The following is a 60,948-nucleotide window of genomic DNA, read 5'->3' on the forward strand; positions in this document are numbered from 1 at the left end:
TGTCAATAATCAACTTAAGTGGCAACAACTCGGGAAAGATGTTCAACCCTCCCTAGCTCTCGACGGATCGAACTATCCACACTGGGCGGCGTCGGTCAAGGACTTGGTGGACACGGTCACCAAGAGACTCAATTACTTCAAGATGGACCGATACTAACAAAACCCGGACGTTTCTTGTGGAGTCCTTGCGGTCATCAAGGCCTTGATCAATCCGGCGCTGCGCTCATCGCTCAACGGGATGAATGCGCACGGGGCTTGGATTTCTCTGGAGAAGAGATTTGCAAACCCCTCTTGGTCGCTTCTCATCAGTCGATGGTCTGACATCGCGCTAGCCCCGGATGCCTCAGATTCACCTGCTGCCAGCTATGAGTCTTTAAAGAGGAGCTGGCTTGACTTGGAGAAGCAACTGGGAGGGTTGACAACAGATAAGTTGTTGTCCCTTTCTTTCCACGCCAGCCTCAAACGATACAGTCAAGCGCTAACCGACGCAATTGACTCTTGATTGGCGATTATGCCCAACCTTGTCATCAAATCGACCAAGATTCTCAACATGGTGTCAAGGCTTCATCAGGCGGGATCGTCGTTGTCGTTGATGGGAATGGCGTCTCAGAGAGGGACTGGGTCCTCGAGAGGAGGAAGAGGCCGTGGCAGTTTTGCTTCAAGAGGCTCAAGAGGTCGTGGCGGCGGTCAATCTTTGTCGGCTCAGAAGGAACACAAACCTGACTATTGGGGAAAGACGTATCTGACGGCCGAGTTTCCCTGTAATGTTTGTTGGGATTGGGGCCATTGGGCGCAGGACTGCCCCAGGGTCAAGAAGGGGCTACCACCACTCGAAGATCCCCAGAGGCAAAACCCAGGATGGCAACCGAAGAAGTCCTCAGTATTATCGAATCGATTAGTAGTCTCTGATGGAACCCTGGTGTCCGTCTCGGCCAATCCGGAAAACGCAGGAGATGTACTCTGCGATACGGGAGTGACTAATCATGTAACGTCGCAGTCCAAGTTCTTCATTTTGCAGCAACCGGCTAATATTCAACTCCGTGTTGCATCTGAAGAATGCATTCCCGTAGACGGAATTGGAGATGCCAGGATTCCAACTGCTCACGGTACTCTACTCCTCAGCAATGTTCTCCTATGCAAGCATGTTCGCGGCACGGTATTATTGGTTGGTTTCTTCAACAAGTGGGACAGCTCGGTTGGTTTCTCAAGCGGATCTTTCACTTACTCAAAGCGGTTGGCGATTCCCGTTGTATCTGGATAACTATTGGTGGTATATTTCAACCACTGCCCCAAATTCCTCTGTTTCTTGCTCCGATACTCGCCACTCCAGTCCAATTTTGTCTTCTCTGTCCTCTCATACCTGGCATGCCCGCCTGGGTCATTTAGCAATGCGAACATTGAATAAGTCCATCACTTATAATGCAGTTCTGGGGTTGCCTGATAAACCCATAAGTCAGCCCTCGGGAAAATGCAATTCATGTTCCCTTGCAAAGAGTACCCATACGCCGGTAAAGTCACCTCCCAGACAGATAGCGGACAAGCCTGGAGCAATAGTTTCTGTGGATTTGGTTGGACCATTCCTGGCGGCTTTGGATGGCAGTACTTATGGTCTGGTTGTGCATGATATTTTCTCTCAAATGACGTCGGTTTTTGGTTTGAAATCTAAGGACCTAGCTGCAAAGGAGGTGATTTCCTGGATTGAAAAGTTCAAACTACATTGCTCTCACGACGTTCTTTGCATCAGATCGGATTGCGGTGGGGAGTTCATCTTCAACAAATTCAATGATTACCTCAAGATGCACAACATCAGGCACGAGTTATTGGTACCGTACGAGCACCACCAGAATGGAGGCGTAGAAAGGACAAACAGGACGCTGCTGGACATGGCCAGGACTTTCTTAATCCATGCAAAACTGCCGAATTCTCTGTGGTTTCTTGCTTTCAAGCAGGCAGCGTTCATTTTCAACCAAATTGTACACGACGATGCCACCAAGACTCCTTACGAACTTTGCCTGGGCAAGACGCCTTCGTTAGACATGGTCAAAGTTTTCGGCTGCCGGGCATATCTCCACAACATCAAATATCCGAAGCAGTTTGTTCCACGATCGTCGCCGTTCATTCATGTTGGGATTTCGGACACCTCGCATGGATGGATCCTTTGGAACCCAGTATCCAAGAAACTGGAAGTTGGGGCCTCGGTCATTTTCCATGAAGATGAGCTTCCCTCACAGATGACAAACTCAGGCACACTGAATGCGGTCCTAAACTCCATACAGGCTTTGCATTTAGGCGATTTTAAGCAGATCAAAGAGTTCGAAATTCAGGACGCATTGCTGGCTTCTGTTCTGTCAACATCTCCTTTCATGTCCAACGCTCCAAAAACTTATCAGCAGGCGCTCAACTCCGATCTCAGTGTCGAGTGGATGAAGGCATGCGACACCAAAATCTTCATGATGCTGTCATTGAACGTCTGGGAGGAGGTTCCCAGTTCTGACGACTATGAAGTACTCAACTGTCGTTGGGTCTTTGCCCTCAAGCATGATCAAGAAGGAGAGATAACCAAGTTCAAAGCAAGGATTGTTGCACAAGGTTTTTGTCAGGTCCACGGGGTCAACGTGGGGGAGACATTTGCTCCTACGCCAACTTTTCCTTTGCTCAGACTCCTACTGGCAATGGCTGGTGGCGTCTTTTGACGTGAAATCTGCTTTCCTTCACAGTGACATCGACTACAACGTGTATATCAAACCTCCTCCCGGCGTCAAGGTCTCTCCCGGCTGTGTTCTAAAGTTGAAAAAGGCCCTTTATGGCACAAAGCAGGCTAGTCAATGTTGGTGGCTCCACCTGAAGACCAAGTTGGCGGCAATTGGCTTTCGACCTAACCTGGGAGATCAGTCAACTTACATATACAAGGGAAAGGATGGCATGGCGTTTTTGTGGGTTCACGTGGATGACGGTTTATTTACGGCAAGCTCACAGGCCTTGATGTATCTTCTGAAAAAGGCCCTCGACTCAGCCCTTGACCTGAAATGGGATGAGAAGCTGTCCAGCATAGTCGGCATAAGGGTGAAAGAAGTTGATGGAGGATTCACTCTTGATCAACCGATGCTGGTGGAGAAAATTATGAGCTACAGTCCCTCAAGTATCAAGACGCGCTCGCCACTTCCTTTGTCTGACTTGGTTTCCAACCCCGCAACAGAGATGGATCGGGATTATCTTTCGCGCATAGGGTGCATTCTCTACTTGGCTGCGGGATCAAGGCCGGATCTTTCTTTCGCGGTGAATTATTTGGCCAGATTCTCGATGGCACCAGACCGATCTCACTGGGAGGCTCTTGAACATTTGATAGCATACATTCGATTCACAGCACACCTCACTCTCCCGATTAAGTTGACGGGCAACAAACTGGACTGCATCAAGACGTTCGTGGACGCCAACTGGGGTGGGGAAGGATGGAGATCAGTCCATGGTTTCATTTCAACGGTCTGGGGTTCACCCATATCATGGGCTTCCAAAAGACAGACTTGTGTGGCTAGGTTGACATGCCAGGCGGAATACATGGCCTTGTCTTTTGCCTCCAAGGACGCTTGTTTCCTACGGTCCCTGCTTTCTGGTCTCTTCCTGGTCCTTCCTCCCAAGATCTGTTCGGACAATAAGGCGGCTGTCTACATCGCAAAGGACTGCGGCACCCAAAAAGAACATCGGCACATCAATTGCAAATTCCACATCATAAATGAACTCCTTTACACCAACAAGGTTCGGCTGGAATGGATCTCAACCAACAACCAGTTAGCCAACATTCTCACAAAGGCTCTTGGGTGGCGTAAAGTATCGGAATTTCTATCTCAGACAGGTCTAAGGCCACCGTCTCACATCTTGGCAAGTATTGGGGGGAAAGTATGCGCTGGCTGCGAGGATCATACGCCCCCCGCGATTGTTTGTCTCCCTCCGGATCATGTTGATCCTGAAATTGAACCAGGAGGATGATTGGTTCGACAGAAGTTAACCTCCTTGTTTTTATATTTTATGTGTCAGCTCCAGGACCCACCCGCGGTGAATTCTCTATTGTCAATTGGCCGTCCTGGATCAAATCCCTTCTTATCCGCCTCTCCTTACACACCAGAATTTCAACCCTTGGCATTGTATTTCAAAATCTTTTCCAATTGTGTCTCAATTTCTGTTTCTGTTTTTTTGTTTATTTTGTTTCACTGTTTCAATTTATTCTCATATTGTCTTTTCACCCATTTATTTGTTTTCACAGTTTCTTTTTATTTGGGGTTGTTGAGGGGGGGAGTGTTGTGGCGGGGCTATGGCTTTATGGTTTATTGCATATTTCTCATCACTTTACTCCATATACACATACTATTTACTTACATATATATACATAGTTCTAGTATATTCTTTTACATACTTTCTCACCAACCCAATTACATACTTGTATATATTATAAATACCGTACTCTCATGGCAATGTTATTTTCCCCTTGGGGGAGTTTTTCCTATTTCTATCACATCTATCAACTCTGCGCTCTACAGAGGTTAGCTTCTGGTTGGCGAGGTAACCTCGGCAACCAAGAGGTTGCCTTCTGGTCGGCAAGGTAACCTCGGCGACCAAGAGGTTGCCTTCTGGTCGGCGAGGTAACCTCTGCGACCAGGAGGTTACCTGCTGGTTGCGCGCTGAGGTTATTTAACCTCTGCGACCAGGACCATTTCCTCTTGGTCGCCGAGTTTTTAAAAACTTCGTGAGCAAGATAGTATCCTCCTGGTCGTCGAGGTTTTGTAACCTCTGCGACCGGCAGGATTTTCTCCTTCTGGTCGCCAAGATACAGCCCCGGTGACCGGAAGGAATCCCTCCTGGTCAATGAGGTTGTGTGTCCTCGGCAACCAGGTGGGTTTTTCTGGCTGCCAAGGCTGTTAAACCTTGGCAACTGGAATGGATCAGGCCTTCCGGTTAAAGCGGTGGGCGGTGCGGCGGGTGTGGGTTGAATTATCCGGGTACCCACCCACTTTTTCCCGGAATCTCATACATCCGCACCCGCACCCGCACCTGCTGGCGGGTACCCGCCAGCGGATAGCAGGTACCCGCAACGGGTTCGCCGGGGCCATCTCTAAAAATTATCTAGATTCTAGGGTTTAGGTGGGCTGTAGGTAGAATCTAGATTCTTGTGGACTGCCACACGTGCTGCAGGAAATTATGGGAGGGGGGGGGGGGGGGGACCTGAGCCCTGCAAGAGTCTTCAAACAATTGTCTGTTTATTTGTTTTACTACATAAAAATTGATGCCAAGAAATAAAATCAGGGCTATCACTATCAGTGACCTTGGAAAAATGGGAAAACTTGCCCAGTGCAAGAAGCTGAAATTCTGCTTTGGTGTAGAGGCACTCCTTTTTGATTCAATCCTGCAGGGAATTTATTTATGGGACACATAGGGATTTGGTATCTGGGAATTTCACTTAAAGTGGGTGTACCCTAGGATAGGATCAGATGTGATCCTAATAGGTATTTCTAGAACAAAGATCGTTATCCCAGAAAAGACATTATCAACCAACACGTGAGTTTCTGCACCTTCTTTTCCTCTGGTATTTATTTCAGCAATGTTCCAACACTATTAAAAAAAACTGGAGAAAGTGCTGTCAGTTGACATGCCAGAAGGTTGATTACAAATGTCAACCAGGGATTACTCCTGGTTGGCAAGGGCACACTGGCTTGTCAACCAGGCTGGAGGGGATGGTCTGTCCAGCAGCTTGGCAAACCCTGAAGTGTTGCAGCTGAGCATCTGCCTCAGAGCTCAGTCTTGTGCACATCATAATAAGTCTTGTTTATCTCAGTCTAGTTCAGTTTCCACTGTAATGAAGTTGAAAAACTTCCAAATATTCCAGGGTGTACCACCCTGATATTCTTTTGTATGAGCCTTGTTTTAATTGAGAGCTGAATTGAGTATGCTGCATGTCAACTGGCAGTGTTTTTTTTGAGATTTTTCATAGTGAACGCTGTCCCCCTTTTTTCAATATTTTTTCAAATCCACAACCAATAAGAATTGTAAGTTCATTCTGTACAGTGCAAGATGTGTAATTCAAAATGAAGCAGGGCGCATGCCAGTCACAAAAAGTGACTTCAAGGGACACTCAAGGCAACAGTGGTCTGCTACGCTAAACTACAGTAAAACACCCTCTTGCACTAGCGTAGCAACCCTTAGTGCAGTCTCAGGGTGTAAACAGGTTGAGTTAGGGTTGAAAAACAGCTCCCAAACCCTAACCCAATGTTTAGCGTGGGTCAGGTTAGGTCGGGGCAGATTTTAAAATATGCTGCCCAAACCCAACCCAATGTCATACTTTTTTGGGTCAGGTTGGTTCAGGTCTTGGGTTGACCCAACCAAGGGTGAAACAATCCAATCCAATCCAATACCAGCCCTTTTATTGGGATCGTATCGCATGTCTTGATACCCTGGATAAGAAAATCATGGATTGTACCAGTCAACCAATACAATCTGGCTGTATTGTATTGGCTGGCCCGATCCCCCAGGCTCTCATTATGTGTATTGTAACGCAATCCCAAAGCAATACCAATACAGTATTGCTGGTATTGGGCAGTGGAAGTCACAATTGATTGCCACTGTGATAGAAAATGAAAACAATAACTACTTTTGATAACATGTGAGACTGAGTGGGGGCTGGGAGTAAGCAGAAGAGGTTTTTATTGGAGATCAGTCTTTTTTTGGGTTTTATGTTTATTGTACGTAGATAGCAGACTGAGTGGGGCCTTTGATTAAATGAAACAATAAAAAGAAAATATTATATCATTGAGTCTCTTTGACTCTGGCTTGTTTCTCTTGTTCGTAACTGGAGATGATTTCTTGCGCGGCCAGGAATGGGCCATCAGGCTGAAATCCTTGTTGGATCCACTGGTGTGAACTTACACATCTTTCGATTGTTCAAGCAGCTAAGCCACCCCGGTCCGGACCACAAACATCTGTGGCCGCTGAAAAGCACCTCTCAATACTTGCCAATGTGGCACACGTGGCAAGATAGTCTCTAGCTAGTAATGATAAGACCGGGAATTCATGGCCGTGGTCCTGTAAGAATTTTCTGTCAGTATCTAGCTGCATTCAACATGAGCTTGCCGAGTATCTAGATTGATACTGACCTTCCACCACTTTAAACAGTTTGCTGCTTGCGAGACGCCAAACTTATGCTTACCCGTGAGGTAAGTTGTTAATTCATCGGAGGTAGGATCAACGGCCTCAGGGAAGAAGTCAATGTCCTCGGAATTGTCTTTCTGTGTTTCTCTTGATTTATTGATTGGTGATTGTTCTGTTGCTGTCCGGGCTTCGGGTTCTATTTTCTTCTCGTTGTATTTGCCTTGAAGAAGTATTTGAGTATAGTCAAAGTGGGCAGGATACCACTGTTGGATTAGCAGGGGTTGAGGACAGTTGCAAGCAGGATGGCATCACATTTCAATGCCTCGCCAACATACCCCTTTGTCTTGTCAAGCATCACTTTTATCATTTGTTGGATTTTGGGTTTGGTAGTCAGTGTTGCTTTTTTCTGTAAGTGGTCCTTGATATATTTGTATTGATCTAGAAGCATTGATCCCAATGGTAGATCGCCCTCCATCTTCTTAGTGAGGAAGTAAAATTCCTGTATAAAAACCAATACAAGAGCGTTCAGATGTTGATGCAATGGGAATGGCTTACCCCAAGTATGTCATTGACTTTCTTGATAATATCCCAGTCGCCTCGAAGGATTTCCTGCTCGTTGAAGTGATTTTTACCTCCCTCGCGCTCATGTCGGTCTCGCTCATTCTCAATGAGTTTATTTATCACATTTCGAGCATGACAGCCTTGTTCCCTACTCTTGAACTTGATGTTCCAGCGTATCCCGTATCCTGCAATGAGACCAGGGCCAGAGTACTCGAGTCTTTTGGCCCACGTATTGAATTCGGAACGCTTAGCAGCAGAGGACGTAATTTTTTGAATGATAAAGTTGAACTTGAGCAAATAAAAAGTTAGTCAGTTTATCTACACAATGACGGGAGGACCAAGGGCAAAGAAAATACCTTTTTCATGGTGGCGGCAATTAAATTTAATTTATCTTTGTTTTTTTTTTGGAGTCTCATTATCACTATCTTCTGAATCAGAATCCTCTTGTTCGAGCTCAAGCACAAAGTTTTGGTCTAACTGAAATGGATCAGTTGGCAAAGCGTGATCTTCTGATTCATCCGCAATGTCCAATAAGCCGGGTACGAATCCAAGAGTTGATTTATTTGACTGAACCCGGTTGTTCTTTGCAACATCAATTGCTTTGAGCCCAGCGTTGAGGATCACTATGAAAAAAAAAACTCAAGAAACCGCTGGCAGTTGACATGCGGCATACTTGAGTCAATACTCAATTAGAACCAGGTTCATACAAATGAATCCCAGGCTGGAACAGCCTGGAATATTTGGAATTTGCACAACATCATTCTAGTGCACAGTGCACTAGACAAGACTGAGCTCTGAGCTGCAATTGCTCAGCTGGGATCCATGGTCTCTGAGGCAAATGCTCAGGAGATCCATGGTTTGCCAACCTGGGCTTGTCAGCCAGCATCAGCCCCTCCTGCCTCTTGTTGACCGGGTGGAATGCCTCCGCCTCAAGAAGCTCCTTCAACAATGGGAAACCATGTCGACCAGGAGCAGACAACAGCATACAACAGGTGGCCGGGGGCAGTACCTCCCGGCCAACCACATCCACCTGTCGACCAGGAGGAATCCCTCCCGGTTGACATCACCATCCAGCCATCGAGTGGTGATGTACACAACCCACTCAATGACCGGCACAGTCCGGTCATCAAGAGGGTACACAACCCTTGCAATGCCGGCACACACCGGCCATCAAGAGGGTACACAACCCCTTGATGACCGGCACACACCGGTCATCGAGTGGACCAAGACCCACTCGATGACCGGCACAAGCCAGTCATCAAGAGGTACACAACCCACTCGATGACTGGCACAACAGTCATTGAGAGGGTTATGTACCCACTCGATAACCGGCGTGTGCCGGTCATCGAGTGGATTGAGACCCACTCGATGACTGGCGTGCGCCGGTCATCGAGAGAGTACACAACCCCTCGATGACTGGCACAAACCAGTCATCAAGAGGTACACAACCCACTCGATGACTGGCACAACAGTCATCAAGAGGTACACAACCCACTCAATAACCGGCTTGTGCCGGTCATCGAGTGGATTGAGACCCCCCGATGACTGGTGTGCGCCGGTCGTCGAGAGGTTGTGTACCCTCTCAATGGCGGGTGTGTGCCGACATTGCAAGGGTTGTGTACCCTCTGAATGACCGGACTGTGCCAGTCATCAAGTGGGTACACAACCCACTCTATGACCGGTGTGTGCCGGTCATCGAGTGGGTTGTGTACCCACTCGATGACTGGCGTGTGCCGGTCATCGAGGGGTTGTGTACTCTCTCGATTACCGGCGCACGCCAGTCATCGAGTGGGTTGTGTACCTCTTGATGACTGGCTTGTGCTGGTCATCGAGTGGGTCTCGGTCCACTCGATGACCGGTGTGTGCTGTAAAGACTGTAAAATGAAGATGTGTCTGGTGAGAGTCGAACTCACGACCTCAGCTAAGCTGAGACACATACTAGAGTGCTGCCTTTACCAACTAGGCTACAGACGCTTGTGGCTGCCAGCTGGGTGGTTGGTTGGTAGTGCTCATGGGTCAATCCGACAGCCCTCCATACTGTGGTGATACATCATGGTAGCAGACTAACAGACAACTTAAAATGTGCCGGTCATCGAGGGGTTGTGTACCCTCTCGATGGCCGGTGTGTGCCGGCATCGCAAGGGTTGTGTACCCTCTCGATGGCCGGTGTGTGCCGGCATCGCAAGGGTTGTGTACCCTCTTGATGACCGGACTGTGCCGGTCATCGAGTGGGTCTTGGTCCACTCAATGACCTGTGTGTGCCAGTCATCAAGGGGTTGTGTACCCTTTTGATGGCCGGTGTGTGCCGGCATCGCAAGGGTTGTGTACCCTCTCGATGACTGGACTGTGCTGGTCATCGAGGGGTTGTGTACCATCTTGATGACTGGCATGTGCCGGTCATTGAGGGGTTCGAGTCAGGTCATTGAGTTGGGAGGGGTTGCTCCCGGTCGATGCACTTGTATGTACCCAAGTGGCTAGTATTCAGGTATGGCTCGCTGGTTCACTCTATATTCCTCGTAGTTTTGTGTCCTCAAGCTGGGATTGTCCCGGGATGAGGAGTACTGGTCGTGCTGCGGCGAGTCCGGGAGATGCATGTGACATCTATGTCACAACAGCTAGGAGGCATCCATGAGGTTGCACCATGGACTTGTGCAGTCCATTGTCAAGGCTGAGTGTCTGAGGACACCTGGAGGCACAGTGCTCAAAATTGAGCACTGAGCAGCTGTGCCTTGTGGCTTGGCACCTGGCCAAGCTGAGCTACCCTGGAAGCAAGCTGGAAGTGCCCTGGAAGAACCCAGACACTGATCAAAGTACTAGCATGGTAACTGCATGTCAACTGACATCAGTTTCTTGAGTTTTTTTTGTAGTGGATAAGAGCTAGTTTGTGACAGAAACATTGAATGTGATTATCGGCAAGACCGGCATTAATTTTAGTTTTATCCTCTATCAAGCGGTTGACTTCAACCGCCATGGTGATGTTATTTGAACCCGAATCAGTAGTTTGAGCTATGATGTATTTAATTCAAATGAAAACTGATTAGAAAGCGACAAAAGAGTTTAGCATGAATAAAGTATGCAAACTACTTATCTTTTGGTGCAAATGTGACTTGATTAGTATATTGGCCATTGGGATTGCTAAATATTTACCCTTATGCGTCCAAGCAATGTATTTGAAGGCCAAATGTCTGATCTTGAAATCCCAATGATCGTTGATGTAAGCCACCAATATTCCTAAGAAGGCGCACCGATTCCCCTTAGTAGTCCAGACGTCATGTATGAGCGATAACTTTGAGCTGTTTGACTGCAAATCAGAGCAAGGGATTGAGTATGAAGGTATCATAATTTGTCTCAACAACAGATAAGAACTGACCTGCAGTTCGGATAAGAGTTTCTCCTGCAGGTGAAAGTACAATCAATGGGCCTCAGTTGCGGCCCAGACCCAAGTGTATGTCTTGGATGCTTGGCGAAGGTAGTTGAAAGCCACTCCGAGGATAAAGTCTTTGATTTGATTCCAGGGCAAAGAATGTTGCACCAACCAGAGGACAAGGATTTGGTTGAACGTCTGATTATCGAATTTGCTGCTATGAACCCACTTTTGCAGGAGATTTTTCTTGGGTTCCTTCTCTTTGGCTTGTATCTCCTTTGCGGTCAAAGGGAGCTTGACCCCAGAAGCAATCGCCTTGGCTTGTTCCAAACAAGGGGCTCGATGAATATTGCCATCACAATGCTTGACGAGGTTTGCGCGTGTACCAGCTCCTTTTCAATAAATATTGTGACACCATCCGCATTTGTAGAGCATGGGCTCAGTCTAGTGCAATATTTAAGAATTTTTTTATCAATAATTGATTCTGAGTGAGACAATGAACCCCAGAGAAGGACTACTTACCTTGCCTTTTGCACACACAGGTGGATGAAAGTAATCATTGATGTCCTGGAATTCAGATTCCTTTGCTGGTTTTTTCTTCTTTTGAAGGATGAACCTCCAGTTTTCTTCATCGGAATTCTGGTTCAAGTCAATTACCTCTAAAGTTTTGGGATCAGTGATTCCAGGCTGGGAGGTTGAGTCGGAGTTAGAATCAGCTTTGGATTCGGATTCGGACGCAAGGCCATTGGTTGATTCAGCGATGTTTTTCTTTTTCTTTTTGTTTGTTTTCTTCTTTCTCTTGGGTTGTGCGGAAGTACTAGTCGAAGCTGATGAGGATGGTCGAGATCGCTTTTGTTTAGCTGTGCGCTCTTGAGAGCCCAACAACTTTTGAGAGTCGCTGTGTGGTATAAAGTAGTTGGGATCAGTCGGGACGGGTGTGGTTATTCTGGTTGACTGGCAAGATGTTGGTCAAGACTGAGAGGGAGTGACTTGGCCAGGTGGTGGCTGAGAGGGTGGTGGAGAAGCCAATTGCCGTCTAGAAGAACGACCCCAACTCCGACTCAAAGCCATGTTGGTATTGGCAGAGGTTGGATGTTCCTATTCTAGGTCCGACCGGACCTAGGAACCCGGGAGCTGAATGTCCCTCACCTGAATCTGGTGAGGCTGCGCCGCATGCACCCACACCCATTGCTCAAATGTAAAACGTGCCAATACCGGCAATACTGTATTTGGTATTTGTTGGTATTGTCCACAAATCCCAATACACAAAACCCAGATCCAGTGTATCATATTGGCCACTCTGATACCTAAAATAACAAGAGCAAGTATTGGATTGGTTTTCAGATCCGATCCCAATACACAGTATCGGACCAAAAAACAATCCGATATTGATAAATACCAATACATGTATTGGATCGGTTTCACCCTTGACCCAACCTATTAGGCGCCAAAAACCCCCAACTTGACCGTTGGAGGCGTCATATTTGGGTTACAGACTGACCCAATTAGGAAATAGGCTGCCCAAACCCCACCCAACAATTTTACAAGTTGGGTTGGGTCGGGTTTGGGTCATGCCATTTTCTTTACAAACGTGCCCAAACCCGACCCAAAACCTGACGGGTCTTGGGTTGTTTTTGGGTCGGCCCGACCCATTTACACCCTGAGTGCAGTCCGCTGCGGCCATAGAGTTAGTGTTCTTTAAGTGGTATTACACTAACACCAAGCTACAATATGCCACTTTGAGAGGAAACCCCCTCCTAAAAACAGCAAATTAACATAGTGTAGTGGGCGCAGTTTTTGGTTGCTGCAGGTTAGTGCTAGCAAAATACCGCTAACAGCTATTCTAACAAGAAATCCTCTTAGTTCCAGTCGAATTAAGCTGCGCTATTGCTAATGATAGCATAGCTGACCCAGTGTTTCTCAAGGCCCAAAAGTATTGAAATACAGATGCATAGATAAAGAGTCTTGAAAAAAAAACTCCCAAACATTGGGAAAACAACTCCCATCTCTGGATTTAAATTAGAGATGTCACTGGGTACCCGGCACCCGTGGGCGGGTACCCGCCTTCAGTGACGGGTGCCAGGTGCGGGTGCGGGTATCCTGAATCCTGGGTTTTTAAGGCGGGTACCCGGGTACCCACACAGGTACCCGCCCCAAATTCGCCCTCGATGACCGGACAGAGGGGACTGCAGCCCAATCACCGGTCTGGCGGTCGAGAGGGCTGTCCAGTCCTCGAGGGGACTGCAGCCCTCTCGATGACCGGTCTGTCCGGTCATCAAGGGGACTGCAGCCCTCTCGGTGACCGGTATGTCCGGTCATCAAGGGGACTGCAGCCCTCTCGGTGACCGGTCTGTCCGGTCACCGAGGGGACAGAGCCCTCTCGATGACCGGTCTGTCCGGTCATTGAGGGGACAGAGCCCTCCAAGCTTAACTAACCCTCTCCAAGGAGGCGCGAAGCGTCTCCGAAGCGCCTCCGAAGGAGGGGACTTGTGTTAAGCTAGAGAGCCCTCTCGATGACCGGTCTGTCCGGTCATCGAGAGGGATGGCTGCAGGTACCTGCCTTTCGCACCCGGGTACCCGTCAACGGGTGCCCGGTGCGGGTGCGGGTGTCCAGAATCCTGGAAATTTGAGGCAGGTACCCGGGTACCCAGCGGGTACCCGGGTGCGAAGTGACATCTCTAATTTAAATTGCCAAGACCAGTTTTGGGAGTTGTTTTCCCTTTTTTTTTTGGGGGGGGGAGTTGTCTTTACAATTTCTTCAATTTTTTTTGACAACAGAAAAGGGATTTGTTGGCCTAATCAGCCCTCTGCAGAACACCTCTTTGGGAGTTGTCTGCGGGAACTGGTAGTTACCCCTGTATAACATTGTTACGCAGCATGTAACCCCCGTACAACATATTTCTGCAACAGATAAACACCATGTAGATATTTCAGCAACAAGTAACCTCATTTAAAATTTACATCAAGTAACCCATGTATCAAGATTTTGCAACATATAAAATGTTCCTGCATCACACAATTCCCATGTAACATGTTTCTGCAACATGCAACCCCCATGTAAGATGTTCCTGCAACATGTAACCCCCAAGTACCCTGCATGAATGACCCGCACCATGTAACCCCCGTGCAAGAATTTCACAAACAGTGTAACATGTGTATAGCATGTAATATATGTGAGATTTCTCACTTAGGCAAACGGTGCAGCGCTCATAAATTGAGAAAGCGGCCGCAAGCTCACTCAGCTGCGGAATCTGGTAAGCAAAGCGAACCACTTCCGCAGTCCAAAACAGCCATGTGGCATCGTAAAACTGACACATCAACTTTTGATGTATGCAGGTCCAATACCAGCAAGCAGCAAAGTTAGGCTTGTGGATAATCCCAAACCTCAGCCACTACAAGAGAGAATATCAGAAAATACCAAATGTGAGGCGCTGCTTATTCAAACTCTAAATGGTCAAGATGAAAAGCTAATGCATCATCCAACACAGTCCTAGACAAAGTTGCAGAGGATCAGACCACTCAAACCAAACCCTCTCAAAGAGAAGTGGACAGAGACGGTGAGAGTTAGTGTTCCCCATTGGCAACAGAAACTATTGGCTTATGTGAAATGCAACATTGCTTTAGACAATGTTGCATCACTCCTCCGCCGTTTTGCCAGGAATAAAACCACTGGATCCTAAGGATCAGGAGCGCATTGACAACTGACGCAGGTCAATTGACAAGATCATTGTTTTGCTCTATTGTTTATTTCTATTTTCATCATCATCAGAGAGCGGCCAATCTCCTGCTCTTAGGTAACTTACCCAAGCTCTCAAATGTTTTGTCTCTTTCTTAAAGCTGTTAGTAGCAACACCGCAACCGCTGCGCTTCGCTGATAAAAGCGCCAAAATAGCAAAGCGCAGCGGCCATCCGCTTTTCCTGGCGCCAAAAAGCAAAAGCGTCAGCGGCTAGACGCTGTTTTCAGCGTCAGCGAAGCGAAAATCCCACAGATTTTCATTTTTAAATAGCGCAGCGTTTTTTTTTCCGCTTTTGCTGCAAAATAGCGCAGCAAAAGCGGCACAGCAGCTGGGAGCGCTTTTCTTCTCTTCTAGCAGCTTTTTGCTGCAGAAAGCAGCTCTAGCACAGAGCGCTGCAGCGCTTTTGCCCGCTGAGCCACTTTTTGCTGCAAATAGCGGTGAGAGCGGAGAAAAAAGATACACAAAAACAAACCTCAACTGGTTTGTGAGCAGGATTATCAGAATTTCAGGTAAATTCACCGCTTTTCAGCGCTCAGCGCGCTTTTCGGCGAGTTTGCCGCTTTTCAGCGCATAGCGCAGCAATTTTGCGCTTTTTCAACGGTTAGCGCAGCGGAAGACCCGCTGTGCGCCACTGAAAAAGCGCGCTGAAATATGTTTTTTTTCCTCCCGTATCAATTAGCAAAAAGCGCAGCGGTTCACCCGCTGCCAAAAGCTTTAGCAAAGCGGGTCCAAAACCGCTTCGCTTTTGCTACGCTTCCCGCTGTGGCAGCGCAGCTTTTGCGGTGTTGCCCCCATCATGCACTTTCTAATAAATCCCCTCTGTAGCACCTTTTAACATCACACTTAGATAAACTTTCATCACTCTATAAATATATTCCCCTGCATATATTTCTTTACCTTTTACCTCAGTGCCTTGACCCATCTCCCAGTGTCTCAAGAGTTTCTGCTTTTTCCCCTCATCTCACTTCTCCTCTCTCACTCAGTAGGATTGATACACCTCAAACCCATTAGAGCATCAGCATTGGTGGCTAAGTTAGTATGGACTAACTGGCTTAGATCATCCTTGGAATAAGCTAATCCAATCGGCCGACCGCATGGGTGGGGATTAGCGGGTCCAAGGCTGTTGGAGGTTATGTGTTTAGGTGCCTGTATGTTATGTGTTTGGCACCTAAACACATAGAGTTCATGCTTTCAAGCATGATGCATATGCATGTTGTTTTTAGTCCGAGGATTAGTGGGGTCTACATCTAGACCCCACTAGCTCCAAATGGAGCTCCGGTTCAAGTTGATCCCGAGTTGATCCAAGCCAATGCGGATGCGGGGGTGGACTAAGTGCCCTAATCCGGGCTAACTTAGTGCCAAATGCGGATGCTCTTAGTGTTAAAGCCATCTAAGTCAAAGATATCATAAGCCACACCTTTTTCTTTTTCTTAGTGTAACCCTCTCTCCATCAGCATTATTCAAGAGGGCAGCCTCACCAGCACCTGCACCTCTTCTACATTGTTAGTAGTGTAGTTGACTATTTACCCTCACAGCTCTTTCCTGATCTTTTAGGAGTTCCACACCGCATAACCCTGCTCCCAGCCGGCGTTGCCTGCATCCATCTTTTCCCGCACTCGCCAAAATTCTGAATGCATTGCTTCCCAGCCTAGCACCTCTCCAACACCTGTTCTCCGGCTGTGGTGGACAAACTGGTACACGCGTGGGGATCAAGATTTTATTGCGCGTGGCGCGCGCCAGAGGAAGTCCAGACTCAAGACATCAAGATTGAAGCTCTCAAACTTCAAGGCTTCCTCAAGATTCAATGGCGCGGCGTGGCGCGCATCCTCAAGGCCTTTCAGGCTTCTCTTCCCTTCTTTGCTTTTGTTTCTGTTTTCCTGGTTCTGTTTCTCTTGCATCAAGTTGTTGTTTTCTTTTCTTATATGCGCGTCTTGGTTAGGGTTTGGATGAGAAGGGTTGGTTTGTTTTGTTTCTGTTTTGTTTTGTTTTTGTCTCTTGTCTTGTGTTGTTGTAGCGCGCGCGTGCGCGCTAGGTTGTGATGAGATCTCTGCTACATGTCACTAACTCCAAGGTTTGAGTTCAGTTTGAACTCAGGCTTTGGAGCGGCATGGACCCACTCTGAACCATAATTTTTTCAGTTTCTCCATCAAATTCAAAGTTATTAGTCTTGGCATTTGTCTGCCCAAAGTCTCAGCTCTTTAAGTTTATTATCCCCGCAACGTCGATCTCCTCCAACTTCTGGTTTAGATCACAACCTGTCCGGCAGTATCCCCGGCCCCTTCTTCAAACAAAAACCGCCGACGCGCAACTCCAGCCGTCGTAAAATCAAAACCCCCTCAAAGCTACATGAATCTCACAGCGCTCACTCACGGCCAATCACCCCGGAGGGCATACACAGCCTATTCTCAATTTTCTCATTCCCCTCCCCCAACTGCTGCCGGCCTAGCACCGGCCAGAGTTCCTCACCGCACCCTCTGGCTAGCCTCCAACCCCAGTCTCTACCTGGCGCATCCGCCATGGCATCATCCACTTCTGCTGCCCCAGTTCACCTGGTGCCAGTCTGCACTATTCAGTCCGTCCAAAAGTCCCGCCAAAGTCCTACTCTGGCCATTCCGCTAAGTCCACGCGTCCAAAGCATGGCTTGAAACCTGGTTCCCTTGCACCTGTGCCGAGTCCCCGGTCCCGCAGCTTGCCCTGTTTGCCGACTTTCCACATGCTTTTGTAAGCAATTCATTCAATGTTCCCTCAGCCTACATATGAGATGCATAGGCATGCCTGTTTATTGTCTATTTGGTTATGTGGACTGAGAATTTTCTCAGCCGCCCCACTGCATTTACGCTTGTGCTGCGGTGAGCAGACATCCTACACCGCTTGCCTATATAAATCACCACACCGTATATATTGAAAAAATTAAAGAGACTAAGAGTTGTATTTCTTGATGTTAGACTGCAGTTTGTTAGTAAGCAGGCCGCGAACGGCAGGATATCAAGGATTGGCCAAGAGCGGCTAAACAAAGGAGGTATGAATATAGTAGATACCAAGAGCGGTCACGGAGGTAAGAGGCCGGGAGCGGCGTACAAAGAGAAGGAGAGGGTAGGAGTCATTACCTTTAGGGGAAGATAGAAGCGGAGGGTGCACACCGTGCCAGCTTAGATTGCAAGAAGCTGTCCGGTGACCATTTGGAAAAGGAGATTAGAAAAAAGGCAAGACCAAGAAATTGAAAAGTCCTGATGTCTGATACCGCCTATAGGATTCAGTAGGAACAGATCAAAAGCACCCAGTGCATGTGGAAAGCTAAACCCGTCCAATGAAAATGATGTAGCTGAGGACAGCTAGCAGGTTTGCATTCAACAAGAATTGCCGGAAGGGTATAAGAAGGAGAATGTTTGGAGTGTGAATGTCACCCCCATTGCAGATCCAGTGGGGGCCAAAGGCTGTCCACGCAGTGTTCTTGCGTTCAATTTTCTTTTTTGCGGGAGTTTGACTTTAAGGTTTAAAGAGGAATGCAACGGGATCAATATGATATGAAAAAAAATCACTAAGTACCGCCGGTACACCCGCAGCACCTGCCAGCAGGTGCCGGGTACGGGTACGGGTGCCTATTTTTTTTTGAAAAAAAGCAGTGTGGTACCTGGGTACTGCTGGCACCCGGTGTGGTGAGATCAATCAACCATCAACAGCGCCAATTTAGTATAGTTTTATATAATAAAGTACATTATAAATTACATATTAAATATCTTTAGTACAAATCCTTTACATTAAATCTTTTCTCTCAGATTTCCCTTATTTTTTATCACCCAGAAAACCTGTGATAGTCCACTCAGCAGGAATCAATCACGCCACAAATTAGCATAGTTAATCATCATTTTCACATGTAGATTCATGCTCAAGCCAGGCGCACAGCCACTTCAGGCTGTTTTGTTTTCACAACATATTTCCCCTCAAAGATTTGCATTCACATGTTGGTAAATATCATCTTAGACGTGATCATCTTTCCCAAAGTAGTCATTTTATTTCACACTACATTATTTCCTTTTCACACTATATTAATTTCTTTTTCACACACTGAATTCTTATTTCACATTACATACTTTATTGTAAATCACCAAAACCACTCTCAGACAAGTTTTCATCTATAAAAGGAGGCCTTCCTTGCCCCTTCCTGTTTCCTTTTTCCCCATGCTTGCACTAAATAGTAATATCAAGAGATTACTTCCGCATTCATCACACCACTATAGTATAGTAATGCCTGCATAAATAGTAATATTAAGAAATTACTTCAGCATCCATTACATCATTATAGTATTATAATATTAGATCTTAAATTTAGAACTTGATAATTATAAACATAACTTACTTTTGATAACAAACTTGATCACATCAAATTTATAACACCTCTCATCCCAAGCACAAGATTCCTGGTTCTTAGGGTCAGAAGCAGTCTAAATTAAGAATAATTCATCTGATTTAGCCACACTATAAAATTCTAGTGTACTTTCTTCCAGAGTTTATTTTAGGAAGGCAGCCCTTCAAGCACCTGTAGCCTAAACTTATCTAGTTTTTGCTATTTCCCTTCCAAGCTCAGATCACGCATTGCGCAGAAGTTCCACACCGGGTCCAACAGCAGATTCTCTATTAGTAGGACACCAGCCAAAATGGGTGCACAGTAGCACACCCCATTCCTGAGGTGTGCTAATTCCATGCAGCTCATCATATTTTTTTCAGAGCTTAATCTGGGCACTGTAGCATTTTGGGACACTTTGGTGCACTGTGGCTATGGTTTTGGTGGTGTTCCTTAGTAGGGCACCAGCCAAAATGCGCGCACAGTAGCACACCCTATTCCTGAGGTGTCCTAATGCCGTGCAGCTCACCATATGCTCTTGAGAGGGTTTTCTTCCCTCTGCAAAATTTTGGCTGGGATTGGGCCCGCCGTGAGGATTTATGTTGTTTTTTTTGCCATTTTTGCAAAAATTCTAAATCCAACTACCATTTTGTAGAGAATGTCAAACAGGTACCTGTCTAATTTTAATGCAACTGCTTCTGAGTGCTTTTGATCAAATAAAATTAATATGTGACACTTTCAACTCATGAAGAACCACTTGGCCTTGAGTATGACACTCAGCTAACTTTCTGGTAAGGCACACATACAAGGTAAGATGGCAAATAGCGCACAGGTACCTGTTGGCAGGTACCTGTCCACTATTTGCCATCTGTACTTGTATTTGTGCCTTACCAGACAGTTAGCTAAGTGTCTTACTCAAGTCCAAGTGGTACTTCATCTCATGAAACTGTTACATCTTGATGTTATTTGAGCACAAGCACTCAGAAGCAGTTTCATTAAAATCAGACAGGTACCTGTTTGACATTCTCTACCATTTTGTATTTCCATTTTTGACTTCTGACTACCAAATTGTGCCCGGGTTGATTTTTGGTCCGCGGAACCCAGGCGCAACATTGGGTAGCGGTCCTCCCAACGTAAACCACGTTTGGTAGTTGGAAGTCAAAAAAATGGTAGTCAATTAACCAAGCCCCTATAAATAATATAGTTGCAACGACTCCAAAAAAAATGTTATAGGAAAATAGCTCCCAAAAAAGGGGCTAGGTTGACGTCCGTACTTGGTTGAAATTTGGCCTTGGCAACGTAAATCCACAAATTATGGGAGCCGTTTTCCCAATCTTTGGGAGTTGTTTTTCCAAGACTCTAAAATTATAAGCCCTTGGGGGAGACTCCGCGTCTCCGCGCGAGGGGGGCTATTTGTGTCAGACCAGACGCACTCCAAAGTATAATATGAACCTGACGAGGACACATCACGGGTCAGCACAGCCAACGGCGGTATTGATTCCTAAATGGTGAGGAGAGAAGAGGAGCTCCGGTGAACAACACGTAGACAAAGGACAAGCGCCTCGCCGCAGCAGCTACATAGTTGAAGCAGAAAGCTATACTGTAGATAGTTGAGTTAAATCAGCTTTAACTCCGCGTGGTGTGCAGAATGCACACAATTCATCTTCAAATTCAAACAATTTCCGTCCACACATGACTCATCTTCAAATCTCGCGGTTTTCTATTCGTCCGTCAAGCAAGTTTTCCAACAGCTTTGCCGGAACAGGAAGCCCGGCTGCGATTGGACTGTTGCTGGTCAGCAGGGTGACTGTTTGTTGCAACCTTGGCTTCTGTGTTTGTACGTATTTATATGTAGAATGTTTTCAAGACCCCTGGCTCCTCACCTTTGCGGCTTGCACCAAAACCGCCTGTTTATGACATTGGGCGCTACAGCAGTCCACAGGGGACACCCAGCCTGGCCTTTTGTTTTTTGTCTGTTGTTTGACAGTTGAGAATCACTCCTCACACTCTCTCGGGCCGATACAATAGATTGGTCCGAGAGGCGAGAGACGGCCGGGAACCATTCCTCTTTTATATCACCTATTATATCACCTTAGAAAAGCAAGAATGAAGTCATTGCACGTGCGTAAGCATGTATGTATCTCAGGTAAGAGCATCTCCAACGGAGCCGCTGTCGCACGACCTGAGTCCAACTTTGGCGGGCCAGAAGGCATTTTTGTCCTCCAGCGGACCCGCCAAAAGGGCTGCCAAAGTTTGCGGGGGTGGATGAAACCCGCTCAAGGCTGCCTCTTTTGGCAGCTCAGGGCAAGCCGCCATCAACACCACTTCCCCAACATATCCACCGCAAGATCCTATCCACCAATTCACCACAGACGGCCTTGACACATCACACCATGGACAACACCGCCGGTGCCACCAATGAATCACCTCCTCCAACTCCTCAACTTTCAGCTGCTGTTGAAGACCAAACAGCCAAGGGTACCAAAACCTAAAATCCTTGCTGGACCATTGAAGAAGATAAACTTCTCTGCACACCATGGCTCAACGTCACCCTGGATGCTATAATCAGAACGGGGCAAAAATGAAAGAGTAAACAATATTTTTTTTGTCAATCAAGAAACGAGTAAAAAAACAACCTTTGGAGACAGTTTTTAACTAGCTGAGAGAGAAATAAAAGTAAAAAGAAATGACAAGAAATTTATGTCAAGCCTCCGCAAGCCCTTTTTCTTTCGGAGATGCTCGATCAAATCGTTCTTGAGACTATCAATGTCTTGGATGGCTTGATATCGCAGCGAAGGAACTGATGAAATTGTCTTCGGAGGCCTTGCTAGTAGCTACTTCCTCCTTGGTCTGAGCATCTCAACCGGATCCATTTTGATGGAGGATTGAATTTTTTGGGCCGGTGGATGAGCGCTTGTCGCCGGGTTCACTGCCTGGCACCAACCCACCCCGGCTCGGTTTGGACAGTCCATAATTTGGACTGTTGTGAAATGTTTGTGACAATCCAGGACATCTGGTTACGGGCTGCTAAAGGCGACCCAATCCACCCCCAGACCGTTGGAGATGCTCTAAGGGCACACCAGCTACATAAAAATGACCAAAGAACAAAACAACAAGGCAGTGGGCTTTAGGGCATCTCCTTCTGCTTGTTTATACAAACAGCAGCAAGCTTCTGTTGCCGCGGAAACAAGGCTTCCCTTGGACCAGGCTTGCCCGATTTTTATTGACTTCCTATCGGGTCCACTGCTTTGTTTGTGCTTTGCCTACACCTAGGACTCTGGTCATCAAAGTCGCAGAGGTCTAATGTTGCTTGAGTATCATCGTTTGTATATCAAACACAGAAACAAAATGATAATCAGGCACAAATCGCGGTTGGTCGGGGCTTGAGCGCACACCTTTCACCCACACAGGGCATTTCTATCCACACTATTAGTCCGCAGTTTTTGAGGCTTGCAGCAATATTGTATTGTCTTTTCCGTAAAGCTTGGACAATTTCTCAAAATTTCTTGTTTTGTTGACCGAGGGAAATGCCATATTTTTCATATCCCTCCGCATGCGGCATCTTGACAGATGTCAGATAAGGCCCAAGGCCAAATCCACCCCCGGAGCCAACATCCTCCAGTAGGTGGTCTACGCGTTGGGTTAGAGAAAAACCGAGTTCATATTCTGAACTGGAATGCCTTTCTTACCCCATGAGCCAGTGCTCATGACCATTGGCCGCTGCCCTCTGCCAGTATGGGGGCCAGGGAGGAGGGCTGGGTTGTCATCCCAGGCAAAAGTAAATATCAAAGTTTCATTTAAAGTTGGGTGATGATTTTTTTGTGCATGTGCTTAAATAACCTTGAATGCAAGGTTTGCCCTAAGTTTGGTGCAAACTGTGATTTTAGGTTAAGTGCATAACAAAACCAGAATTTGTGGAAAAAATCCAAGCATTCTAGAAAAGACAATATGTACCACTCAACTAGGTAGGTCTTGTGAGGGCCTGAGGCTGAAAACACCTTTTCTTTACACACATGTAACCAGCCACAGGCGTCTAGGCAGCATGTACAGCTCAAGCATACAGGGTGTTGAGTCACATCCAGGCGAGTGGTACACAGCGGGGCAGATCAAATAAAAGTTCACCGTCCAGACGGCGCCCCCGCAGTAAAGGCGCCAAGGAGTGCGCCACGATGACCCCCAGTCACGCTGGCGCCCTTCCTGTTGTACACTGGGACGCCACCGTTTATGGACGTCCCCTCATGTACACCATGGGGGCACCACCAGGCTAGGCGCCATAGGGCCGTCCCGGTGGGGTGTCACTGCGACAGCCCGGGCGGGCTGACGGCTAATCCAGTGCGTCAGCTTTCCGGCTGTCAGCCTCCTGCTAGCTTAGACAGCGCAGAGGACGACAAACCGCGCCCTAGCACAGCCTTGCTAGCGGGTCGCGGGCCTCTTACGGGCTCTTCACCCCGCCTCTCCGAGTGAAGCATCCAAGGAAAAGCCTTGGCTCACAAGCAGGGCCGACGCCGGCGCGAGAGTGAGTACATTCCCGTCTACCCTGAGGAATCATCTACAATGATTCCCAGGATGTGAGATTCCCTGAACCGTCAGGATGTCGATTATCTTCGGGCCAACCACAAGTTTGCCACGCAAAACATGAGTATAAGTACAAGGAGCTCGTCCCCAAGGAAGAGCTCCCCAGATCAGTTACCACACCCCACTTTATTGTTGTATTCAACCACGAACGCTGAACACAACGATTGGGGTTTTTCCTTGATCCATCTCTTTTATTATCCTCATCCCTTCCGCACTCGACCCGACTCCCTGTTTCACTAGGTAAGTCGGGCATTTTTCCTTTCCTCTCTTCCCTGTCCTAGACAGGACCAGTTCTTCGATTCCTTCGGATTCCGGTTGTATTCGCTCAACCAGCCCCTCCAGACGGAGGCGCGGCTTTTCTCCTTGTGCTGCGGCCAAGTCGAGCACCGACAGACAGTCGAGACAGCTGAGATCAGCCGTCAAACCTTGATTATATCACAGGTTTCATTCAGCGTGTTGCCACTATAGAGGCACGCCCTGACACCGGCGTTCTGGGGTTGCAGCCGGCCCCATGGCGCCAACAAGTGGGCGTACTTGCGGGCGTAGCGGCGGCGAGGCCATCGGGCTCCGTCAAGATGGCAGCCCTGAGGCCTCCGCGATGTGTCTTGGGGTTGCCAAGCAAGCCCAAGGGTTGCACCTCACCCAGATGCCTCAGGGGCTGTATATACAGCGCATAGGTTCCACCCCATCCACCTCATGAGTGGTGAGGTGAAACCATCTCCTTCAACACCCACCCGATTCCATAGTCTGATACAACCCTGCTATACATGTTTGGCAGGGGCAATTTTTGCTATAAGATCAACCATCCTTGAGCTGATTGGATGATAGATTGTTACGGTGGACTCTGGAGCCAGTGCATTATGTATACAACTCTTTTTCATTGCAGAAAAGAAGAGGAATGGGAGCCGGCAGCTGAAATATGAACCGAGTCTTCATGCAGGGTAACCCAGGACTTGGGTAAAAGTGAAGACATTGCCCCGAGTCAGTCCGCCGTCTTGCGGCACTGCAGCTGCTGGTGGAAGTGATATCACCCCTGACCTAACCCTAGTAGGTCTACTTGCCGTTACGGCTGGGTCTGGCTGGGTATAACCCACACCCGCCTGCACCCCACTTCCCTTCAGGTTGCCCCTCCTAGCCTAACACAATCCCCTTGTTCCAGGGGCCGGGGGACCGGCGCGCCGGGGGCGCCTCGCAAAGCAAGAACACAATCCCCTTGTTCCAGGGGCCGGGGGACCGGCGCGCCGGGGGCGCCTCGCGAAGCGAGCCTCTGGAAGAGGGGCTTGCAACTTAAGTGCCCGTCCTGGGGTGAGAGATTTCCCATTTTTGCTGTATTTTGGGTAATATTCACTTCAACCGTGGATGGCGTCTTCATCTGAGCTCCCCCTCGGATGAGATGTACATTTCCCAGCAGGCGGGCATCTTGCCTTCCTGCCGGTATATTTTTTATTAAACATTCTTTAGAAAAATATCACTTTCCTGAGACTTGAAAGCTGGAGCTCAGCTCGGAGCAGGAAGGAATGGGAATCCACATGGAGCTGTACTCTAGAAGATACAGCCCATCAGTTTTTTTTTCAGATCATTGACGGCCGCAATTCATTCCATAATATTTTGCTGTTATGTATAATTATCATCATGTTATATTGGATTGAGTACTTACTTGAGATTGCAGGACACGAGTCCAGTGAGCTGCTCCCATTTCCTCAACTAACAAGATTGATTGATGGCTACAATAATTCCACCGTCAGCAGTCCCAACCCCACGAAGGATCCTGTCACAAACAGGTGTCAACATCTACAAGAAGCTATTAAGGGTGTTCAAAGTTGAAATCATAAAATTTTCAATGCATAAAATCATAAAATTATAAAACTTTCAAGTGATGATTTCATATGTACCATCCTAGAAATGTTGCTCTGATTTGAGTGCTTGGGTGCAACATATTTTTTTCAGCTTAGAATTTTATGATTTTATGGTGTTATGATTTTATGCAAGTCAACTTTGAACACCCTAATTCAACAAGAGAAGTGAAAAACTCCGTGAACATGTTTCCAAAACTTTGATCGACTTTTACGGCCAGTTTGCAAAGCAGTTGCAAGTGGAAGCCGTGCTAAACTTGATAGAAGGCCGCAATACCTTTCTCCTGGCTGGAACCGGCTTTGGGAAGTCTCGAATCCCTGAACTTTACTACAAGATGATACCCAGTACAACAAAAGTGGTTTTCCAAAAGGTTCCGAAGGCCTTGAGACAGTGATTAAGCTGCTATCTAGTTCAAAGAGGACCCGATGACCTCCGGTGAATGTGATTCGGTTTGATAGGGCTATCTGGTATCCAGTTCCCAGAGGTCCCGATGCCTTTATGACTGTGATGAGGCCCAGCAAGGCCATGATATGGAAATAGGAGCCGTACAGGTAGTGTACAGCTATTTATGCAAGGATGGAATGCATCCGACTGGCGGGCTTCATACAGTGCAAGCCCTGAACAATCTGCCGGTCACTCGTCTCAAAAATGTAAAACTTCAAAGGGCCATGGCCACCGGATGGTTTGCTGAGTTTTATCCATGCTTGGGCATGGGAAGGGCCGGATGTAGGCCTTTCAATTGGTGTAACAGGCCTCGGGAAATTCCCTCTGCAAGATAGGGAACAAGCGGAGGCAAATTCCTCCCACCTAAATTTGAAAACCGCTCACGCCAAAAGTCAGGGATACCCCACAAGCCCCTCTTTCAGAGGCTCGCTCCGCGAGAGGCGCCCGGCGGTGTTTCACCCGCCTCCCTCTGAAACGAGGGGCTTGTGTTAAGCTAGGCTGTAGGGCGACCTTCAAGAAGCAGTGCGAGGGCGTCCCCGCCATGCGGGGCCGCGGGGACGCCCTGAAGGATGCCAATATGACGTCGACTTTGACCCGCTGTGTAGGGTGCCGAGGTGCCTGGGCGATGCTGAGGGCACGGTGCAATGCGAGCTCGCTGAGCAGGCGTCTGGGACACAACCGCATAAAGTGGACGGCAGGGAAAATCATTGTGGCGTCAAGCTGTTTACGGGTTTTCGCTGGTGGATTTCTCTTTGCAGAAGAAAGCACACATACATCCATCTGTAAGAAGCCACGCTTGACCCAGCGCCTTTTCGCATATTCTTGACACCGCCGTGCCGACCTTCATACCTAAACAATGGCTCCACCACGCAGTTTTTCATTTCTTTCAGTTATACTTTTCTCTCTGCAGCTATTCCTCCTTTTGCAAAGTTCTTATTCCCGGGCGACTTCCCAACTCAGCTCTGGCCCTCGTCCCAGCTTTGGTCCGCATGAATTTTCTAGAAAAGTTGTACTTGAAGTTACAGAGAAAGTTATAGCAGCCGATTGCACCAAGAGGCCCTCGGTAGTTGTCAACGGCACTTTTCCAGGGCCAGAACTACGTTTCAAGGCGGGCGACAAGATTAAAGTTACGGTCATCAACCTCTTGAAGGAAGACAATATTACAATTCACTTCCACGGGCTCTCTACAGTTGGAGCGCCCTTTTCAGATGGAACTGAAAAAATAGCCCAAGTTGAGTGCCAGTTCATGGTCGGGCTCAGTGATAATAATGCGCGTAGATCCGACCGGTGCAACAGCTGAAAAATACATACGAAACTTTTGTTTAGTACGCCATTCCTCCAGCTGGAGGAAAATTTGACTACATCTTCTTGCTAGACTCGCCCGGTACATAGTGAGTTTCTTCTTCTTTATTACTCACACTCAAGAATGAATGTGCGGACCGGGTTGGAACAATTTTCGCTAATTTGTGCCCGTATGTCACACTTACAGTATTTATCATGCTCATGTTGGCTTTAAGTTGATGACTTGCCATGGTGCTTTCATCGTCGAGGACGCCCACAAGCCGCCTTTCAAATACGACGAAGAGCGCGTATTGCTATTTGCCGATTATTACCATAACCTCGAGAAACAAATAGAGCTTGGCGTAACTTCAGTGCCGTTTCAGTGGCTCGGCGAACCCCAAAGCATGGTGGTCAACGGCAATGCTTTGGGAAAGTGTAATGCAACTAGCCCCTTTGGCTGCACCACCGACTGCCGCCATCATCGCCTTGTTGTCAAGCCGGGTATGACATACAGAGTCAGGTGCGTATAATTTTATCAACGACAAAGACATCAGCCAAGGTATTGAGGAGCTGCTAAAAGAGTTTTCTGATTTGATTTTTTAGAGTGATTGGTATCACAGTCCTTACATACTTGTACATTGGTATTGAGGATCATGAAGACCTCTCAGTCATAGAAGTAGATAGTGGCTACGTTCGTCCCGCGCCAACTAAACACATTCAACTCCATTCCGGCCAACGGTATTCATTTTTGATAAAGACCAAAAGCCGTGAAGAGCTGAAAAAGCTTGGATCTAAAAGAGATTTCTGGGGGCGGATCGAAACCAGATGGCGGCCGATTCGTGATCAAGGCGCTTTTGTACTCCACTACGAGGATGAGGCCTCAACCTCGATTGGCCCTTCGGTTACCAACAAGCCCCTCGACCTTTCCCTATCACCGTTACCTGAACCTAAAGAATTCAAAAAAATAGTTGATTTGCCTAACGAGGGGAATACTTGGTTGGCTGACACATTTGAGCCACTAGACCCAAAGGAAGTCGCACCTACGGCCGCGGAAGTAACCCGTAGGATTTTGATACAGGGGCAGCAGCTCAAGATGCCTGATGGGCACATCTATTGGTTTGTCAATGGGGAGAGAGTGAGTGTAATTTTGGGCGTTTCTGGTCTTGCTAAACCTAAACACTGAAGCCGCATATGTCCCCTCCCCCTCCCTTTACTTTGAAAAATCAGTACGTCGAGACTCAGCCGAAAGTGCCGTTCTTGGTTAGAGCCTATACTTCGAAGTTAAAACCGGACTACAAAGCCGCCGAACAAAACAACGGTTTCGATAAAAAACTGGGAGCTTATCCAATCAAATTCAATGACGTGGTGGAAATTGTGATAGTCAATCAAGCGTCGTCGGCGGGGACGAGCGAGATTCACCCGTGGCAGTAAGTGGTGTCGAATCCGCCGGCTGTGATCAATCAGTTGACATATTCTATTCGCGCGTTCTAGTCTCCATGGTCAAGAGTTCTATGTAGTGGCACACGGGACTGGAGAATTCACCAAAGCCAAGCTAGCCGAAGCAGAAGCGCACCCAAAGAGGCATATTCGCCGAGATACTGAGATTATCTTCGCATCACAGCAAGGTGCCTCTTATACTGGTACTACTGTCACGCCAGGCATGGTGACGGGATGGATGGTACTAAGAATGAGAGCCCGAACTCCGGGTGCCTTCCTCATGCATTGTCACACTCAGGTGAGAATGAGATTGATTTCACTCAATTCTAAATGCAACTCATCGGAACTGACAAGCCTTAATCAGCCACATGTTACTATGGGCATGGGTGTAGTCATAGTTGTAGGGATTGAAGACCTGCCGCCATTACCACCTGGAGTTCTCAAGGACTATGTGTAAGTGCCCAAAAAATCCCAAGCCTTGCTTCATGAAAGCTTGCTCTAACTCCTTGTCTTCACACAGAAAACCAACTGAACCATGAACTTTCAGAAGCTCTCAACTCAAGACAAGAAGTGGGGGATATTTTGCTTTTCTAGAATCTCAGTCAACTTCCTTTAGTTTTTCCTCCACACAAACATTGTGTTCCTTTCACAGCTCATTGTAACTTGGAACTCATTTATAAACATGGACACTTGGATTACAAGTTATTAATCTTTATCTTAATACCCTGGACAGATTTTCACATGTATCCTTATGCTAGAGGCTAGTAGTATCTGCCCTGGTGTGTAAATTCATGGACTCCCTTCTCTTTTAATAATCACCAACTGCTTCTGAGCTTTGCTAGCACGCTCTTGTGCCTTGGGTCCAGGGACTAAAATCATGCGGGAAATGTTTTGCTCTGATTCCACTCTTGCACTGCAAGTGGCACAATAAAGTATAGGGCTCCAAAAACTTGCTTGAGTTTTTTGGTATCCGGCCAATTAAAAATTGAGAGGCCTTATAGATTTGTGAAAATCGAATTCTCAACTGTTCAAAGAGCTTATCTCCTCTGTGCAGCTATGTTTTGCCGTTTTTTTTTAAATGTCACATCCTTGGTGTTTCAAGGAGAGATAGGAGAGAAACACTGAGGGAGCTCCAATGGATGACAAATTCTATGTAGGTCAGTTGGTAAAGATGATGAAACATTGGGTAGCATACATGGGTATTCCAAACTGATGAGGGCAATGTACATGTCCATCCAGTTGCAAAAGTGATTCTGGCCAATTTATATACACACAACCGCTAGGCATCCTTATGTCTTACAAGCCTATGCAGACATACAAGAATCCTTATTGTTTCCACACAAGGCATCCAACAAAAACAAGAATACGGAAGTGCCAAATTAAGGGGCCAATTATAAACAGTTATCAAAGTTTTATTGTAATATATTCCAAACTTGATTCAAATCAAAATCTCTTAACTTTTTGTGGCAAATACAGGCCCAAATATGTTTCAAAAAAGCCTCAATAATTATGTACAATTATAAACCTGCGGGCCACACAACAGGAATTCCAAATTCCTGGCCAACACCACCCTACACCACCTGTTCCGCCCGCCCCACCCAGCCTGTACGATAACCACGACCGCACGGCCTCACCCAACCACACACATGCCGCCAGCTACAACTCTAGATAGCCCAGTGAGTGTGTCCAAAGCCGATACCCCCACTTCTGATATATCCCCAAGCCAGTCTGCCTCGCAAGGTGGGGTTGAGGCACCTAGAAGCCTAAGCCTAGTAGCGCACCAGATCATGGCTACCACAGACTCTGTTGGGCCTAAGATCGAGGTCAGGAACACTCTGTTCACAGGGGCGGAGAGCGCTAGGCCTCATCCCTTGGCTGTAAGTGTCATAGAAAAAGGGACCGGGGGGAGCCGCGAGGTATTATCCGCAAGCCAGCTAGGGTTGTTCCGGGGGGTGGGCCGTTTGAAGCGTTCATCGCCGTTGAGTTATTTTTGGGAGAGCTGAGATTGGATCGGGTTGGTTGGAAACGCTTCCGGCGGCTGGGCTGTTGCCAAATCTCAACTGCCTGCGGCTGTGTATTGCTGACCAACAGTACAACTAAGTTCTACCGTTGGATTAGTGCGGTACAGTCTTGCATACATATACTGTATGCCTGTAATTTGTTTCAATAACAAAGTTTTGAAAATTTTTGATCCCAAATGACCTCCTCGAGGTCATTTGGGCTATTTTTGAATGGGTCAGCCTAAATGCACTCCATAAATTTACTTCATGCACTCCAAAAGTGAGTTCATGGAGCATGCACTTCAAGAAAGTTGGAGTGTGGGCCCCAGCAAGCCAAAGAAATTGGAGTAAGCCACCATGCACTCCATTTGCCACCAAATTTAATGAGTGTCCCAATAGTTCACTCCATACAATTGGAGTGCATGGACCCAGCACTCCCTTTCTGATGTTTTACTCCCTGAAAAAGGAGTGCCCCCTACACACTCCAGCATCCAGTGGAGTACACTAGATGCCAGCCATCAAGTGTGTAGGTACACACCCCAATCAATGACCAACCATCTATTGGAGCACACCCCTCCGCTTGACCAGTCATCTCATCATGTGAGGTACACACCCCACTCTATGGTTAGTCGTGGAGTGGGATATGCACTCCTAGAGTGAGCATACTGCTCAATGGCTGGCCATCGACAGACACATTCCACTCGATGGCCGGTCATCGGGCAGAGCACACGCTTGATGACCAGTCATTGAGTGGGATGTGTACCCCAATGACCGGTCATCAAGCGGAGTACACACCTTGTTTGCTGACCGGCCATTGAGTGTGATGTTCACACTCGATGGCCGGTCATCGAGCAAGATGTGTATTCCGCCCAATCGCCGGTCATTGAGCCGAGAACACACCTCACTCTCACCTAACCTCACTTGATGATCGCCAATCAAGTGCACATCACACTTGCCGGTCAACCAGCGGGGTGTGCTCCGCTCGATGACCGGTCAACCAGCGGGATGTGTACCCCACTTGATGGCCGGTCATTGAGCGGAGCACACACCCCGCTGGTTGACCGGTCATCGACTGGGATGGTTTGACCGGTCATTGAGTGGGATGTGCACTCAATGGCCAGCCATCGAGAGGAGTACACGCCTCGCTCAATGACCGGCCATTGAGTGGGGTACACATCCTGCTGGTTGACCGGTCATCGGATTCGAGTGGGATGTGCACTTGATGGCCGGTCATCAAGCGAGGCGTGCACTCCGCTCGATGGCCGGTCATCGAGTGGGTTAAACATCCCGCTGGTTGACCGTTCATCGAGTGGGGTGTGCACTCGATGGCCAGTCATCAAGCGAGGCGTGCACTCCGCTCGATGGCCGGTCATCGAGTGGGTTAAACATCCCGCTGGTTGACCGTTCATCGAGTGGGATGTGCACTCGATGGCCGGTCATCAAGCGAGGCGTGCACTCCGCTCGATGGCCGGTCATCGAGTGCACATCCCACTCGATGAACGGTCAACCAGCGGGATGTTTAACCCACTCGATGACCGGCCATCGAGCGGAGCACACACCCCACTGGTTGACCGGTCATCAAGTGGGATGTGCACTTGATGGCCGGTCATCGAGGGATGTGTACCCCACCCGATGACCGGTCAACCAGCAGGATGTGTCCTCCGCTTGCTGACCTTTCATCTTGATGACTGGTCATCAAGTGGGGTCTGTACTCCTCTTGATGGCCGGTCTGGGGCCGGGTGGGCACTCCACAAAAGAGTGGAATGGAGTGTACTCCAATGCACTCCAGTTGAAATTGTGCCGACTGGAGTGCATAGCCAAAACCTTTCGCTCAAAAAGTGAGTGCTTGGGTGTATACTCCATTTTTTTTGGAGTGTATCTAGCTGCACTCCCTTATTTTGGTAAGTTTTGGCTTACCCTGGCCTGTACTCCAACATAAATGGAGTGCCCATATGGAGACTCCATGAATTTGGAGTGCAAAATCACAGCACTCCAATATTTTTGGAGTACCCATTTCCCAAAGCCAAAAATGTGGAGTGCATGAAGTAAATTTTTGGAGTGCATTTAGGCTGACCCTTTTTGAATCTGTACATAGAAAAAATCCAGACAAAAAAAGTTTTGAATGAATTTGGATTTTTTTTGAATAAAATTCCAATAACTGTTTATAATTGGACCCTAAGTCCCATAGTGAGGTGTGGATCCAGGGCCCGCGATCAGTCTTTGTTCTTCTCCTCTTCCTGAAATAGGACTTGCTGAAGTGTCATCAATGTCTAACAACGGTTCTTGTTCTGTATTGCGGACTGGTTCCTTCTTGACAACCTCAATCAACCAAGTAGTTGAATATCCAACCAAAGAAACCTTTGTTTCAAATACTTGATTAGATCATCATTGTTTACAGCCCATTTTCTGAACTTTCTTTGGCTTTATTGGAATTCTGATGGAGAAAAGAGAAATGGTCAAATTACTCACAAGGATGAGATAGTACCAAATCAAGTTATTTTCAATCAACGAGCGATTAGGAGATTTCGCAGCGGCCAAAGAGATCGAAAACAGCTTCCCTACTAAGAAGGGGGATATGGCCCTTGCGAATGAGGAGACTGACTAGAAAAACGAACCGCCTGTTCAGCTTTTTACTCAATCCGTCTCGTTTGTATATACTCAAAAAGGAGAAAGATAATAGAAAGGAAATACTGAACTTGGCCGAGTCCATTGATAGAGCCCAGAGAAGCGGGATTCGGTGCGGAATCATTGATCAAAAGGGTCATGCAGACTATCAAACCGAAGAAAAAACAGAATCAATTGCCTCGCCACTTAAGACGGCAGCAAAGCAGAACTACCACACCTATAGTCATATTGCCGATGCTCTTGATGGAAATGATAACAATCATTCCGATGATCGATGCGGTAGTGGCGGTGGATTTGTTGGGGTATAAGAGGGAAATGACTCGAACCATCGGCAAACCACAAAATGCAATGGGGGAAGATAGTCTGGAGATGCGATGCAAACGAACTACTCCCAAACGCCGGTGCAAGATGGGGAATAATACGCTCTGGACAACAAGGGCAACTACTCCGTTCGAACTGAGTGTCATTCCTGGGATGGGAGTAAGTTTGGAAGGTCCACCTCAGGATGACTTTGAGATCACAGTCTATGATGTCCCTAGTCAATTCAGTCAAGTCGAGACAACGAGCTCACCAATCTGATCTAGAGTTAATCCGAGCCCACCGTCTTCCACGCCTGCATGGAACAGATTGAAAGAGAGAAATCTAAGTTTCAGTCGTACTCTTTCCATGAATTGGTCATCTTGAATGCTAGTTAGGGGAGCTGCAGGAAGACGACCTACGGGTGTATGAGAATAATGGGACGATCGCCATCCAAGCTGAGTTCTCAAGGGCCATGAAACCGAAACTGATCAACAGAGTCACTAAGTAGCTCGTCAATAGATCTTTCAAACTTTGGGCTCCTTCTGCCGGATTGGGTCTTTCCTGGGTTTCCAGACTATCATCCCGAGAAAGTTCAGCAGATCGTTTCTGCGCCTTTATCAGCTTGCTTGGTAAAGTCTAAGGGGCAATCAACTTAATTTCCATTAACGCCGAGTGCTTGAAAAGTTGTCACGATGAAGGAAAAACAAGCTGTAATTGAGGAGGCTGACGAGACAGACCTCTTCTAAATAAAGTGTGCCCAGGACGACAGCCAAGAGGTTGAAGAGTCCAGCCAAGAGACAAGGAACGAAGTAAGGATACGTCGAGAAGAAGGGGTACTTGGCGAAGATTGAGTTCGGATACTGCCTGGCGGGCTCGGCTGTGTATCCACCGATTGCAGGACCTATCATGAGGCCAAAGGCCCAGCACAATGGGAGAAGCGGGAAAGCTCTAAAAAAAGAAGGCTCAAACAGGTGCACTCTCTGGATTTCAAGCAGTTTTAGGCTGGAACAGATACCCACCGAGCTTTGTTACTCTCATCCGTGATCTCAGCCATCGAGCTCTTTTTTTTGTCAACGCAAAGACATTATAAGCCGCCTCGCGATATATGGACGAAGAGATCTCTAAGTACCTTGACTACGGCAATATTCCCTATGGCCAACAAGCAGTAAGCAGCGGAACGGAATCAAGCAAGCCGGAAAGATGCGAATAGAGGAAATATCGGTTTTCAGACTCACCATTCATAGCGCCAGCAAAAGATCTGGCGATCACCAAACCGACGAATGTTCTTTGTAAGCCAAATGCGATAATCCCGATGGATAGACCCGTCAAGCCGGTCAAGAGCACCGGTTTCCGGCCGATCCGGTCCGACAATCGTCCCCAGAATAGCACTATCGTTGGGGTGACATCCGTGAGTTAAACATATCCCTTTGTTCGAGTCAATGAGAAACCCAAGCGGGTGGGACGTGCGAGGTGTGACTAACCGGTTGAGAATTGAGAAAGCGCAAAGAGACCTATGTACATAACACAAGTCAGCTCCAAAACCAAAATATTGGGCCCTATAATGGATTGCGCCTACTTTCTATTACTCCGGCATACGTTCCAACTTGCGTCCTAGGCACAATATTCAAATCCTCTATCATTTTGCTTTTTTTTTCGATAAGTTTTGTAAAATAAGGGAGCAGTCATCAGCTGTGTGCGCTTGTGCCCAAGCACCCGAACATGATTATTTTTCTATGTTTCTTTTGATGTAGGACGGATAGAAAATAGTGTCTTTTTGGGGTTGCCTCGTACTTGATGAATGGAAAGATCACGGTGAAGGAAATCGGCTCTGCAAGGGTAAAAGGTACGTATTCAGGATCAATTCGAAGGGTTTTTCTGGTAATGAGACATCATTTTCTGAGGTGATAGAGCAAACCGACCTGTTAGACGCATGAGACAGAGGACAAATATCTGTTTGAGAGGTAATGGAGTTGGAGAGCAGTTAGAAACATCGGAGGTGTCATCCTGCTCGTTCGGGCGTTGAGATTGATCGAGTAGAAGGTCTGGCTCGAGCAGGAGGGGCTGATAACTCGAAAATCGGAGGAAGGCTTGGTCAACAAGATGTATGTACCCGGGGAACACATTTGTTAGAAACGAACGGACTTGTTGAGCAGCAGCCGGCTGGCTGTGTCCCGGGGGGTTCGCCGAGGAAGCTCCCGCCATGGATTTTCGATCCTGGATTCTGTGCTCGTCCTAGCTGTCTATCCACCGTTGTCCTGCGCAGATACGACGACCGCTGTAGGGTTTCTGTGGCGGGGAGTGGAGAATGAGCAGGTTTCCGTTTTGTGTTGTAAAGAAATATTTATACATATGCTGGTTTTTCAAACAAACACCTGTCAGCTCCACATCCGGATGCCGGGATGGTACGAAACCTTAATCAATCACCTTCCGAGAAATAGGTCAATCACAGTGACACTGACAAGACTGACATGGAAAAGTCTACATAAATAAGGGCGACAGGCCATGCCAAATAAAATGAAAGTGGTAGGATGTTGTAGGTGAGCACTACGGAGGTCGTCCATACATGGATGATGGGACCGCTCAAGAGGCTCAAAAGACCCCTGTGGGGCCTGTGCAAAGACGGTCGCGGCACTAGTAAACAGACGTCAAAGTGTCCTGCGACGGCAATGCATTGTGAATTCACAAGAGCGTCCCCTGGCCACCCTTTGAAACGGAACAGACATCCAACTGATGGAACCAAGAATCTTGAGCTTGTGCCCCGGGATGCTTATGTAGTGAGGCAGCCTGCTTTGCCCCGCTGACTCTTTTTCGTTCAACCCTGCATCATCTTCTCTTCATGCTCATTGCTGCGTAGGTGTGCTTGCTTCCCATGAATCACCAGGGGATGTATTTCAGCTTGCACATGATCAGCTCAAATCGTCGAAGCTCCAAATTGGGCTGCTCTAACAACCAACCAGGTCACGTTCCAACCTCACGCACCCCAGACTAGGGAACCGGACTTAGCGCCAACCACCCCTCATTTGCACCGTCGGACGAGATCAGACGAGGACGGACCCACCAGTTACAGTTGCCCTGGAATCGACCAGTTATCGTTCAAAGATTACCACAACCTGGTGCAACCCTGGAGATGAGAATGAGGTATATTTTCTTCAATTCAAGCTAAGCATGTAAACGCTAACAGAGGGAGCTGTCTCGATCACTAGACCTCGTCATTCAAGTAACTGAACCAGGTGACAATTGAAGAAAAGTAAAGACATAGTTTGAAGAATGATTAACTTTCCAAGGTTGCAATTTGGCGAGGTTGGTTTCAAGGCCAGCCGGGCCATTGGAATGGAACCAGATTGTGGACGATCAAATCCTAAAATCTATTTGTTGTGTAGCGGCCGATTGAACGGCAATCATATTTGTAGTCACGTCTGGAGCCCCATTAACGGAAGTGACGAGTAATGAAATCAAGGCTTTCAATGGTAGACAATTGATTGTTGCTTGTAACTTAACCTTCGAGGTGACTAACAACAATTTTTAGTAGGCTGTTAAATGCATTTAAACTTGGTCATGAGTGACCGGCCCCTAAGGGTGATACACTGTGATCATTGAAAGTTTTCATTATCGTATTGCTACCCCATTCGAGGCATGAAATGAAACGACTTGGAAGGCAAGGGGATCCAGCTCTCATGGGAACGACCAATTGGCCGCAATCGCCTATCGTGTCAAGTATTTTCTGCAGCCGTACTTGGCCTGCCCATATCACTATATAAGTCGGCAACACTCACGCCAAAATTAACCATTCTTTCCCCACAGCTCATCTTAGAAATAGATTCGATACATTTCTTACAACAAATTCATAACACTTGATAGCTTTTTCCCCCGCATAATCTCAAACAAATTATTGACTGGTCAATTTAATTTGGTACTACGCTCTAACTGGGACCTTATATTTTTCACACCGCGGTAAACATTCACAGGATGATGTTGATTCACGTTTTGGGGTTACTCTATTTGACGGCAAATCCGCTTGTCACTCAAGCGGCGTCACACTTGTCATGGAGGGTGACAAGGTACGAGGCATTTCTTTCATTTTCTCTGATCAGCAATCAGGTACTCATATTTTTGATTTGGCAGGTTGTCTCCTCGTCATGAGGAGTTTTCACTCAAACAAGATCAAAAGGTTGAAAACCTTGAGAATTCCTTGAATGTTCTTGCTAGGCGAGCAAACGGGGACGTCATTGATGTCAAAAGGCTGTTTGACAAGGGAGACTGCCGCGATCCCTCAGTAGTAGCTGGGTTTGGCCAAAACGGTCGCCAAAAGAAAGAATTCACTTTCCAGCCAAATGGCAAAAAGGCATATGCTCATGGAGAAGCCTTCAGTGAGCACTCTTTCTTGGTGAAAATGTATCACTATTGGCTAATTGTTTGTCCCTTATGCAAACAGACTTGGAAATCATCACCCAATGTAAGTCAATTTATGCCTGGAAGGTCATGCATCAATCAGTTAACTCACTCAAATTGAAATCAACAAAAAATAGCCATATGTGATAAGATGTTAGATTGTGGAGCCAAGGAGAATAATAAAGAAATCTTCAACAAATGTAAAGCATTGTCTAAAGAGATTGGCAAATCATTAGGCAATGCTGAAGGTGCTAAAAAATGGAATAAAGCAGTAAGTTACTTGAAATTGATTGCTTCAATATTTCTTTTTACTGTAAAATTTCAGGCATCTCACTGACCTCTTCATTTGAACTTTACAAAAATAAAATTATTCAAAACTGTATGAAGTTGTAAGCCATGTTCCTCTTGAAAATTTCCTTTCACATTGATTAATGGACCTTGTTGCTAAATATTGCTTTTTCAACAGTGGTCTTGACAAAGGGACAGAAAATTCCAACACCCAGGATGGTGATGGAGACTCCAAGGAAAAAACAGATGAAGAAAAAAAGAGCAAAAAGAAGAATGAAAAGCCTAATGAAAAGACTGAAGAGAAGACTCAAGAAAAGACTGAAGAAAAGACTGAAGAAAAGAAGCCAGATAACTAGACTTGGATTTTTTATTTACTAACTTTATTGACTGTTGGTCCAGTACAGTTAAAAAAACATGCATTTTAATTTTGATGTATCTATAGTAGAATAAAAAATATCTTGAAGACTGAAGTATCAGAGCTGAGTCCAGATTACGTCAAAAAAATTATAATATTTAAACAGCATTCTAATTTCTAATACCAAGATATTTTCAATGCAAAAATTTCTTTACACTAACTTGACCAACCCCTTGCGGCTATTGGGCAATGGCTTGCTCCCAGAGGGACTTACATGCAAAGTAATATCCTGTCATGAGCCTTGAGCACTTTCCAGGTGTTTTTCACTCTTAGGACCAGTTTGGAGACATCTGTTGAATTTCTGTCTTCTTCTTACTTATACCTCTTCATGTTGTCTCTGAATTTATTCCTTATTGATTTTGTCTTTCTTTAAGTATCACTAGTAAGGTAATAGTACTTCTAGCTCACACCTTGTAGTCCATGAACCCTGAGTAGAAAATTTATGATAGTCATTTATATCTTCATGTGTAGTCTCAAAGAATGTACTTTATTCAAAATGGTTTCTTATTCATTTCATCTCAAAACCATAAATCTGTTGCATGTACATAGTCTATTTATATCATAGCATTGTCATGCAAATCAAACCATATGTTCCCTTCCCTCTTTTTTTCCGCGCACCCAGCTGAGCCGCTTCCGGTCAGAAAACCATCCTCACTGCCCATCATTCTTGAGCCATTGAGCTCAATCTCTTTTCTTTGCTTCTCTTTGCGGCAAAAATCAGCTTAAGTTTCAACAACATCATACATGTAGGTGTTATATTTCAAGGGCGGAAGTTTGTCCATTGCTCAAAATTGTGGCACAAGGTAGGGCTTCAACAGAAATGGGAGCATCACTCTCTGGAGGTCCACATTGGAGAGAAATTACTTTTGCTCCTCTATGCCTCCGCAGAATCAATTTTTTTGTATTTCCCCTCTTCACAATTGGATCTGTGTGAGGCAGAACCTTGCCCAGGGAAGAGGAAGAAAATCCCGGAAATCCTTTTGAGGACCTTATCTACTGTCTGCGCACTAAACTGGATCACACACAGAGGAGAACCGGAATCCAAATGGGTGGAACTTGCAGCCCTGAGGCTAGAAAAACAACGATAAGACTGAGAAATAGGCGGACTTCTACATGACTGTGGCGCTCTCCTCTCTGTGGCAGGATCTAATGAATGAATTTGGATCACTGGCAGAGACAAAAAATCCAAAGAGCATACACCACGGGCGCACCAGAACGTCATCTGGAGGTATCCGCTGCCGTTGTTCTGACGGTTCGTCTGCCCACGGCGACAACCGTTGGAGATTGGTACACATGTATGTTCGGGCAAACGTTGGGCCAACCAAGCCGTTGGCTAGGCGTTGGAGGTAATACCCGGAGCAGGTGCAAAATGTACCCGGGTCACCCCGTCGCAGCCGGAGGCCTGGTGGCCCGGGCCGCCACCGCCACCTGCTGGGGGCCCGATCGGCAGGCACCGATACGCATGTTCTGGCCAGTGGCTTGCACAGCGGGCAATCGGGTGTCGCACGCAGTCCGCAGTGACACCCGCGTAAAGGGGGTCCCCTTGGCTTGGGTGTCGCTGCGGGCTGCGTGCGACATCCGATTGCCTGCTGTGTTGGCTGCAAGCAGTGCCAATGCCACTGGACGAGTGTAGTGAACTTGGCAAGCTGCCTTGCTCCAGGGCTACATGTACTGAGGGCAGCCAACCCCAGTTCAAGCCTTGGTGCTGGCAAAAGCAAATTTGCCAACAGCCGTTGGCAATTCACGGCTCAATCCGTTTGGTCATTGGTTTCAAAGTAACCGGTTGACCAACGGTCTGACCACCGTGGAGCCACCAACCGGGGTTTCTCACCAGTTTGCCAACGCCTGAGGGGTTGGCAAGACGGTTGAAGAGCTGGGCCGCGGGACCAACAGTCCCAATTCAAGAAAGTGCGCCCGTGGTGTAACTTCTTGAAAAAAATACAACTAGATTGAACTGTTGTGCGTGTGGCCAACACTGTTGGTGGAGCTGGATGGAAGAGAGGGGATTGGGGTCTGAACAGGGGGATTGAAAGCAGCTGTGGTGGTGGAGGAGAAAGATTCTGTCAACCTCTCCTACAATACGCTAAGTTTCTCTAGAAACTCTTCAAAAATCAACAACATCCTGGCAAAGTGGCAGATTCAAAAAGAGCAGAGCTGGGCACTTCCGTCGGACTAGGCTCTGCTTATGTTGCCTTGCAACCCAAATTGAGTGATCAAGGGGACTGAACTGCTTCCAATGTTTTCTCCAAAAGATCAAGGCCCTGTTTGAAGCCAATATAAATATAGGTGATATAATCATTTGTAAATTCAATAAAAAATACAAAACTCAACATAATGAATCCATTTTTTTTGTAGGAAACCTACATTACTGGTCTCATCAACTATGAAGTCAGATTTAACTGATTCAGCCATCTTCAGCACCATAATACCATTATATTGCTTTGTTTTGGTCAAAAGCGATATAATGGTACTACAGTACTGAATATGGCTGAATCAGTTGAGTCTGACTTCATAATTGAAGAGACCAGTATTGTAGGTTGCCTAGAAAAAATATTTGGAGGCTATATGTTGAATTTTGTAGTTTTCATTAAATTAACCAATCATTATATCACCTATATTTATATCAGCTCCAAACAAAGCCCAAGACCTTTGTGATTAATTTCCGCAACCGGTTCAGATGAAGCAACAGACAAAGGACTATCATTAAGAAATTTCTCCACACAACTACAAGAAAGCCTAGCTTGGTCAAACATAATTTTTTGTGGTAAAATCACAGAAAAGGCTTGATGAAAAAGCTCCTGGAGCCTCTCAACACAGCTCTAAACCCATTGAATTCTCCTGAGATAAGCTTGAAATGATTGAACTGAAAGATTGGCAAAAGATTGGATCATCCCAAACCACAGAGATGTTTTCTTTTTCTGACCAGAATTCAAGTAAATCTTCAAGATCTTGAACAGTGATTGGAGAAGCTGCTTCTTGTACCCATTACTCCAGCATTGAGACCTTGAGCTTTTCCTGGCCAAACTAATTCTCATTTCTGTCCAGCTGATACTCAGCTTTTTCCCAGTCCCCATCTGAGGCTCAGCTTTGACCCAGAGCTTGGCCAGCTGATCAGGGTGTAATGGGGTTGGATTTGCGTTGAAAAACAGAGCCCAAACCCAACCAAACATTTAGTGTGGGTCAGGTTGGGTTGGGGCAGATTTGAAAATATGCTGCCCAAACCTGAACCCAACATCATACTATTTTGGGTCTAGGGTCAACCCAACCTATTAGGCACCAAAAACCCCCAGCTTGACTGTTAGAGGTGTCATAGTTGGTTCCCAGGCTGACCCCAATTAGAAAATAGGCTGTCCAAACCCAACCCAAAAATTTTCCCAGTTGGGTTGGGTTGAGTTTGGGTCATGTGATTTTCTCCCAAAATGTGCCTGAACCCAACCCGTTCTTGGGTTGCTTTTGGCTTGGCCCAACCCATTTACACCCTGACCAGCTGATGTTCAGCTTTGGCCCCAAGCTTGTCCAGCTGATGCTCAGCTTTGGTCCAAAGCTTGGCCATCTGTGGCCAGCTGATAGTTGGGCCAAAGATTAGCATCTGCTGAGCATCAGCTGATCCAGGCCAGTGACAAAGATGAGCAACAGCTGGGTGCAGGAAGAAATCTGAGCATCAGCTGTGCCATGGCCAGAGCTGAGCATCAGATGGGCCATGGTGAAATCTGATAATCAGCTTGACCATGAGCATCAGCTGGGCCAGGGCCAAAGCTTACCCAATCAGCTGGCTGTGTCACAATGTGTACTTTGATGCATCAATGTGAGCTCTAGATGTGCTGGTGGAGTAGAAATGGAAGCAGCATTGGAGCAGTGTTTGAGCTGAAACCAAAGCTGCATCATGTCACTTGCCAGAAAGTGACTCCTTCTTTTCCTGGTGTTACTTAAAGATGTAGCAGTGGACAACTGAAGTTTTCCAAAATTCACTTGCAATCAAGTGATCATTAATTTTTTCCTGGTTTTGCCACAAGTGCCATCATGGAAAGCGATGAAACCAGCAGCTCCAACAGTGTCCTCTACAGCATGGCTTTCAGAGGCATTCACAATCTGAATCAAGAACCAGTGCCAGTTACAACCCTTTTTCTTTTCTTTGCATGAGGAAGAGAGGAAATTTCAGATGAGCCATTTCAAAATTCCAAGGAATTGATCCATTGTTCAATCTGAATAATGGTAATCTATCATATTTAAAAAAGTCTTTTATCTTGCAGAGAGCGGCCTACAGCGGAGAAAAGTGGCACTTGAAGCCTAGTTTTTATAACAAAGACCAAATTGAAAGAAAAGTAAGCAAGTTTTGGATTACAACTTGAAGTTTATTGATGAAGTAAGTTTGATTATATCAATCTGAAGATTTCACAAGGGAGATTCAACTGAGACCAATGGGCATCTGATCAAATTTTTCTACGTAACAAGCAAAGATTTCGTTAATGAGGTACTTGAAATCATGATTTAAATATCGGGTATTGTAGCAAGTATATGCCGAACGTGCTAATGAAGTTCTTGAGGAACCAATCCATTTTCCTAAGATGGTCCAATAAAAGGGAGCAATGCTGTCGGTTATATCCAGATTTAATTTGTATAACACTGGTGTGCCCACTTTACGAGTTCTATCACTTGCCACGCTTGGATTTTTGATAAGTCCCTGAACGTGCTCGTAAAACTGTTGCCATGCTGCTTGCCTCTGTGACTTGAATGTTTCCACACCTTGAGCTGGAATGAGTGTGTTGATCAAATCTACATGGAAAAAATAGATAGGTAGTGTCTTCATGATGCGTTGTAAGTCGGCCTCTAAATATTCTGCCACTGGTGGAGGGTGTATGCTCCTGATTTCTGCTTGAAGGCTGTCCATAGAACCTTTGATCTCGTCGACACGATCAGTGTAGAGCGACCGCAATGGATAAATATGGTCATGACGGTTGGCTTGCACAATGAACTTTTGCACAACGCTTCGCCTTCTATTTTTCAGATCCAGGAGATACTGTTCTTTTGAAACATCTGGTAGCCTGGCCTTACCAATTTGATTAAGGGAGATCTTGTTTCCCTTTTCGTTTACCAATTGAGAAAGAAAGCGGGAGACTTGCCCCTCCTCTATCTTGAGCATCTTGTATTCGTCTTTCCTTTCGTTACCAATTAATCTAGAACCGCTTTTTAGTCTCAAACTTCGGATTGCTTCAAAGATCAATTGTTCGTCGCTTTCCTGTGGCCGTTGAGAATTGAAGATTTCAAAGGGTGGTGATTCTGGCAATGTGAATCCAGGACCAGTGGCGAAACGTTTGAAATCGTGCAGGTAGTCCGATTCTTGCATCATTTCGCTTTCCCGTGGCCGCTTAGAATTGACGATTACGAAGGTTTGTGATCCCGGCAAGGTGAACGGACGAGTAGCGAAATGGTCGAAATCGTGCAGGTGATCCGATTCTTGCATCAGTTGAGCCCATGTGTGGGAAGAGTTCGGATCATTTTCATACGCACATTGCACATTCTTCCAATATAATAAGCAGGTTAAAAGACAGAAAAGCCCCCGGAATGGAGCCCTGGTGGAGGTAGGGCGTGTGTATGAGGCAAGGCCTTGTCCCGAAGCCATGCGCGGAGTTGTCTATAGATTTGGATCGAGTGGATGGTCGCACAAACTGCTTTACTTTTGGTCGCGAACTTAACACAAGTCCCTCCCTCACGCCTACGCTCGGGGGGGGGGGGGGGGGGGGGGGCCGAAGGGCCCGCCTCCGTCTCCTACAGAGAGTCCCTTCGGGACCCCCGTTCGAGAGGCTTTGTTAAGCTCGTTTTGGTCGGCCTTCAGACTTCACAAACTGGTTTACTTTTGGTCGAACCCACCATGTCTGAAACTCCTCCCTTGAAACGAAGCGGTGAATACATTCAGCATTAGGGTCCAATTATAGGGGGTTGAGAAATCGACTCCCAAAAATTAAAAAATCAACTCCTAAATCAAGTTTACGTCGCGCGGACCGCCGCGCGACGTCTGTCCCGGGTCCCCATGACCCAATTTTGACCCGGGGGCATTTTGGGAGTCGATTTTGTAATTCCGCGATCCCAAACGGGAGTCGGAATTTTAATTTCGCAAAAAATGCCGGAAAATAAAGAAAAATTTATACCTCCGCACTGGGGCACCCAAAGCCCCCCAAAATTTTACAGCACTCTAAATACACTCTCTAGAGCATATGTTAAGCTTCACGGCATTAGCACACCTCAGGGAGACCCTGTGTAGCTGGGGGCGGATTTGGCGGATTTCCTACTAACGCAATGCGCCATGTCCTGAGATATGGTGATCCAAATGCCCCCAAAGTTTTTCTGCCATATAAATACACTCTCTAGAGCATATTTTAAGCTTCACGGAATTAGCACACCTCGAGGAGACCCTGTGTAGCCGGGGGGGGATTTGGCGGATTTCCTACTAACGCAATGCGCCATGTCCTGAGATACGGTGATCCAAATGCCCCCAAAGTTTTTCTGCCACATAAATACACTGTATAGAGCATATTTTAAGCTTCACAGCATTTGAAAACCTCAGGGAGACCCTGTGTAGCCGGGGGGGTGGATTTGGCAGATTTCCTACTACTTATCCTCACTTGAACCCTCTATATCTTCTGATCAAGAAGAGATAAAAAAAATGGAGGGCGCTCAAAGGATTCTCCGCCCTCCTATCTACAATTACCAATACAGACAGCAAAAATATTATCTCAGGACATGGTGCATTGCGTTAGTAGGAAATCCGCCAAATCCGCCCCCGGCTACACAGGGTCTCCCTGAGGTGTGCTGATGCCGTGAAGCTTAAAATATGCTCTAGGGAGTTTATTTAGAGTGCTTTAGAATTTTGGGGGCATTTGGATCACCGTATCTCAGGACATGCAGGCGCATTGCGTTAGTAGGAAATCCGCCAAATCCCCCCCCGGCTACACAGGGTCTCCCTGAGGTGTTCTAATGCCGTGAAGCTTAACATATGCTCTAGAGAGTGTATTTATGTGGCAGAAAAACTTTGGGGGCATTCGGATCACCGTATCTCAGGACATGGCACATTGCGTTAGTAGGAAATCCACCAAATCCGCCCCCAGCTACACAGGGTCTCCCTGAGGTATGCTAATGCTGTGAAGCTTAAAATATGCTCTAGAGAGTGTATTTAGAGTGCTGTAAAATTTTGGGGGGCTTTGGGTGCCCCAGTGCGGAGGTGTAAATTTTCCTTTATTTTCCGGCATTTTTTGCGAAATTAAAATTCCGACTCCCGTTTGGGATCGCGGAATTACAAAATCGACTCCCAACATGCCCCCGGGTCAAAATTGGGTCATGAGGACCCGGGACAGACGTCGCGCGGCGGTCCGCGCGACGTAAACTCGATTTGGGAGTCGATTTTTTAATTTTTGGGAGTCAATTTCTCAACCCCCCAATTATATGGTGTTGCAAGTGCGTCTGGGCACTCACCAAAGTTAGGCCGAAAAAAGGCCAAGCGCGCGTGGCCGACCCTACACGGCGGTTGCAGGAGGCCGGCAAAAAGGGTGGAAGTTTGGAGGTCAATTTGACGGACCTCGCTCAGCGAGCTTTGACCGTTCAAAAACAGACCTCCGGTCAGCCGGCAAAGACCCCGTCAACATTGCAACCACCCCGCCCATCCGTATCGAGTCAAACCACGGGCAAACTTAAGGGTTGACCGACCGCAAGGGCAAATTGACCGTCCAACCCAAGCCTCAGCAGACCGGGGGTCAGGGTCATTCGACCCCTCACGACGGCTATTCAACGGCTATTTGCCGTTCCATCACCCCTCCCCGAAGCGAAATATTGGCTCGTTCCACCTCATCAGCTGGCCACACCTCCTCATCGATCATTTTTGATCGTTTTCAGCTCACTCTGCACCAGGAACCTCACTCGATACGCTGAGCAAAGTCAGGTGAAGAAATACAGGCCACCAGGGCTTTTTTTTGGGTTTTTATTGCATTTTAAACTTTTTTAGGCTTTAATACAGTTTTTTTTACTTTTTTTTGTTTTCGTTTTTTGGCGTTTTTTTTTAGTATTAATTAATGAAAAGAAGAGATGAATCAAGGATGGTAAAGATGAGGAAATCACTTGAACCAAACACAATAAGATCACCTATCCTAATCGGCAAGGGTGACTTCTCTCATCATGAGAGCATGTTTGTCTTTCTCTCCCTCAAAAATAACAAGGAGACTCCAAGATAAGAGAAGAAACACACCTTTTCTGTAAAAAAGGGGGTAAGAATAAGTGTGTTCGTTGTTCCAACAACCAATCCCGCATAAAACAAAGCAAGGAAGAGTGCACAAAAAGAGGGACCAGAAGAAATTAGGAAGGAGGAAAGAATTGGAGGGGAGTTGTTGTTTCAGACTGAGGGAGATTGGATATTGAAAGGAACAGGGGTAGACGAAGTAGGTGAGAGCAGGAGAGCAGGGAGGTTAAGGTATGAAGGCGAGCGGGTCGAAGATGGATGTAGAGAATGCAACCGTGAACAGTCCGAGGAAGATAGAGGAGAAGGTGACCTTGAGTCTGGAGGCGGCAGCAAGGGGTTTACTAGTGACTTTGCCGGGGTTTTTAGTGCAACTGGAGCCGAGACCGGCGGCGCCGTTAGTGGTATCGGTGAGCTGGCCGGGGGTGATCTTAGGCAACAGACCGCCTTCCGGGCTGAGATGGACGCCAAGGGCGGAGACGAGCAGGGCAGCGGCAACATGCTGGGAGCGGACGTATTTGACAAGGGTGGCATCGGCGGTCCAGTTGCCGTTACAGAAGCAATCGTTGTCGCATGAGTACTGGACCATGGCTGCAACCGACGCATCGATCGTCGACTTGATCACACCCTTCACTTGGTCGGACGTCGCCTCCCGATAGGTGTACGCTAGGTTGCGCAGATAGATCGCCTTGAAGCCCTGCTGGTCCCGGTTGCATTTCGCCCCCGGCTCACAGGTCTTGGTGACCACGTTCAACACCTTCTGGCCGCTGAACGTCAGCTGGGCGTAGTTGTAGAACGGCGCGACCAGGTCGGCAATGTGAAGAACTGAGCTACTCACGCTTGTATTTCCAGATACAACTTCTCTGAGTTGTGGTTGAGAATTAAGTTTGGTTCAAGTATTGTCGGCAATTTGCAGCGCTGTTCGGGGTTGAAACTGGCAATCTATTTGCACAACTAGTTCAAACAGCTTGGGGGCCAGCCCCAGCTCTTGTACTCAGGTTCTTGCCAAACATGCATCAGAAGCTGTTCGCGGAGAGGCCAGGCAAAAAGGGAGCAAACGTACCAAGTTCCGCATGTGAGTCCGCTTGTGCTTGACCATGGCTTGCTGCAGGAAGGTGATAAGGCTCGCCATCGCCTCGTGAGTTTTCGGAAGTCCTGGGGGGGGGGGGGGTTGTCCTCCTGAATGCGTGTAAAACAAAGGTCTAGATGTGATTGGGTCAACTATTGCGCCATACCTGAACTCATAGAGCATAGTACCAGCTCACATGGAGGCAGTGGGAGTGGAAGCGGAAGCAGACGGGTGATCAGTCTTGCATTCACTCACAACAAGGGACTTGGTTGGAGAGGTGAGGTGGAGGGGTGTTGAGGGTGACGTGTCCCTCCAACGCACGGACTTGTGGTTGGTTGGAGAGGTGAGGTGGAGGGGTGTTGAGGGTGATGTGTCCCTCCGACGCACGGACTTTTGGAATCTGTGTAGCCCCCCCTCCTGCTGGCCGCTGGTGGTTGTCGGCTTGTTGGCCGTCAAAGCTTCTTGACAGCAAATCGCCGCTATGCCTGCCAGCGGATGTTTGGTCAGGGCGTGTTTGCCGGCGACTTGACCGGGCAAGTTAACATAACTTGCCTGAAGTCGAGTCAACTTCACCTGAGCTTGAGTTTCGGCGGGAGTGTGGTCAGATGGTTGGCAATTTGACAGAGCGGGGGTCAATTTGCCGGTGGCTTCCACCCCCTGTCAATCTGACGGGCGAAACTTTAAAAAGCGAAACCGCTGTGTAAAGCCAGCTTGGCCGATCCCAAAGCGTGGGTGGCACACGTCCAACCCCCGCTTGGCACAGTCCAAAGTTGGGGTGGTTCGGGACAAAGCCCCGCTGGGCCGAGTTCAAGCGAGGGTGCCACGCACGCCAAACGCTGTGCCGGCCATCAAGGAGAGAAGTTTCCCTCCTCGATGGTCGGTCTACAAACTGGTCATCGAGTAGGGAAGACTCCCTTCCTGATGATCGATACAAGTATTGACCACCGCGAAGGGAGTCTTTCCTCCCCGATGACCAGCCTACAGACCGGCCATCGAGAAGGAAAAGCTCCCTTGTTGATGTCCGATGTGCGATGTCGAGAAGGGAGAACGTTTCCCCTCCTCGAGGGCACATCGTTCTTGACTTTCGAGGCAGAGACGAGGGCCGGCGTCTGATGACCGGCGTGTTGCATGCCAAGTCACAGATCCCATCGGCCCAGAGCTTGATCTCGGCCAAGCAAGACTTGGCTGTGTGCCAAGCTCTGCCCCCCGCGCAACCTGCCCGATCAAGCCCGCTGGGCACATACCCAACCCCCGGAGGCACTCGGCCTAGCGGGAGTTGGGTAAGTGCCCAGACGCGCTTGCAACACCATAAACACATTTTGGGTGGTTGTGTGTTGGTTCCATGTTCTTTATTGGGGGGATGTCGAATTTTAGCGAATTTTACATCCTTTGTTTTACATTAGTAAAACCCCAATGATGTAAAATTGAACGTGTCAGAGGCCAACTCCGGACTTAGTCGAGTCAGTCCCAGCCCCAGCCGGCATTGCTTTGCCCAGCCAGGTTGCCCGGGACTCCGTTCCGCTGGTTTCGAGTGAACGGGTACTGGCCGGATGTCCAGCGCAGATGGCGGAGTGCAGTGCTGTCATGTACGAGTGTGGAAAGGAGCTCTCACAGAGGTCTTCAACGAACAGAAAGAAGAAAAAAAAAACGACGATCGTAGTATCACTGACAAACACACTAACAGCAGCATTAACAATAACAACAACAAGGGCGATAGCTGCAGAGGGACTGGGGAAGATGATATGGGAAACACTGGCTGATGGTGTAAGGAAAACATGCGTTCTATGGATAATATATAGAAAGATGGACTTTAAAGGTGTCCGGACATATGATGATAGAAGCTCTCTCTCTCTTTCTCTATGCAGGAATAAAAACAAAGAGCTAGAAAGGGAAAGCGACGAGGCAGCGTGGTGACATAACGACGTACAAGGAGACCTGCGAAAGGCCCCATTTTTTGAACCGATGGAGGTGGGGGTTTTAGGCAAGACGAGGGGATGCTCTTTTGGAAGAAGATATGCAGATGTAGGAGAGATGCTTGATGCGGAAGCGAGAAACGTAAGGTGTAGGCGATCAGGGACAGATTTGGAGGTCGGTGCATGCTGGCGGCAAGGGTTCGTTATGCCAGGCGAGATGGCTATACGAAAAAAGAAGGAGATTGATGAGCAGTGAATTTTTTGGGATGGGGGTGAAATTTTTTGGGAGATTGATGAGCAGTGAATTTGGGGCTGACCAGTTATAGCAGAGCGGTTCGAGGTCCTCCTTTTTGGCGACGATCGAGCCGATGAACTCGTTCTCGCCGCCGCTGATATCCGTCGGCCAATACCTCGGGCCCTTGACGGTGGAGCCGAGCAGCTCGGAGGCGAAGGCGAAGGCGCCGTTGTCGACGGGGAAGCTGCGGTCCTGGACGGCGCCGGCCTCCCAGCGGAGGAGGGTGTGGTTGGCGGGGTCATAGACCGGGCCCTCCCAGCCGTGGGGCCCGAGGTTGCCCATGGGCCAGACGCCGATCCGACGGACGTCCCAGATGATGACGAGCAGCTCGGGCAGGAAGTTGGAGTCGTCGTCGATCGAGAGGATCGGGCCGTGGCCGAAGATCCCGTCGAGGCCCGGGTCCGAGAGCCGGTGGATGAGCGCATAGGCCGCGTTCTGTTGGGCGTTCCCGAAGTGGTGGGTGGGCCCGTAGGTCATGTAGATGTACGCCAGCCCGCTCATCCCCAGCTCCTGGGCCACATCGTTCGCCAGCTTCTCGCCGTCCTCGACGACGATCCAGATCAGCTGGCGCTGCGGGCCCCATCGTTGGTGGCCTGGACCCGAGGGCCACTCGCGGTGCTTCATGAGCTCTAGGTGGGTGCGGATCGTCTGGATGTGCCGCTTGAAGTACGCATAGCGCAGGTGCTTCGTCCGCCCCGCCCAGCTGGTCTTCGTGTACAGATAGGCCGTCGGCTTGCCCGGCTCGAGTGTCTCGAGGCTCCATTGGATCAGTAAGGGGATATCCGCGCCCAGCTCGGTCTGGAGAAGCAGGTCCAGCGCGGGCCCTTCGCCCAACCACGCATGTTGGCAATATATATCCCTGATCGAAAGCTGGATGGAAAGATTGCTCAGCATGTCTGTGCTGTTTTTTTTTTTCCAGGCTGGTTGAGCTTACCCAGACATGCGCCAACATCGATTCCCTGGTGCCGGTGGGGACATTGTAGGCTGGGTCTTTGAGCAGGGGCGGGCTGGTGCGGTTGGCCTTGCAGTCGCAGTACGAGCAGATCGTCTTCGGTGTCCGCAGCCTCTCTGGGAACTTGCTCGGATCGAGGACCCTGTCCTCCAATACGCTGGGCGGGCCACTCCGCTGGAGCGGGTACGACGCTCTCAGTATTGCTTAGCACAAGGTGGGGTCAGTTGCTGGGTGTGGCTTGGGTGATCGAGAGGCGGGTATGTACCTAGGATGATTCCGGAGATGACGGCGACGAGGAGGAGGACGTGGAGGAGGAGCAGGCAGCGGGCCTTCTGGGGTTTGGGGCGGTAGGTGGCGGGGGTGTTCGAGTGAAATCTTGCTGGTTGCGAATCAGGAGGGGGGTCAGCACGGTGTGTGTGGGTGTGTGTGGGGATGGATGGCTGTACCGAACTGGGCGTCGCTGCAGGCTGCCGAGCCGGGCGAGTCGAGCAGGGGCTCGTGGATGGATGTGTGGATGGGCGAGGGGTGGTAGTGGTGCATGGAGATGTGCTCCTTGGCGGGCTCAGCCGGACTGCCGCTGGCCATGCTGTCGTGGTTGGGCGCAGGATGGCCGGGGCGGGCACTGGGCTTATGGGCACCCCCCGTGGGGCTCGGCAGGGGGGATTGTTTACTTCATTTCATTTCATTTCATTTTATTTATTTATTTATTTCTATGTAAGCTATATATTTATTTCTGTAGTACATGGCTCTAGTAGTAGCCCACTGGGGGAGGAGAGAGAGCACGTCAGAGCGGGCGGCGCAAGGATGGGTGGCTGGGCGACTGACCGGTGTGGATGAGCTGGTGGGGGTGGCGGTCCATCTGGCGCTCGAGGATGGCGGCGAGCTCGGCGTCGAGGTCGCCGGCGGCCTCGATGGCCGTGCACAGCTCCAGGAGGGCCTTCCCCGCCAGGCTGGCCTCCTCGTGGTTGTCCTTGATCTCGATGTTGATGAGGTGGACGGGCTTGTTGAGCTCGCCGCCCCGGCTGAACAGGTCGTCGCAGACCGCATCGAAGCAGCGCTCCTCACAGGTAATCACCACATCCGCACCGCCCACCGCGCTGTCCTGCCACCGCTCCGGCGCCACCTTCAGCTTCCGGTTCCGGTCGAGCATCGCAAGAATCCCGTTGGCCGTGTATCTATCTGCCCACACACCGCTCAGCCCGACGGCCAGCCACACACACACACACACAGAACAGAACAAAACACCCACAGCTTCTCATCCTTCTCCTTCAGCTCCTCGTACATGTCGTTGTACGGCGTGCCGAACGAGTACACGTTCGGCTTGTCGATCGCCGGCCCGGGCAGACGGACCATCGAGCCCGTGCCCGCCGAGGTCACCTTGAACGCTTCGCGCGCCAGCACATGATGGCCCTCCATCGACCGATTCTGCACCCCTCATCAGCCGCGCCGCGATCCGCCAGGGGGGGGGGGACGAGCAAGCACCTACCTGGTTGCTGGCACAGACCACACAGAACGTGAAGTTCCGGCACGTCAGCCGCACCTCTCGCTCCTCCTCCGCCTTCCCGTTCTGAGTCGTCGTCGTCGGCCCCGGCCCACCATCACCCTGCTCGGCCACCTTCGATCCCCGCGCAGATCCAGCCGGGGGTGACGGCGGCGGCGGCGGAGGAGGAGGAGGCGTTGCATTCGCCGCCGCTAGCCGGGCTCGTAGTCGCGGGTCATTCGAAGACATCTTCTCAGTAGTCGTAATATGTAAGTTGGCGGCGGTTCTCCTCCTCCCTCCCTGTGACATCCGACCTCGAACTCCCCTGCCTGCGGGGCGCGAGCTGTGACAGGTTAGCCTGCGGGTCGGATGTCACATGAGCTCCACTTATGTAAGCCTCTCCGAGCAGACCAGAAGCGGGCCCTCCGGAAGGGACGGCGGCGCCTGGTGCACGCCGGGGATCGAGGTAATCACAGCCGTGTTGTTAGAGTTCAATATACACTTATGCCAACTTTAGCTAGTTTCTATGTACTTACACCTGATGTACATAGTTGTTAGCTTCCGTCAGTGACAGGTCCAAACCCTAACCCTGTCACTGCCGGGCACGTACAGTCTAGCTCTTGCACGCCCAGGATCCTCTCTCTTTCCTCACCAAGATTGGATACCGGGACCCACACGTGGAGAGCTGACCGCCGCCAGACTGTACGATGCAGTTTCCGAGCCTTTACAGGTTAAAAGCCGGCTCTTTACTAGGCCACGTTTGTTGCAGGCTGTGTTTTCCATATCTACGGGAGGTTGGTAGATGAACAGGTTACATCAAGACATTGAAATAAAAAGGATTTGTCTAAGGGACAAAGGAATCCCCAAGGAAGAGATCAAAAGAATCTTACAGGAAAAGTACCCACCAAATCCCCCCATCCCAACCCAAATGATGCGCTTGCCAACCTCCAACGCTAGATGGCCAACATGATGGCCAAATTGAATCATATAAAGGTGGCCCCACCCGGAAATGATCAGGGCAGTGTAATGATCAGTACTGATCCTAGATCAGTAGCTGTGTACACTAGCTGATCAGTGATTCCATTCAGTGCTCTTTTGAATTACATTACATCATGTATTGTTTATGTATTTATATAATAATCAATATGTTATTTAAGCGGGGAATGAGGCCTAACAGGGGATAAATGAGTGATACCTGTCTTGGGGGTATTTCACATGTACAGTAATGTTACAGTATATTGTAAGCTTCCTGTTTGCACGTAACTTAACTCTTATAACAACATTACATTATGGTAGCTGTATTTAACTATGGTTATCTGTAAAGTAATGTATAACAAGAGTACATTCTTAAGCTTGTATCTAATGAATGTAATAAAGGTGTAAAAGGAATGTACTGTATGTAATGTGAACAATTGCAGGTACTTGGTATGTGTAAGGTACTGTGACATGTACTCTGTGGCTGACATACATTTGTGTGACACATTCTTCAGTTTCTGAAGTTTTTGAAAACATAGCTGAAGCTCAGGGAAAAGTCCATGGGAAAAAACCTCATATTAACTAGGAGTTGGACATGACTTCATAAAATCTCCCTAAGATTATACTTATACATATTTCTGAAAATTACACCACGGCTGCAAGAAAAGTATCTTGCTACCGTTCCCAAACGTTTCAGGTTTTGAAACGGTTCCTGGGAGCGTTTCCGGTTGAAAAGTGGTTCCCGGCAACGTTTCCAGTTGAAACATGGTTACTCATAATGTTTCTGGTTGCCCAATGGTTCCCGGAAACGTTTGAGGTTTTGAAACGGTTCAACAAAACGTTTTGGGTGTTTTCAACCACTCTGCAACGTTTCACACAACCAAACTGGTTGACATGAACATTTGTGCTGCTGCATGCCTAATGATCAGAAACATTTGAAAATGGTTCGCCAGACCAATTCCGTTCAAGAAAACGTTTGCATGGCCCTCAGTAGGTTGGCAAAAACGTTTACCACGCATACAACATTTAATGTAACATTTTTGAGCAATGTAAACGTTTAGGGTCAAATTTAATGTTTCTTGAAACATTTTTGAGCTATGTAAACGTTTAGGACCGGTTTTGACAACACAATAAGTTAATAAAATGTTTGCACAACCAAGTGCAAACGGTTTTTTGGATATCAAGCTCTCAAGTCTCCTCCAACCATCACATCCCCTTGTTCCCCATTCCGCCCATTGTCATGTCCTCCCCCGCCCCATCCCATTCAGACTACGGAGTTTCCCAGGAACCGCGACAAGGCCCGATGCACCACAACAATGAGGCGCCGTTTGGCATGGCCCCTGCTTGCAACCTCTGCAAACTTCATAATTACGTGGCTCCAACCACCACCTCCGGCATCACATTATTCATCAACTACAAGCTCTTTGCCAAGGTCCAATACAATGATGAGGATTGTCACTCCTACCAACGGTGGGCCGCTACGCTACATTTAGTCCGTAGTTCAGCGCAGCGTAGCGGATCTAAACTACAAATGACAGGGTTTTCCGTTAGCGGGCAGTGATTGCCCGCTACCGCTAACAGGCACCCCTTGAAACTACAGGGCCTCTATCGCCGCTATCAGCGCTAGCAGTGCTATTCAACCGCTAAAAAAGCTGATAGCGCTGTTAGCGCCCGTTAGCGTAGCGTAGCGTCCTGTAGCGGGCGCTACAACTAACGGCAATGTGTCAGGAACTACGCAACGCTAAACTAGCGGATAGCGCACACTACGGATAGTTTAGCGTAGCGGCCCACCGTTGCTCCTACAGAAGCATCAAGACGGAGCACCATCTCACCCCCATCCACATAAGTGGGCAGGACATGCAGGCCATGGAATTCCCGGAGTTCAAGGTGCGCGTCATGAAAGCCATTTGCTGCCAGGCCACCAACAGATACTCGCTTGACATACTGGAGGTTTACACCGATTTCAGGGGACTCCTCACTTGGAACTACGGGTTTACCCAAGGTCCAGTCCCTCAGCCTGTCAATATTGCCATGCAACCAATCTCGTGCTTTTCCATCTTCAAGTACGAGTCCATGGACGTTTACGCAGGGTGTAGGACATACCTTTTGCTAGAGATGGACCCAGCGTCAATCACTCTCCAACCCAACACAGTAATGTCCTTACTAGTAAGTCCCCGGTCTCCTGCTGCCTCCCTTCATCCCTGCTGACTATATCCACTATTCTCAGTGTTGCCACAGAATGGCCGGATTTATCTTAGAGGAGATCCCAGATGACAACCGACATCAGCTGTAGCGATCACGTGGCGGCACCAAACAGGCCAAAGCTCCAAGTCCTCACCTTGCTGGTCTAGTCCTCCCCAATGCTATGCCATGTCACCACAAAAATTGACTCCTGATCTTGTGATATGTGTGTCTTGTCTTCAGTCTACTGTATTGTGATAAGTCTATTCCTCTTTCTTGCTTGAATGCTGCTCTCTCTATCTCTCTCAAGTGAAAGAGCTGCCCTTGTCTATCTGTCTATCTCTCTCAATTCCTGACATGCAAATACATGATACATATAAGCAAAACTTCTCACAATGGGTCTGTTTTATAAGCAATTTCACAATATAGGAAAAACTTCTCACAATGGGTCTGTTTTATAAGCAATTTCACCCACAATTGGTCTGATTATAACTCCTCAAGATGCAAGACAGCCACCTCATTATGTAAGCCTTCATGTGGTCCCAAAATATTTTCATCAAACAATATCAAACAATCTTCTACTCAGAATTCTGTTAAACACATCTATCTAAATGATTTGATGAATGAAAAATGATTGCATAGAATGCACAACAAGAAACAAGTAAACAAAAGTCAATTAATAATATTGATAAACTGACTGGCATATAATGCTCATCAACTTATCACATAAGAGCCCAAATAGTAATGGTGGTTATGAATCTTCACTACACAATGAATGAAACATGTTATATGGGGAGGAAATACTTTCAGTTTCCCTCCCTTTGCCACATATGCAACCCTTCCTCCAGATCTGACGTCATCACATCTTCAGGTATGGGACAAACAAACAGGTTTGAATGCAGACGGTGTAAATATGGTGCATGATGTGACACTGCATTGAGCAGGTAGCTGTTCATGGGATTGTGCTCTATATAGTTCACGTGGGTTCTTACTTCTTGGCCTCCAGTTAGAGGGATGAATTTGGTCCTGACTGGGCAATCAGCTGCAAAGCAGTTATGCTGAACATTGATGGTGCATATGATGTGCTAGATAAAATAAGATGGATTGAATCAGTCAATGAATAATATAATCAGAGTTCATGATTAATATGATTAACATTTTCCAAGACTTAATTTGCATTGATGGCTCACCTGTGCAGGCTCATAATAAAAACTTAACTCCTTGACCAGAATTGCCATCTGATTCTCTGGCTGAGTACCTGATTTGGTGCATCTCTGTATTTTTGCATAGAACTGATTATTTCCCACTTCCCATATGGAATCCACACATCCAATAATACCATTGGGAAACATACGTTCTTGGGTCTGTTATCTCCATCCACAAAATGTTTGGTTAGCACAAAAGCTTGCAGAATTGAGACAAATGGGATTCACCAAGACAAAAGTACCATCGCAGATGACTTACTTATCATTCAATTTGACAGCTTGAACCTTTGTGATGAGAAGTGTGGGGAAATTCCTCAACAGAGGCACTGGGACAAGTTCTCCTGCTTTGCGTGCCCCCCTATGACCATGAATGGTTGGTTTGAGTTGGCTGGACCCAAACCAATGTGAATTGTATCCCATGGATTTTTGGACAAACACATTATTATCAAAAAGTGCTTGTACTTCCCTGGATGCTTGAAAATATCTAAGGTGTTCATGATCACATAGTATGGCTCCTGATAACAACAACCTTATTATGTTGAAGTTGTTGAAGCAGGTGGCTATATCCCTGCTTGGGCTTTGGCGGTTGGAATGAATGGAGGCATTCCTTATCACCCCATTGAAACTCTCAAATTTTTCAGTGGCAAACAAGCTTGCTGGGCCATATCTGCGTATTGATTTGGGAAGATGCAAGATATGATGAAATTTTGGTTTGTTTGCCCACCTGCCATTCATGATACACACATGATATAAGAATAGATGAATTCGATTTTCCATTTCCCAAATGAATTCTTCCATATTGTTTATGTGAGTCTGAAATGCCATACTTGCAATTTGGCACAGTGAAGTCCAGATTTCCTGCTGTTGCTCATTCATCATGGGGAATAACGCAAAAGGGGTGGCCTGAAGAATCAGTCTGAATTCTTTCCCCATGAGGCTTTTGTAATGCTGAATCATATTTTGCGGCTGTATTGGAGGACCATTCATTCCTTCTGTATTGAATGCGTGCCAGCGTGCTTCCAGTTCTGGGTGATCAGATTCTTTCAGTTGACCCATGAAATCTTTCCAAAGGTATTTGACAACCCCGAGAAGTATGACATGTAGTATTTCTATTGGAGTATCCTTGCAACCATCAAATGCTATCAAATGAGCAAAGGGGTTAATCATCCTTTTGGGAGTATCTGCCTGCATTTTGACTATTCTCAACCTTTCTTCATAATCAGAGCGTTTCAGGTCAATTAATGCAAAATTGATGCGGTCCCTGATTCCATATGCTTGATCCTTTCTTTCAAATTCCTTTTGGGTGCCTGATTGGGATGTTTCCCATAAGTCATATGTATTGTCTATTGTTTCTTGCCATGTGCTTGGTGGTGGCATATGAGGGTGGCCGAAAAATTGTCTGAGGTATTCCATTGTGCATCTTTCCTCCCCTTGAGGGCATTGCAGTCCGCACATGCGACAGGGGTTGTTGGAGGTTCCTGGGTTTGGTGTATTGGTAACTTTGGCAGCCATGGGTGAATCTCCAACAAATGCAAGCATAAAAGTCATGAACATGACTTCTTTCTTAACACTTGAATCATAAGCAATACTAACTGCTGTGGCCAATTCACTGCAAGTTTATCTGGTCAATCATGGTAGAATTTTGTCATAAAGGTGATAGGTTAACTTACTTCAACTCTTGAAGTATGGGTTCAGCAAGCTCCAGAGGGCCCGCCTGATTAGATGTGCATATAAAATGGCAATTGTACTCCATGTTCAAGAGGCTTGGGGGCAGGCCACTGAGGGTAAAGCAAAATGAGTTGTGCTTATTCCATTGCTTGGAATTGTTACCTGATGTGTCATCTGCATACAAGGTGATAGGTACATGACGTATTATCTTTGCATTTGCTTCCTTCCGCCAAGGATTTGGAACTGGAATCTTCCTTGTGCCACCACCAGGAATACATTCTGAATGAATAGGTAGGAAAGTCAGTTTTAAATCACCAATATTTAGTGAGTGTGAATGAAAACTCCTTGCCATATATGCAGTGATTGCATTTTGCTATCAACAGTCCGCCTACAGATGTGAATATTTGATCATACGTCAGGCGGAAGTGTGATACTGGGATTTCATCAAGCAGGTGGTGGGTATACAGCAGGTGCCCTGGAACCAACATCTGTGTGACATTGATCCTTACATTGTTGTGGATTTCCACAACATTGCAATATTTAGGCCTGATGCATTTGGACTATAGTATATCCTTGTATTTGTAAAAATATACTGGAATCATTATTATATCAGGTCCAAGTGATTGGGACACTGTGACTGGCTCATATATATAATAATGCTTGTCATGAACTTCAACCATTTGCACTCGGCACTCCCGGGGAAGCTCCTCTCTCCATTTGATACTTTGACACAGTGCGTAGATGTTTTTACCCTTTGGGTCATGGGGGTAAAATTCCATGTGTTTGGAAACAAGAGGATTGGCCAGTTCCTGGGGGATTAAATATATGGAATGAATGAGATTCCTCATTAATATGTTTCACCCAAAGTGAAATATCTGTATTACCCCTGCTATGAGATCTCTCAAACTGATCATGTAAGTCTTGTTTTGGAATACAGAGATGTTTTGCTTGATTACATATTTCAAGATGTTGGCACTTATGCGGGTCCGGGCCCTTCTGATGGTGTCCCAGTGGGGAAGGTCCATGTTGCACAATAATAATATGGACCGGATCTTATCATAGATCTGGCTGGACATTATTGTGTGCAAGTGTCCAAGCATCAGGGTTCCAACCAGGTACTGTGGTGAATTGTGATAAAATAAATTGTTGATAAGCAGATGAAGGCATCTTCAGCATGGAAAAGATAGAACTTTCCTCCTTGTTGGGGAATGGGTACCAGGGACAATTAATATCCACCTTGTAAGAATTGGGAGCAGAATATGTTGTTGGGGTCAGCCCCAAATTTTGTAAGTGGGATTGAATGATATCTTCCTGATCTTGAAGGAAATCATGAAGGTCCAGGCTGTGTTCAGATTCATCATCAGATTAAGAATCATCAGAGCCGTGACCAAATTCATCAGGTCACATATCATCAATGTTCATTGGGAGTGGCCTGGGTTCCTCCAAAGGTAATGGGCCAACATAGGTGTCATATTCCATGTCAACATCATCTTGTCCTGAGAGAAAACAGGATTGATTACGCTAACTAGAACCAGAACTTTTTAAAGATAAAAAAATAGTGAGTTAGAAAGGATAAGAAAATCAACAAGATAGTAGACAAGAAAGAGCATACCGCGATGAGAAGAGGTTTTAGGTGGAACAAGAACAGAAAGACTGAAGAACAATAGGTCAAACAATGACAAGTAGTAAGCACTATAAAAGGGAAAAAAGAAGGCCAATAAGTTTCTTGAGGATGAGATTTCTGTCTTGAGATTGATTGTTTTCTCACCAAATTGGAAAGAACCAATTGATGAATTTGAGGGAAAGCGTTGGAGCAGCAAGGATGATTTGCGTTGAAGTTGCAGCTGATCCGAGAAGAAACCGATGTCAGTTTGAGTTGATGAGGAGCGAAGTGAGTGAGAGGAGATAGAGAAGAAGAGAGGGAAAGAAGCAAAGTCGGAGGGATATTCGGAGGAGAGCAATGTTGGCTGGATTTGAGCGAGAGCCAGGCGGCTTGAGGCGGAGAGAGATAGTAGAGCGATGGAGTGATGACTGTGTTTGAGTGAGCCGCTGAGGAGGGAGCTTGAGATCGAGAAGAGGCTGTCTTTTATAGCTGTGAGGTTGAGGGTTGAGTTGTGGTTGAGCTTCTTTGTGCGCATGAGCGACGGCTGACTTGTGGTTGTTGAGAGTAGTTTCAGGGAGACGTTTCAGGAACCATAGGCGGAATGACTCGGAGCAGATTACGGAGTTGTTTCGGAGTTGTG

The 60,948-nt window shown here is 47.5% G+C and overlaps 7 protein-coding genes across 7 annotated transcripts; 2 read left to right on the forward strand and 5 right to left on the reverse strand.

Moving 5' to 3' along the window:
* Positions 1–26,867: 26,867 nt before the first annotated feature.
* Positions 26,868–29,268, forward strand: PtA15_18A81 (uncharacterized protein; the record flags this gene model as incomplete). Its single annotated transcript, XM_053165039.1, has 8 exons — positions 26,868–27,242; positions 27,338–27,402; positions 27,501–27,812; positions 27,896–28,427; positions 28,520–28,719; positions 28,784–29,027; positions 29,094–29,182; positions 29,250–29,268. 8 exons carry the CDS (start codon positions 26,868–26,870, stop codon positions 29,266–29,268), a joined length of 1,836 nt encoding a protein of 611 aa, XP_053028580.1.
* A 3,674-nt stretch (positions 29,269–32,942) lies between these two features.
* Positions 32,943–35,856, reverse strand: PtA15_18A82 (uncharacterized protein; the record flags this gene model as incomplete). Its single annotated transcript, XM_053165040.1, has 16 exons — positions 32,943–32,981; positions 33,049–33,087; positions 33,199–33,330; positions 33,426–33,499; positions 33,572–33,823; positions 33,926–33,967; positions 34,074–34,290; positions 34,392–34,602; positions 34,674–34,714; positions 34,784–34,803; positions 34,890–35,042; positions 35,136–35,165; positions 35,231–35,298; positions 35,446–35,482; positions 35,574–35,715; positions 35,797–35,856. 16 exons carry the CDS (start codon positions 35,854–35,856, stop codon positions 32,943–32,945), a joined length of 1,557 nt encoding a protein of 518 aa, XP_053028581.1.
* Positions 35,857–37,620: 1,764 nt separating this feature from the next.
* PtA15_18A83 (uncharacterized protein) lies at positions 37,621–38,687 on the forward strand (the record flags this gene model as incomplete). Its single annotated transcript, XM_053165041.1, has 6 exons — positions 37,621–37,712; positions 37,777–38,021; positions 38,087–38,107; positions 38,181–38,291; positions 38,369–38,432; positions 38,510–38,687. 6 exons carry the CDS (start codon positions 37,621–37,623, stop codon positions 38,685–38,687), a joined length of 711 nt encoding a protein of 236 aa, XP_053028582.1.
* A 4,464-nt stretch (positions 38,688–43,151) lies between these two features.
* On the reverse strand, positions 43,152–44,366 carry PtA15_18A84 (uncharacterized protein; the record flags this gene model as incomplete). Its single annotated transcript, XM_053165042.1, has 1 exon — positions 43,152–44,366. One exon carries the CDS (start codon positions 44,364–44,366, stop codon positions 43,152–43,154), a length of 1,215 nt encoding a protein of 404 aa, XP_053028583.1.
* A 2,830-nt stretch (positions 44,367–47,196) lies between these two features.
* On the reverse strand, positions 47,197–48,099 carry PtA15_18A85 (uncharacterized protein; the record flags this gene model as incomplete). Its single annotated transcript, XM_053165043.1, has 3 exons — positions 47,197–47,734; positions 47,806–47,909; positions 48,031–48,099. The coding sequence occupies 3 exons, from the start codon at positions 48,097–48,099 to the stop codon at positions 47,197–47,199; spliced, it is 711 nt and encodes a 236-aa protein (XP_053028584.1).
* A 2,007-nt stretch (positions 48,100–50,106) lies between these two features.
* On the reverse strand, positions 50,107–51,781 carry PtA15_18A86 (uncharacterized protein; the record flags this gene model as incomplete). Its single annotated transcript, XM_053165044.1, has 5 exons — positions 50,107–50,170; positions 50,267–51,114; positions 51,179–51,399; positions 51,462–51,575; positions 51,643–51,781. The coding sequence occupies 5 exons, from the start codon at positions 51,779–51,781 to the stop codon at positions 50,107–50,109; spliced, it is 1,386 nt and encodes a 461-aa protein (XP_053028585.1).
* Positions 51,782–51,980: 199 nt separating this feature from the next.
* On the reverse strand, positions 51,981–52,925 carry PtA15_18A87 (uncharacterized protein; the record flags this gene model as incomplete). The annotated part of the gene is made up of 3 exons (XM_053165045.1): positions 51,981–52,371; positions 52,479–52,621; positions 52,683–52,925. The coding sequence occupies 3 exons, from the start codon at positions 52,923–52,925 to the stop codon at positions 51,981–51,983; spliced, it is 777 nt and encodes a 258-aa protein (XP_053028586.1).
* Positions 52,926–60,948: the final 8,023 nt, after the last annotated feature.

The sequence above is a fragment of the Puccinia triticina genome, chromosome 18A (assembly GCF_026914185.1).
Source record: "Puccinia triticina chromosome 18A, complete sequence".
NCBI lineage: Eukaryota > Fungi > Basidiomycota > Pucciniomycetes > Pucciniales > Pucciniaceae > Puccinia > Puccinia triticina.